We start from the raw sequence: 60948 nt of genomic DNA, 5'->3' as shown, positions 1-60948 counted from the left end.
AAGCATGTTCGTAGAGATCAATGAAGCGACAACTGGCAATGTCTCATTTGGAGATGACTCAAAGATACCGGTCAAAGGCAAAGGTAAAATTCTTATACGCTTAAAGAATGGGAGTCATCAATTCATATCCAATGTCTATTATGTTCCTAACATGAAGAATAATATTTTGAGCTTGGGACAATTATTAGAGAAAGGCTATGACATCCACTTGAAAGAACATAGTCTTTTCTTAAGAGATTGTAGACATAACTTGATTGCTAAGGTGCCTATGTCAAATAATAGAATGTTTCTCTTGAACATTCAAAATGATGTTGCAAAGTGTCTCAAGACTTGCTATAACGACTCTTCGTGGCTATGGCATCTACGATTCGGACATCTCAACTTCGATAGTCTAAAATGTTTGTCAAAGAAGGAAATGGTGAGAGGCTTGCCTAGTATAAACCACCCAGACCAACTATGTGAAGGATGTCTAGTTGGGAAGCAATTCCGAAAAAGCTTTCCAAAGGAATCAACGTCAAGAGCGACAAAACCGCTAGAGCTCATACACACTGATGTCTGTGGACCAATCAATCTAAACTCTTTTGGTAAGAGTAAATACTTTCTCCTCTTTATTGATGATTATTCTAGAAAAACATGGGTTTATTTCTTGAAGGAGAAGTCAGAAGTGTTTGAAAACTTCAAGAAGTTCAAAGCCCTTGTGGAGAAAGAAAGTGGTCTTTCCATTAAGGCCATGAGATCTGACCGAGGAGGAGAGTTCATTTCAAATGAGTTCCAAAAATATTGTGAAGACCATGGAATCCGCCGCCCACTAACAGTGCCAAGATCACCACAACAAAATGGAGTAGCAGAGAGAAAGAATCGGACCATACTTAACATGGTGCGAAGCATGCTTAAGAGCAAGAAGATGCCGAGAGAGTTTTGGGCCGAAGCAGTGGCATGTGCGGTTTATCTAACAAATCGTTCCCCAACAAGAAGCGTGCATGAGAAGATACCACAAGAAGCATGGAGTGGAAGGAAGCCTGAGATCTCTCACCTTAAAGTGTTTGGAAGCATTGCCTATACTCACGTTCCTGATGAAAGGAGAACAAAGCTCGATGATAAAAAGGAAAAGTATGTATTCGTCGGTTACGACTCAAGATCCAAAGGGTACAAGCTCTATAATCCAAATAGTGGAAAGATCGTCATAAGTCGCGACGTGGAGTTCGAAGAAGAAGATTGTTGGGATTGGAGTCTTCAAGAAGACAGGTACGATTTTCTTCCTTACTTTGAAGAAGAAGACGAAATGGAACAACCAATGATAGAAGAAAATATTACACCACCGGCCTCACTGACACCAAGGTATGAAACAAGCTCAAGTGAGAGGATACCACGACTAAGGAGTATTGAAGATCTTTATGAGGTAACCAAAAACATAAATGATATTAACCTTTTTTGCCTTTTGGGTAATTGTGAGCCTCTAAGCTATCAAGAAGCAGTTGAAAGTGTAAAGTGGAGAGACACCATGGAAGAAGAAATCAAGTCAATCACGAAGAATGATACATGGGAACTTACTACACTTCCACGAGGACATAAAGTAATCGGAATAAGATGGGTGTACAAGGTGAAGTTGAAGTATGTATTGTCTCAATATCAATTTGCTGACATTTTCACTAAGTCACTCAAGTTGGAAACTTTCGTGAAGTTAAGGAATATGCTTGGAGTCACAAATCAAGTTTAAGGGGGGATGTTGAAATATTAAACTTGATTTGGGCCTAATTTTATTATTTGATTTTGGACTTAGTTATTTGGGCTTAGTTTATATTGAATAATGTTTCTAGAAAAATCTTGTAGTATTTAGAGTATCTAGATATTTCTTAAGATTGTAATATTCTCTAGAATACTCTTTGAATATCTAGAGTTGAGAACTCTCTAGAATTAGTGTGTCTAGAGTTCTCCTTAGAGTACTATAAATAGAGATGTAATCCAACACTTTTGTATCAAGCAAAAATACAAAGTTCTCTCTTCCATAAATAATTCTCCTACCTACCAAGTTTTTATTCAAGCCTCTAATATTCCCCCACACTTTTTTCTTAAACACAAAAAAGGTTTATTTCCAACACAACTCTCATGGGAATTTTTCAATATGATAAGAAGTGTGCAATTAAGTTAATGACAATAATGCATTGCCAATAGTCCGACATAAAAAGTGGTATTCACTTTAAAAACATTTATAAAGACTTAAAAATATTAAACTCAACAAAGGAGATAAAGAGGATAAAGCTCCACACGAACAAATGTAATGGTCTTGAACATTATGCCACATGTCTCATCCAAACAATCCCTCGATGGTGCCACCAGCGATACCGGCTTTGGAACCACATCTGTGGGCGTGAACATAGAGATGCTGGTGGTGGCTTGTGGGGGCACTTGACCTGAAAATGTGCTCTTTCATCAAGAGTTGCAATCTTCAAGAGTTACAATCTTGTGAAACAACACATGCATGACCTATAAATACATTATTCAGTATTTGAAAATCACAACAACAAAACCGTGCATCCTCTTCACATCTTCATCGGTCTAAAAGAGTGTTTAAAATATTTTTAAGAAAAGTGACACCAATCATGATTCAGACCTGAATCCATTCAACTTTAACGATTTATCTAACATCATTTTGATATGTGGAAGCCCTTAAAAGGGTGGTATCGGTTCATTTCTAGAATATCAACTTAAACTTTCTCGAGTTTTTCACTTGAAGTATGTAAGGATTGCAGTTAGTATGTGCAAAATCAAACCAACTATCATGTGTGATTCATATATCTAGATTAACACATGAGAATTGACGGAAATATTGGTACACAAACAGATTATAACACAAACAAATATATATTTTTTATTGTAGTTTTGGTTACTATGCGCACATCTTGGTGGATATCGAAATGTCGGGTAGGCTTCATGATAAAATACTGGTTGAACATTTTTTTTCTTTCTATATTGGTATTGAGTATGAAAAGCTACCAAACTTTTGTAACTTTTGTAATAATGTGGGTCATGCTTTTAGTGATCGAAAAAAAGAGACTAGAGCAACTCACGAACATGAGGCAAAAGAGGTTAAAAATCATAAAGGATATAAGCAATAAACCAATTGTCATAAGAGATGAGGATCAATGACAAAGTTAATTATGTTCACAAAAGTAATATGGCAAAAGAGGTCAATAATGAGACTATGAATAATTAGGAGGTGCATGATAGAGAAGTGCATATAAATGATCATACTAAAGAAAATTATCATCAGCTTGATAATGTAATCAATTAGGTGGGCAATCTGAGCTGGTGCAAACTGAAGTGTGCACTTTAAGGATAATCTTCATCTTGAACTAGTAATTGTTATGTTTCAAGTGTATAGTGTATTCTTACCAATCAATTCTTTTGTATTTTGTTATTAGCTAAAACAATATGATTTTGATTGGTTTAAATACTTTTTAGGCTGAAACTTTAATAAAATATAGTCCTATAATTATGATTTTCTGACTAAGTAAATTGACATCTCCACTCTAAGAATTTTAGGATTTGTATATTTTTTAATAGATAAATTTATATTATATCTCCTTTTAGAGTATATAATCACATCTTAACCAAATGAATCGCCTAATTATATGATTGTTTCAATGATAAGACCCATTAAGCAAAACTATTTTTTATAGAAAAATAATATTTTCTTAGTTAAATCAAAATTATTTTCATGAGTTGATTTAACCGTGTGATTTTTATGTATCAGATACCCGTCTTCATCGTTCGTTCCATCTATTGATATATAATGTTATCTCTATATTGTAGAGACATTTATAAAATCCTTAAAAGTTAAAGCAAAACTAATTTTTTCATAATAAGATTTGGGACTATGAGTTACATGAGATTTGTCATTTAGACAATCCTCGACTATGGTAATAGACATACACGATTGCATAAATAAATTAGACAAATTATAAAGTAAATAGAACTTAGAATTTCATATGAAATAGAAATGTACAACATAGTCTTTATTCTCCGATTACAAGTAAAAATAAAGTATATAACTATAACTATTTCTAACAAGTTTCGATCTAAGACTAAAGGTCTAAGCCCCTTTTTTATAGCATGAAATTGTTCTACAATTACAAGAAGTGGCCCTTTAGTACATAACAAATAGAATTAAAAACAAAAATTACCATAAAGGAGAAAAATCCTTATCCTGCGACTTTTATACATGCGATATGATATTAATGGGGGCACAAAGTCCATTAAGTCTATAATGGAGAAATACGAGTCCCTATTTTTTTGGCACGATTTTCATTTCTGACATTCATGGCCCTGATATTCATGGGTGTAATACAAATTATGGGTCACTTGTAATTCTCTCTGTTTTTTTCTTGTTTACTAATATGTTCTTCAAGAATTTTCATGCCCAACATGGATAATAAGATGTGAAAGGCTGAGGGAGAAAAGGCTTGGTGAAAGATGAATGTGTTGATTAGAATTCTTGTAGCTGGAAGATAGAAGTTAAGATCAAATAAAGATTTCACAAAAGCCAATGTCAAATGCTAAATACTGTTAAGGGAGGATTCAGATCGAAGATTGTTTATTTTCAGCATTATCTCAAATTTTGATTGTATGCATTGGAGAGTTATCCTCTCTCTCTCCTCTCTCTCTCTCTCTCTCTCTCTCTCTCTCTCTCTCTCGTCTCTCTCTCTCTCTCTCTCTCTCTCTCTCTCTCTCTCTCTCTCTCTCTCTCTCTCTCTCTCTCTCTCTCTCTCTCTCTCTCTCTCTCTCTCTCCTCTCTCTCTCTCTATCTATATATAATATATATAATATTATATATATATATATATATATATATATATATATATATATATATAATTATAATAATATATATATATATTAGTAAAGATTTAGTATTTAAGATTTATGTTTGTGTTAGGTTGAGATCCTAAACATTCTTACTTTTAATTAACTCTGAAAATTGTAAGAATAGATTTTGGTTGATTGTGTTAAATGCAATTAAATTTCTGTTATTAAATTTTCAAAAAAAAACATAATTTAATTGTTGGGTCACTTTAGTTGTATTTTGAGTTGTATTTTTTGTTATTCTCTCAATGTATAAATACTCTTGTAATACTCTCAATTCCAATTAATACCAAAATTACTATTCATCCAATATCACTCTTTTCTCTCTAAGTCTCTCTCAACTTCATCTTCCCCAATTTCTTATCTTCCACCATTGTCAAACCTTCAATTTGAGTTTTTATGTTCTAACATTTGGCATCAAGAGCTTTGATTATTGATCCTAATTCGCTGCAACAATGGCAACCGTTTCCAATTATCGAATTCCCACCAATCTCCTGATTCTTGATTCGAAGAACTATGATAAATGGGCGAAACAAATGAAGGTCTTGTTTGGTTATCAAGAGGTGCTTGAGATCGTCGTCAATGGAGTTACACAATTAAGGGCAGAGGCTACCGACATTCAAAGAGCTACACACAAAGAAGAGAAGAAGAAGGATTACAAAGCCCTATTCTTGATTCATTCATGTGTTGATAACGACAATTTCGAGAAGGTCGGTGATTGTGAATCGGCGAAGCAAGCATGGGAAATCTTGGAGAAAGCATATGTCGGTGCCGTCAAAGCGAAGGTTGTAAGGTTACAAACTTACAAGCGACAGTTCGAGTTAACACAAATGAAAGACAAAGAAACGATCAACGACTACATTACGCGCATTACCCGGTTAGTTAATCAAATCAAATCTTGTGGAGAAACGATTCTTGAGCAGAATGTTGTATCGAAAGTATTGCGTTCGTTAATGTCGCGTTTCGGCAATATAGTTGTGGCTATTGAAGAACCAAAGGATCTAACAACTTTGAGCAAGGATGAATTGCAAAGTTCGTTATAGGCACATGAACAAAGGATGGATGAGAGAGGCGCCGACAAAGCCAAAGCGAAGGTTGCTTTGCAAGCGCGTTTCAATGAAAAGAACAAGAGGTCGAAAGGAAAATTTGCGGCGAGAGGTAAATCAAATTTTCAGAATTTTGGTTCAAGAGATTCGCAAAATTCAAAGCATTCGACGAGTGAAAAGGGTGAAAGTAGCTCCAAGGATAGTGGTCATAGCAATGGTTTTAAGAAGCGTGATATGAGTAAGGTGCAATGCTACAAGTGTAGAAAGTTTGGACACTTTGCAAATTCGTGTCGTGGTAAATCGAATGAGAATCACAATAATGAAGCCAAGGTTGCTAGGGAAGAGGTAGATGATGAGGACACACTTCTAGTAATGATTACAGAGGAGAGTTATGGTATTACGGATGTTCCGGGAAGCAACTACAGTAGTGACAGTTTTCGGGACAACAGTTGTACCGCTCCGGAAAATAGCGAGAAAATGAATTCGGATCGAAGTGCATTGGTTACTGTTCGTGATGGAGTCCAAGGTAGAGATGAGTGGTACTTGGATTCCGGTTGTTCAACACATATGACGGGTCGAAAAGATTGGTTTGTGCAAATCAATCAAGCGGCAAAAAGTAAAGTCAAATTTACCGACGACACCACTTTAAGCGCCGAAGGGGTAGGAGATGCTTTGATCGAAAAAAGGAATGGTGGACATTCAAGGATCAAAGAAGTCTTGTATATACCGAGAATTAAGTGTAATCTTTTAAGCATTGGCCAATTACTTGAAAGAGGATACAAAATTCGTTTGGAGGACAAGATTTTACGCGTTTTGGATTCAAATGGTGTGTTGATTCTAAAAGCGCTGATGGCTGCCAATAGAACCTTTAAGGTTGAGTTAAAGGTTATGGAGCATCGTTGTCTAGCTATCGCGGCAAGTAGAGATGAGTGTTTATGGCATTACCGTCTTGGTCACCTTAATTTTAGGGATCTAAGAATGTTGCAACAAAGTGAAATGGTAACGGGGCTACCACACATTAGTATTCCAACTGAATTGTGTGAGGAATGTGTGAAGGCTAAACAACACAAGAATGTGTTTAGCAAAGATGCGGGTCGAAGAACCAAAGGCTTACTTGAGGTGGTATGTTTCGACGTTTGTGAACCGATGAAAGTAGAGACTTATGGTGGCAATCGATATTTTGTTACGTTCATTGACGATTTTAGTAGGAAGCTTTGGACATATCTTATCAAGAGAAAAGATGAGGTATTTGGAGTTTTCAAGAATTTCAAATCCATGGTGGAGCGCCAAAGCGGTCGGAAGCTCAAAATTCTCAAAACGGATGGTGGAGGTGAGTATATCTCTAGTGAGTTTGGGAAGTTTTGTGATCTTAAGGGAACTGTACGTGAGGTGGTGTCACCGTATACGCCTCAACAAAACGGGGCTACCGAGAGGAAAAATCGTACAATAATGAACATGGTGCGTAGTATGCTTTGTGGGAAAAATTTGTCTAAGGAATTGTGGGGTGAGGTCGTGTCTACAGCCACCTACTTGTTGAATAGGTGTCCCACTAAGAAGCTGGAGAAACTCACACCGGAAGAGGCTTGGAGTGGCTTCAAACCGAATTTGAATCATTTACGCGTTTTTGGATCGATTGCATATGTACCTGACCAACTTCGGAAGAAATTGGATGATAAGGGTGAGAAGATGATATTTGTAGGATATCACTCTACCGGAGGGTACAAGTTGTTCGATGGGAAAATCGGAAGATCGTCATAACCCGGGATGTGACTTTTGATAAAGTCAAAAGTGCAGAAAATGCAGCAGTAACCGATTACCCTACTAGCAGTAATCGGTTACTCACAAAAAAACAGCAATATCAGTTTTTTGAAATCACTGATCCGGAGGCTTCCGACACCGTTGTACCAGTACCTACAGTAGTGCAAAATGATGTTGTTAATAATGGTAGACCAGTGAGGCAAAGAGCCTTGCCTCATAGACTCCGAGATTACGAAAGATTCCAAGATAACAAAGTGAATAACGATGGTGATTTTGTTCATTTCGCGCTTATGGCCGAATTTGAATCGGTAAATGAGGAAGAAGCCTTAAGTGATCCTAAGTGGATATGTGCAATGAAAGAGGAGCTGGAATCTATTGAGAAAAACGGTACTTGGGAGCTGGTCGATTTACCACTTGGAAAGAAACCGATAGGTGTGCGATGGGTCTATATGGTTAAAGCAAATCCCAAAGGTGAAGTAATCAAGCATAAAGCTCGATTAGTGGCAAAGGGATTCTTGCAACGAGAAGGTATAGACTATGAGGAGGTATTCGCATCGGTGGCTAGATTAGAGACTATTCGTTTGGTTGTTGGTATTGCGCATAGCAACAATTGGATGGTTTACCAAATGGATGTCAAATCTGCATTTTTGAATGGTCCTCTTGTTGAGGAAGTCTATGTGGGGCAGCCACCCGGTTTCGTGATAAAAAATCAAGAGATGAAGTATTACAAGCTACACAAGGCGTTGTATGGTTTGAAACAAGCTCCAAGAGCTTGGAACAAACGTATTGACGACTTTCTTATTGACATTGGTTTCAAACGATGTGTATCCGAACATGGAGTTTATGTGATATCCGATACGAATGATGATGTTATTATACTTTGCTTGTATGTTGACGATCTCTTGATTACGGGCAGCCATGACAAGAGTATTTCAAGGTTCAAAAGTGAGCTCATGAGAGAGTTTGAGATGACGGACCTTGGTGTCATGAATTATTTCCTTGGCATAGAGTTTCACAAGTCAAAAGTGGGGCTGCTTATGCACCAAAGGAGGTATGTTCTAGATATTTTGAAAGTGTGATATGGAGCATTGTAATGCTTCTAATACACCTTGTGAGGCTAGAGTGCAGCTGTCCAAAAGTGATGAGGAGGATGATGTCGATCCAACGATTTACTGGAGGTTGATTGGATCGTTACGGTATTTGTGCAATACGCGGCCGAATTTGGCTTTTAGTGTCGGTATTGCGAGTAGATTCATGGAGAGACCTAAGATATCTCACTTGGCGGCGGTCAAGAGGATCCTTAGATATGTGAAAGGTACTCTTGGCTGCGGAATTCTCTTTCCCGCATCGGACACGGGGCATAAGTGCAATTTACTTGGCTACACCGATTCTAATTGATGCGGAGATAAAGATGACCGAAAATCGACGACGGGGTACATCTTTATGTTTGGTAGTACACCAGTCTCTTGGTGTTCGAAAAAGGAACCAGTTGTAGCACTCTTTTCTTGTGAGGCCGAGTACATTGCGGCGTCGTTAGGTGCATGTCAAGCTATGTGGCTTATGAATCTATTGAAGGAATTGAGATGTGGTGATGTTGTTGCCACCACACTGTTTGTAGACAATGTTTCCGCAATAAATCTTGCGAAGAATCCGATTGCACGCGGAAGGAGCAAGCATATTGAGATGCGGTTTCATTATTTGAGAGAATTGGTCGGTGATGGAAAGCTTAGATTGAGCTATTGCCGAAGCGAAGACCAAGTCGCGGATTTGTTGACAAAGGGTGTGACAAATGATGTGTTCAAGAGGCTGAAGAAGTGCTTGAGCATGGTGGACTTGGAGTAACTAAAGTGAGGTGGTGTGTTAAATGCAGTTAAATTTCTGTTATTAAGTTTTCGAAAAATAATAGAATTTAATTGTTGAGTCACTTTAATTGTATTTTGAGTTGTATTTTTTGTTATTCTCTCAATGTATAAATACTCTTGTAATATTTCCAATTCCAATTAATGTCAAAATTACTATTCATCCAATATCGCTCTTTTCTCTCTAATTCTCTCTCAACTTCATCTTCCCCAATTTCTTATCTCCCACCATTGTCAAACCTTCAATTTGAGTTTTTATGTTATAACAGATTGAATCTTCCCCAATTTCTTATCTCCCACCATTGTCAAACCTTCAATTTGAGTTTTTATGTTATAACAGATTGAAACGCTGATTGATTTAATCTTTTCATCAATCGAAAAACATATATTTTTTACGAAAAATTCTGTTACGTTATGATTTTAATCCAACTCTAATTTCAAAAGAAAATGTTTTAAAGTTGGTCTTTTTGGAAAAGGTATATTTGACCCCTTCTAGACCATTAGAGTCCAAATTCTACCCCAACAGACATAGTACACAAGATACAACTATATCTTATTGAAATATAATGAACCTAAAAAAATGCATTTATGTGGTCGCATGAGAACTGTCTGTCATCCTCTTCATCCGCAATCCAACCTTAAATTCCCTATCAAATCCCAAACAACTTTATTGATAAATGAGTCATTTGTACCTGGTACAGTTCCACAAGAGATTAACTTGGTGACTAGGTCTCGGATAGGCGCCCATGCATAAATTAGACTACAATCACTCTCATCCTTTTATGTCTCCTTTGCATGGATGCCCTCTTCAACATGTTTATCCGGTTGTCCTTCCATAATGGGAATTAGTTAGGACGTGATATTTATCACCTTATGCAGCTTGTACAATTTTCTAACCGTGTAAGTTTTTAGTGTACCAACTGCTTTTGAATAGGAAGACAAATTTTGTTTCGAGCAAGATTTGTTCTAAAATGAGAAAATGATTGGTACAAGACCGACACAAATAATTTAGAGATCATGTTCAAATTTTTTAAATAGACCTCTAATAAAAAAATATTTTTTTTAAATTATTATATATTTAAATTATAAATAATATCAAAAATTAGATAAAACAACTTAATTAAAAATAGTTTTGCAGAAATTGAATTCATAATTTCATATAAATATGATTTATGCATCTCATAGACATTAAATCATTTTAACTATGTTTCAATTCACATTTATACAAAAGTATAAACTGTGGGATTTTGGTAACTATTCAGTCATGGAAGCTGAAGTAATGGTTGTGAAAATATATATATAATTAAAAGAAAAATATTGCTTTTTAATTAAGCATCATTCATACAATACATACATAAGTATATGTGATACACAACTCTTTTTGCTCTTAAATAAGTTTTTGAATAATCATTATTATTTACATATCATAAAAACGAGGATTATTATACAAAGAAATTTGGAGTGGATCATTGTATAATGGTTACCTGGCTGAAGGATAAGATTCTAATTCCACACATACAGATGGCATTTCAACTATAGATCTTTCTCTTCCATTATTTTTCTGAACCATTTCCAAAGACAGACATTCATTTAGCCCTGCCAATATTTGACTAATGTCTGGCCTTTCAGCAGCAATTTGCAAAATGCATGACATTGCAATCTCTACAACTTTCCATGCTGAATTGATATGGAATTCTCCCTTCAACCTTGGATCAATTACTTTTTTAATATCTCCTCCTTCTATTATAGGACTAACCCATTCAAGTATGTGAATGCTTTCTCCATCTACTCTTTCTATTGCTTGACGGCCAGTCATCAGCACAAATAGAATTATTCCAAAGCTGTAGACATCATTTCTTTTACTTATGTTTCCTGTTCTCTGACATCTATAAACAAACCAAACAGATAAATTGCATGATTAATCCTTAAAATTATAATAATGTCATTCTTCTATATTTATTCTTGGACTACATAAAAATTATTGATCAATAGGTTGCTGAGAGAATCCAAATGTTTTATTTAGAAACAAGAAGAAAAAAAATTAGTACATTTTTCAAAAAACAATTACAACCCTTTAGCATATATTACAAATATTTAACATATATTTCACATTATCTGTCATGTCGTTTGGCCAATGAAAACGTTGTACAATTAAACACTTACTCAGGATCAAGGTAGCCAAAAGTACCAGCCGGGCGTGTGGATATATGTGAATCAATCTCGTTACCAAAAACTCTACTTAGACCAAAATCTGCAATCTTGGCATGCATTTTTTCATCTAATAATATGTTGGAAGGCTTCAAATCTCTATGCACAATAGGGGGTTTAATTCCATTATGCATATAATCAATTCCTAAAAAACCATCAGAAATTAAATAAAGTTTAAAGGTATATAATACAAGGAAGACGTTGTTATAAATAGCACGCTACCGTATGCAGCATCAATTGCAATGTTAAGTCTGTCATTCCATTTTAAGATATTTGAGTTTCCCCCTGAAATCAGATAAACATTTGTCTTGAAACTTTAAGCAATCATTTAAAATGAAGGCATATAGGAAAAAATATTCTTCACTTGTTAGCCTTTAAGATATTGCTGATAAAATATAAATTACCTAACAAGTGTTGTTGTAGATTTCCATTGGCCATGTACTCATATATTAATGCTTTTATTTCACCTTCATCACAATATCCAATGAGGGAGACCAAATTTTTATGATGAACAATCGTTAGAAGTTGTGCCTGATAAAAACACAGGATACTCCATTTAAATATAACTTAAATAAACTAATTTTTTTAAAACGTGAATATGATTTCTAACCTCTGACTGAAATTCCTTATAACCTTGCATGGATGATGGTGAAAGCCTCTTAACAGCGACTTGAGTTTGGTCTTGTAGAATGCCAATGTAAACTTTTCCAAATCCTCCTTCTCCAATAATAGTTTTGAAGTTTTCAGTAATATTTAGAATTTCAGCATGACTGAATATTTGATGTTTTGATGCCTTTGAACCTTCTCTCTTAGAATTTGAAGACATAAGTACTGCGCAATAAGAAAAAATGAATGAAAATATGCAAGAATATGGAGAAAAAAAAATTAATTACCACACTATTCATAGATTTAAAAAAGGCCTCTAAGAAGTACCTTTTCGCTTTTTGAATATCCAAAATCCAAGTAAAAGCAAGAGGATTACAAGTAATGCAGACAATGATGCAATAAGTGCTACAAACGATTTCTTCTTTTTGCATGATTCCTTCATACAAAGATCATGATTATCATCCACACTGAAAGGAGTAAAATGTGTATAGATATTAGTTATTATATCATAGATATATGTATATTACCTTTCTCAAAGTGAAACTAAGATTCACATTAAAACTGCATTGAGTTCAAGTCATTTGGATGTTAAAGTTAATATAGATTTGAGAATGAGGCACACCTCAATAATAGTGAACCTCTTTTTGACCTCTCAAGTAGTCCACTTGGAACCAACCCCGTAAGATTGTTCTTTCCCACATTTCTGCCAACACATGATAAATAAATATGACATAATATTTTTATTTTATACTAATAATCAAACAAATTGCATTTTCATGAGACTTACAATACTTTTAGTGACCGCAGTTGTATCAGAAAATCTGGTAAAGGACCGTTTAAGCTATTGTTTGATAAATCCCTGAAAAATAGATAGCGTGTGAAATTAGATTTATGCATAACATAATAAATTTTTTTTAAGAATATATATATATATATATATATATAAAATACAAACAGTATTTGTTCGAATACAAAGTTTTTAAAAAAATATATGCTAATATTGAATTTATTGCATACGTGTTGTTAATGGTGCAACCAAGTACTCATTCTCATTAAACAAAGTTAACAAAAGATTTTTTATTACATGGATACAAAGAGTAAAATTAATTATATATAAGGGAAGGGAAGTTGGTTATTAACAAACTTAACTAACAAGCTAAGCAATTTCCAACAAACTAAAGCAAAAGAAGGAGAAAACTAGAATAACTTGTTGCACAAGTAACTGAAATATCCAACATCCCCCCTTAAGTTGGACTATGCAAATCACATAGACCCAACTTAGACATGTTGGTAATGAAAGGGCCTTGGTGCAATGGCTTGGTAAAATCATCTGCAAGCTAATTTGAACTTGAAACAGGAAAGAGTGTGATGGATTTGTTTTGAATCTTCTCGTGAATCACATGACAATCAATTTCGATATGTTTGCTTCTCTCATGGAAGATAGGTTTATGTGTTAGGTAAATGGCTGATTTGTTGCCACAATAGATGGAAAATGGCATAGGTAAGGTGATGCGGGAGTCAGAGATAAGGTGATGGAGTTATTGCAGTTCACAAGTTAAGGATGCTAGTGCCTGATATTCTACCTCAGTGGAGGACCTAGAAACTGTTTGTTGCTTCTTGGATTTCCATGAAATGAGAGAAGTGTCAAGAAAGACGCAGTAGTCAATGATGGATTTTCTGGAATCTGAACATCTTGCCCAATCAGAGTCAGCAAAATCATGAAGTTTGAGTGAAAAGGAACTAGAGAATAAGATGTATTTTCTTGGAGAAGATTTGAGATATCTGAGTATGTTGATGGTTGCATTGAAATGAGGAATCAAAGGATTGGAGATAAACTGACTTAGGTGTTGAATAGAAAAAGCTATGTCAGGTCTGGTATGAGTGAGATATAGAAGTCTACCAATGAGTCTTTTATAGGTAGTAGGATCTGTTAAAGGTGTACCTTCAGTTTTAGAGAGCTTGGTATTTGGATTTAGGGGAATAGGAGATGGCTTGACACCTAAGTTACCAGTTTCCTCAAGAAGTTCAAGGGTGTATTTTCTTTGATTGACTATAATGCCTTTATGTGATTTAGAAATCTCAAGGCTAAGAAAAAATTGAAGATTACCAAGATCTTTGATGCAGAGGGTTTTGTCAAGGAATGTCTTGACATGAAGGATCTGCTCAAGAGAATTTCCTGTGAGGACTATGTCATCAACATAGACCAGAAGAGCAGTGAAAGAAGATGCTTCAAACTTGGTGTAGAGAGAGTAGTCAGCTTGAGATTGTGTGTAACCCAATATAAGAAGTGCAGTAGAGAGCTTATAATACCATTTCCTACTATCTTATTTCAAACCATAGAGGGATTTGTGAAGTTTGCAGACTTGAATGGGAGAAGATTGAAAAGCAGGATGACCAGGAGGAAGGGTCATGTACACTTCTTCATTCAAATCACCATGTAAGAAAGCATTATTGACATCTAGCAGTTGGAGATGCCAATTATTGGTGGCAGCCAAAGCAAGTAATACTCGAGCTGTAGTGAGTTTTGCAACTGGGGAGAAGGTGTCAAAGAAGTCCACACCTTCTTGTTGAGTGTAAGCTTTGGCCACAAGTCTGGCTTTGTATCTTTCTATGGTGCCATCAGCTTTATGTTTGATTTTATACACCCACCTGCAACCAACAATAGTTTTACATGGTGGAAGTTCAACAAGGGATCAAGTTTGATTCTGATCAAGGGCAAGTAACTTAGTTGCCATGACCTGTTTCCAACAATCATGTAGAGAGGCTTGTTTGTGGATTTGAGGTTCAATGTTAATGGAGATAGAGCCATAAAAATCTTGATAAGAAGGTGTGCAACATTGATAGCAAAGAACATAAGATAAGGGATATGTATAATGGGTGTGAGTGACATGATGATTATTCAACATAGAATTACAATGAAAATCTTGCAAGTAAGAAGGAGGTTTAGTAACTCTAGTCGTTTGAAGGCAGCGGAGTAGGAGGAAAGTTATTGGGGGAGGTAGGTAAGGGTGAGGTAGGTTGCACATCAAGTATGTCAGTTGTGTGATCAGGAGAAGATGTAGGGGAAGTAGGTTGCAAATCAAAAACTGGAGGTGCATGTGGAGGAGTGGTGTGGATAATCTCAACTGGAATAGTGGGGGTAGGGTAGCTACAAAGTCAAGATCTAAAGATGGAGGTAATTGAGAGAGGTCTTGGGGAGGTATGGAAGTTGAGGTGGTAAGTGTAGTGGTTTTAAAAGGGAAGTGTGTCTCATAAAAAATGACATTCCTAGAGACAAAGATATTATGTGGGTTTAAATCATATAGAATGTAAATCTTGGTTCCAACTTTAAAACCAAGGAAAATGGATTTTCTGGCTCTGGTGTCAAACTTAGTTCTATGAGAAAGTAAAGAAGAGGCATATCATAAGGAGGCAAAAACTTTAAGGTGAATGATAGATGGTGGTTCTTTATGGAGAAGTTCATAAGGACTTTTGTAGTGCAAGAGAGTGGTAGGGAGTCTGTTTATAATATGAATGGCATGTTGGGTACTGAAGGTCCATATGTTTAGGGGAAAGTTGGCTTGGAAAGTAAGGCACTTGACCATGTTTAAAATGAGTTGGTGTCTTCTCTCCATAACACCATTCTGTTATGAAATTTCAACACATGTTCTTTGATGGATGATGCCTTTGGATTGGAAGAAAGAATCCATAGAGAACTCAGAGTCATTATCAATTCTAAAGCTCTTTAAAGTGGTATGGAATTGGTTTTCAATATATGAAACAAAGTTAATGAGTTTGCCTTTGGTTTCATGTTTAGTTTTCAGAAAAATAACTCAAGTAAATCTACTAAAGTCATCAACAAGGATAAGGAAGTATTTATGTTAGAAGATGGAAGTGGTGGAGAAAGGTCCCCAAAGATCACCATGTAATAATTCAAAAGGAGCAAGATAAATAGATGTGCTTAATGGAAAAGGAAACTTCTTTTATTTGGCATAATGACATGAATCACATGAAGACCATGCATTTTTATTAGATACAAAAGGTGGAATTTAGAAATGGCATGTAAGCCAACATTAGAGATATGACATAATCGATAATGCCATACAAGAGAACTAGAGTTGTAGATTAGAGGAACATTTCTATCAGGTGCAGTATTTATGACATACAATCCTTTGCTCATGTTAGTTATACCAATCATTTCCTTGGTAATGTTCTGCAAGATGTGATAGGTATTAGAATTGAATTGCACAAAACAATTATGAGACAATGCAAGTTTAGGAATGGATATCAAATTAACATGAAATGAGGGGATGTACAAGACATGATGCAACGTAAGATTAGGAAAAATGTTAAAAGAGCCAGAAATATGAGTCATAATTGTGATACCATTGGGAAGGGATACAAATATAGGTGTTATGGTATGATATAAGAGAAAAGAAGTTAGGGTAAATGTGATATGGTCAGTAGCACATGTGTCAAGTATCCACATGGTAGGTTGCTTACCATCAGAGGAGGATGACTTGGATATCAAGGCAAGGGGTGTGCTGGAAATGGCATTGGTGGTAGGGTGAAGAGTGGTATGAGATTTTTATAACAAGTCAAGGAGACTGATACTGCTCCTGAGTAAAACCAAAATACTTGGCACTTGAAGTTCTTGCACTAGTAGAATTATTGTTAGTTTGAGAGTTAACAACAATAGAAGGTTGAGAAGGTTTTGCCTTGTTCTTGAATTTGGAGGATAACCATGTTTAACAAAACAAGTTTCTATGGTGTGATTGGTTCTTCCACAATGTGTGCAGACACGATTTGTGTCTTTAGAGGGTCTTGGTCATTTCCATTTTGGCTTGTTCTGAACAGCATTAGCCAAATAAGATGTATAGAAAGATTGATCAGTGGTGTCAGTTGATAGATCAAGATCGGGAGTGGAAAATTCTCTTTCTTGTTGAATAATCATGGAAAAGACTGTATCAATGGGAGGTAAAGGACTTGGAATCGTGATCTGAGATTTGGTTGCATTGAATTTCTCATTGAGCCCTTTAAGAAAATGGATCACATAGTCTTGATCACGATAGAGTTTCAAAGAAGATATATCATTGGAGCTACATTGTATAGCGCATCTGTAATGAGGGATTGACGATAGTTTTCCAATTCATCCCAAAGAACCTTCATCTTCGTGAAATAATTAGAAACTTTCGTTGATCCTTATCAAAGCTTGTACAATTCTTCTTGAATATCGGAGATACGAAATATATCACTTTGAGAGAATCGAGTTTTCAGGTTCAACCAAACACCTGAAGCAGAATCAATCCAGAGAAGATGTTTGGCTATGGATTTAGTAATGGATTGTTGCAGCCATGCAAGAACCATTACATTGCATATAATCTAAAGAGCATAGAAAGGATTTGTGGAAGGAGGTTTAGGGAGAGTGTCATCGATGAACTTTTGTTTGTCCTTGGAGATCAATGCAATATGCATGGATTTGTCCCAAGAATGATAATTCTTATTATTGAGTAATGGAGAAACAAGAACTATGGTTGGGTTTTCATTAGGATGAAGATAGTAAGGGTTTGTGGTATTTGTTGCACTACGCCAAAAACTGGAATAGACAGCGCACCTTAGAGGGCGCTTTCTTAAAGAAGCGCACTCTAAAGTGAAGAGAAAAATAAGGAGGAATAGACAACGCACTTTAGAGGGCGCTTTTGTAACAAAGCGTCCTCTAAAGTGAAGCGAAAAAATAATGAGGAAATGGAGGGACACCCATAGAGGGCGCGTTTATGAAAGCGCCCTCTAAGGGTACCCTTAGAGGGCGCTTTTAAAAAAGCGCTCTCTAAGTCCATGTACATTTCCAGTTTATAAAGCGCTTTTGGAAAACCTTAGAGAGCGCTTTTTTAAAGAAGCGCACTCTAAAGTGAAGAGAAAAATAAGGAGGAATAGACAGTGCACTTTAGAGGGCGCTTTTGTAACAAAGTGCCCTCTAAAGTGAAGCGAAAAAATAATGAGGAAATGGAGGGACACCAATAGAGGGCGCGTTTATGAAAGCGCCCTCTAAGGGTACCCTTAGAGGGCGCTTTTAAAAAAGCGCTCTCTGAGTCCATGTACATTTCCAGTTTATAAAGCGCTTTTGGAAAGCCTTAGAGAGCGCTTTCAGAAGCGCCCTCTTAGGCCCCCTTTAGAGGGCGCTTTTTTTACACAAGCGCCCTCTAAGGTCCCCTTTATTAAACATTAAAATTATAACATATATACTGCATGTCTCTTTATTTTCCCTCTCTATATGCTATTTCGTTTACGTAACTGGGTTTTCTCTCTACTGCGATTACTCTCTACTGCGATTACTCTCGTCCTCCGTTCGTTCTCCCTCCCTCACCGTCGTCGTCACCGTCGCCTTTTTCTGCTGCTGCGTTCACGTTCACTGAGTTATCTGCGTCCACCGTCGCTGTTCACTTTCTTCTCCATCGTTACCGTCACCTTGAAGGTATTTCTCTTCTCCATCGTTACCGTTCACTTTCTTCAGGTGTTTGAATAGGGCATTTTCTAAACTGAGTTTTACATTTTGTGCATTACGTTGATTAATGTTGTTTAGGGAAAACGAGCACTATATGGTGTTCATGAGCACCTTGTTGTAAGGTTTTTTATTTCTGATTGAAAACTGATGTCATTTGGAGTGTGTTTGAGCTTGTGCTTGGAAGTTTGATGATTATGGATGCAAGTTTGTTCATGTTCCAAACACCATAAGTTTGCATTGGTCTTTTGTATGCAGTAGGTGTGTGTGAGTTTGTATTCAATAATGATGAAAAAAAGAGAGAGTTTAGATTGTTGTAACATGAGAGAAATGGAAGGTATATGAATGTGTTTTTTGTGTAGCTTCACGAATATGGTCATTGTCTTACTTGGGTCTTATTGAATCATTTCTATATTACAGATAAAATGGCTAACCAAGACGATACCCATGACGCGAGTGGATCACGTAACAATGTTGAAAAAGAAATCAAACGAGGATTGACTGTTATGAAGTCAATCATTCGTGCAAGAGACAAGGGTGAAAAATTCGAAGTATATTGGAGTGTTGAAGACCAACTAATTGAGCCTAACGGTTCAATGTTGGCAAGTTACATTGGTTCCCTTGTTCGACAACATATTCCGATTACATGTGATAATTGGAGAAGTCCGGAATTGAAGGTTGGCAAAGAAAAAATATGGTCCGAGATACAGGTACTTACCATATATTATTATATGTTTTTTTTGTTGACTATTTGTTGACCATATATTGTTATAATATTACTTATAATAACACACTCCATTTGTATGTATTTTAGAGATCCTTTCACATCGATGAAAGCCGGCAAAAATATTGTATTCAATTGGCCGGAAAAAGACTCCGAGGATTTCGATCCTTTTTGTCCAACAAATTTCTCAAGGATGAGGAAGGAAACTTTGTTGAAGCAGAACGGCCAATGAAGTATGCGGAGATTATTTCAGCCGAAGAATGGGATAACTTTGTCGCCAAAAGAAGAAAAGAAACGAAAATTCCATGTAATGTCTATTAATTATGGTATTATACAATTGTTAAGTTACTTGGTTCTAATATGCCTTAAACTTTTTTATCCAGGAAGTAAGCGACAAAAATCGGAAAAGGGCATCAAAACCCGCGTATTCGTACAAAAAAGGGCGTACGGGATATGCACGGTTACAACAAAGAATTGTGAGTATATTCAAATGCTATGAGCTTATACATTGTCACAATATGTTATAATTGATGATCTTATAATCTGATTCAATTTGTAGCTAGCCGAGGAGAAAAGTGACGCAACATCTCTTCCGGAGCACGTATTGTGGAAGGCTGCTCGGGTTGGGAAGGATGGGGTTGTCGTTGAAGCGGTTCAAAATGTTTATGACGAATGTGTAAGTATATGAAACATTATTTCTTTAATTATATCGAAAATTTTGTTAGACATATAATTCATTTTTAATCTCCTCTAATAATATTTCAGGAGACTTTATCCCAAACCTTACCTTCAACCGAGGTCCAGGATTGCAGGAGCGTACTTAGTCGAGTACTAAATGTTCCTGAGTATTCCGGTCGTGTGAGGGGTAAGGGTTTTGGTGTGACTTCGTCGTCATTTTATAAAAAACCAAAAACAAAAAATCCTACCAACAAAGAGGTGATGGAGACCTTGGCGGAGTTAAGGGCACAAGTACTCGAACTGCAAAAGGAGAATGCAAGGTATAGAGAGGAAAGGTGCGGTTCCGAGGCAAAAGATACTAGTGACCGAGCTAGTATCAATTGTCAACCGAAATTTCCCGAGGTAATTATATATGTTATTATGAAATTAAAATAGCACTTTTTTACTTAACACATATACACGTTAACAATAACATTTATTATTGGTTTAGGGCATTACACCTTGTCAGCTGTATCTATCGTCACCAACTTATCGCATGGTTGGCAAGGGAAAAGTGCACAACACTTCGGGTGAATTACTTCACCATAATCCCCTCCCGGTGGGATATATGAAAGTTTCGGTTGACCTTGTATTAGATACCGACGCGCTTCTACCATTACCTGACGTTGTTTCAGAGACAACGTTGATGCGAGATGCAGTCAGATCCTTTGTTGGATGGCCGTCAGATCTAATTTTCCCAGATGCCGAGGTATATATGTTCTAAATGATTATGAATATTTAGTATTCACATTTCAATTCAGCTACAATTATGATATTTAATCAATCCTTATTACATGGTAATGTTAGACTCCTACAAGACCCACACATAAAGCTGGTAAAGGGATTTCAAGACGCATCGAGTCGGTTGCATCTCAAAAAGAGGTACAAATATATATACCCATTGAATTATATACGCAACGATTCTGTTGCATCACAAAAAGTCATAATTTAATTTATATGAATATTTAGGTTCCCGGTCAAAAGTTGAAAAAAGCTGGTAACGGTATTCCAACGACGTCCGGGACAAAATCTCAAATTATGATGCGTCTTGAGAAAATGGTGGAAGAGTCTGATATTATGCACGGCGCCATCCGTAGTGTAGATTTTGATGAAGGTGTTTTCGGAATTACTCATTCCGAAATAATTGCAAAGGAGGACATGCAAGAACTTTTTGAACACGAAGAATTGGGCATCGCTGTCATTCATACATACATATGGTACTCCGATCAATCTATTATTTACTTAGTTGAACAATTTATTTACACATTTCAATGAGTAGTCTAATGTTTATTATGTTTCTATTTAAGGTATATGTATGTAACATTGATGCGGGGAACTGAATTGTGTAACCGATTCAATTTTATTGCTGCTTCCCGTATCAACACAACGTTTATAACGAAAAATCCAACATCCGTAAAGAATGAACTAGTCGATAGATTCATGGCGGTCGGCGATAATACTACACCTAGTTTGTATTTTTTACCGTTTAATTCTGGCAACGGGTTAGATTTTCTTTCTAATAATTTCATTCTAATCTATGTATATCTTTTACGTAGAAAATTTTCATGCATCTAAATTTTTGTTTTATTTTACAGTGGTCACTGGGTGTTGGTTGCTATGGATCTTTCGAGACTAATGGTGTATTATCTCGATTCGTTATCGGGTGATTGGAGTAAATATCCGAGTATGAAGAAGACGGTTGACGCGTAAGTGAAATTCCCCTAAATATTCGTGTGTATTTGTATATTTAATTATGTCTGTCAGATTGATCTCAATATACGTTTTTATTTTGTTAGGGCAATACTAAAATTTAGATCGAAAAAGAATTATCGTAATAGGAAGGACATTACCTGGATCAGAGTTCAAGTATATATTAAGTATCTTATTTTTGCTTATAATAGTGTTTGTTTTTTTGCTTATAATAGTGTTTGTAAGAAATTAACTATATATATATTGTTTGTTTTTCTGTGTAGTGTCCTCAGCAAAACAATTCGGTCGATTGCGGATTTTTTGTATTGAGATTTATGAGAGATATCATTGCGTTGAATCGTATAGACATCCCAAAAATTGTATGGAATAATAACTTAGGGTTTATTTTAATATTATCGGATATTTCATCTAATTTGTTACTAAATCATGAATATGTTTTATTCTCTTAATTGTAGTACTTTGAGGAATACAAATCTTACTCAAGAGCTCATTTGGATGAAATGAAGGATGAATTGTGACAATTCATTGTTGATCAAAGAATCATATAGCTAGGTTGTATATTGTTGTAATATATGTATGGAATGTTGTTGTTGTATGCTGTTGTTGTATATATGTTGTATATTGTTGTTGTACTTTTACTAAATCATGAATATGTTGTTGTATATTGTTGATCAAAGAATCATATATTAATGTTGTATATATGGAGGATTAATGTTGTATATAAATAGATTCATGTTGTATATATCAATGGATTAATGGTGTATAACATTGGATTAAAGGATGAAATCAATATGAATTTTACACTTTTGCAGCATGCGAACAGGTTCCCAATTAAATATCCACTGTTTTTCAAACAAAATTTTTTAAAATAACTAACACTTTAGAGGGCGCTTTCTGTACGAAGCGCCCTCTAAACACTTTATATTGACAACTTTAGAGGGCGCTTTGTCCAGAAAGCGCCCTCTAAACACTTTACATTGACAACTTTAGAGGGCGCTTTGTCCAGAAAGCGCCCTCTAAGGTGGCCCTTTATGGACCACTCCAGAGGGCGCTTTTTTCTGAAAGCGCACTATAATGTGGCCCTTAAAGGGCCATTTTAGACAGCGCTTTCTCCAGGAAAACAAAGCGCTGTCTTTACCTATGCCAGCGCCACTTTAGAGGGCGCTTAAAAGCGCTGTTATAGGTCAAAATAAGCGCCCTCTTTTCCCTTATTTGGCGTAGTGTTGAGAAATCTTCATAATTAGGTATAGCCATTGGAGAAGATGAAGATGAAAAGGAAAAAAATATCAGAAAATGTGAGAAAAATGAAAGAGAGATGTGGAAATTGTTGTTGATACCATGTTAATGGTGCAACCAACTACTCATTCTCAATAAGCAAAGTTAACAAAAGATCTTTTATTACATGGATACAAAGAGTAAAACTACTTATATATAAGTCAAGGGAAGTTGATTATAACAAACTAACCAACTTCCAACAAACTAAAGCAAGAGAAGGAGAAAACTAGAATAATTTGATGCACAAGTAAATGAAAATATCTAACACTAACACGTCTTTATTCATTCGTGTTTATGCTAAATAGGTATGTATTGGAAATCAGATAAAACAAGAAGGATCAGATAGATCAAATCATCAAATCGCAGGCTCAAATTTATCATGTAACACTTATCTTTCTTCTACTAATAATGTCTTATTAATTGAAAGACTCGTGAATGACATATTGAGCCTAAATCAATTAAGAGATAATTGTTATAATGTAGTATTTTATCAAAAATTGCTATAAAGTTATAAGTAAAAGAGATTGCTATATCCTCTTTAGTGAGTTTAGAAAAAGTTTATGAACTCACAAATATTGTAGCATAGAGAGCTTTGATATAGAAGCTACTATCTGCCCTGTCAATCCACTTGAAGACAAATTCCTGATCACATTTCCAAATATAATTTAAGAGGAAAATCAAAGTTTTTGAATTTAGCATATAGTTTATTTAAGGGATTGCAAACTTACAAAGATGTGATTCTTGGAGGGTTATTGCTATCACCAATACTACAGTTTAGACCTTCCCACATATACTTCAAAGGACCACATGGATCTCCTTCCCAAGTTTTAGCCACCCCATAAGCCTTCTTGATGCTTGTGATAGTATCAACTAATATTCAACATTCAAAAAAAGTTTCAAAAGGATTTCAATCCAACTTGCACATGGTTTACTTTACACAACAAATGACACAAAATACATGAAAATTTAAGAGATTAACATACCATCATCCTGGTTTGTTTCTGATTGTGAGAAGTCTAATAGTTTATAAACCTCAAAGCCATTGATGATAGGTGGAAGAGTTGAATTCTCTGTCCTTGAAAGTGAAAATATATACTTTCTGGCTCCAGTCAAAGTTACTGTACTAAATATGGTATCTACTGATCGGTATGCAGGTATCTCAGGTCCATACATAAGTTCTCCATTCATCATGATATTGAATGCTCTAGTTTCATTTTCAGCCAGCTTCTCAACCTCATTGAAGTGCAAATATGAGTAATATTGGTCATTTAGATTATCCGAATTCCAACTAAATTGTATAGGAGCACTTTCATTAAATGGTGTAACAGCAGTACTCATAACAATTCCTGGTGGTTTATAAATATTCTGAGTTAATATATCTTCATTGCTGCTTAGTTTTTTCATCTCATCCCATTTAAAAGGAAACCAGACCCGGTCATAATCATCGTCTTTGTACCTGTTGTTTGTACATGACCCAAAAACATATTAGTTTATTATATATGTGAATCATAGACACCATGTTTGTGTGACACATATCAGATAACTTATATAACTCTTACCTGTATTCCAAGTTTGTGATGGAACCTAAGTCAAATCGAAAGAAATTTGATAACACTGATTTAGTTGAGTGTGTGACATAAGCTTGATTGTTCAAAGTCCTCAATTCTATGACGGAAATGAAAGGAGTTCCTTTGCCTGTGTTAACAAGACATGGTTGTATGTACTCTAGTGACGGAGTGTAAATGATCTCACTGGTTGCGATGCGTGATAAGTTGGTGAATTTCACTGTATCCCACACATTAGGTCCAAAATGAATATCAAATTGTGGTGGATCATTTTGATCATCATAGTTTCCATAGTAGAATGAAGCTCTGATTAAATATTTAGTACCATTGGTTACATCTATTCTGTAACAGTTTCTCACTCCAGTAGGAAAGCTTCTTACATGTTCTAGTTGCTGTAGAACAGTGTTGCCTATAGGGGGTATCCTGATAGATACACCTGTATCTATGAATTTTGCATCTGAAATGTAGTTTATGCCTGTGGTTGTCTCAGCATAGCTTGATTTTTCAGGTAGACCACAGTCTATGCTGATGAATCCTGAGATATAGATAGGAACATATTATGATAACTTCAACTACAATAATTAATAGTAGTAAAAAAATATGTGAGATAAAGAAGTTATATATTGGAAAATTCATAAACAAATTAACCTGATTGATCCTGAGCTTGTATCAAAACAAAAATAGCATGGACACATAGCAATACTGAAAGAAAATGTAGGGATATTCTCATCATTGTTTGCTTCATTTGAAATACAATTATGATTATAGCATATACTGATTAATATTACTAGCTAGAGTTGCATCTTGGGTTTATTTCTTGGCAACGTAGTTGACTTTTCAGGAGATTTTGACTTCTTTTTTTAATGTGAATAACATTTTAACACACAATTTAAAAATAAATAAAAAAACGACAAGAATCCACTATAAATTTACAAAAAATTGAATGTTAGGTTTATATAATATAAATTTTCCATCTAACAGTTTATTTTATTAGACTATTGATTCGATTAGTTTTAATATTTAAATAGTTAAAATAATTGAAAAAAATAAAATAAAACAATATATAAAATTTAAAATAATTACAAATAAAAATAAAATAAAATACGTGAAAAGACAAGTTGGCATATCTGAAATTTTATTATTAATATATATATATATATATATATATATATATATATATATATATATATATAATTTTGATGACTAGCTTTACAGTTTTAGATGACTAAGGTTTTTCGAAGATCTAAAATACTAAAAAAAACTATATTTTAAAGTTAAAATTAAAAATATATATATATGTATATAACTTTTATGGTTAAATTTAAATTTAAATTCAAATCAACATATTTATATCTTCTTTAAGTATCTATATGGTTTCTAAGACAATATATTTAAAAAAACTCAAAATCAATATTAATATTTAAAAAAAAAACTCAAAATCAATATTATTAGCCATGTTTTTGTGACAATAGTTAATATTCAGTATATAATATTTTAGTTAATAGAATGAGGAGTACCGTTTTTTTACTATTTTCAGTTATTTGTGGTTGATTGAACAGGGATAGAAGATTTTTCTTTTAAATCAATCACTAGGGAGGAGGGGTCGATTTTGATTCTAATTTTAAGAGGTTGAGATTACTAGGCAATTTTGGATTGTGACCGTTTTAAGAATCTTGGACAGGATGGAATTAATTTTGACTTTATCAAAGATTTCTTAGACGTCTTAAAATACAAGTTGATGCACTTTTTGTTGATTTTCACCGTAATGGCAAGTTGACAAAAGGCATAAATAGTACTTTTATTGCGTTAATTCCAAAATTTGAGAGTCATAGGTGTTTGTCGGATTTTCGACCTATTTTGTTGGTTAATCATCCGTATAAAATTATATCTAAGGTTCTTGCTAATAAGTTGAGACATGTCATTAGAAGCATTATTTCTTAGTTTCAATCAGCTTTTGTTAAAGATAGGCAGATCCGGAACGACATTCTTATAACTAATGAAATGGTGAAAATGCACATAGCTTGAAAAAAGAATTATTATTATTTAAGGTTAACATTGAAAAAGTCTATGATTCGGTGGACTGACAGTATTTGGGTGAAGTTATATGTAAAATGAATTTTTCGTTTATGTGGCATAAGTGGATATTAGAATGTATTACTATGGTAATTGCTCATGTACTTGTGAACGGGAGCCCAACTTATGAGTTTAAGTTGGAAAGACGTATTCGTCAAGGTGACATGTTTTCCCATTTTCTCTTTCTGATAGTAGTTGAAGGGTCACATGCTTTAATGAATGATGTAGTGGAAAAAAGAATGTATACATGGTATGGGGTGGACGCAAAATGTTGTTCTTGTTACTCGTTTATAATTTGTTGATGATACGATATTGATGGGAGTTAAAAGTTGGGCAAATGTCTGAGCTTTGAAGGAGGTGTTGATTCTTTTTAAAGCTATATCGGATTAAAACTCAACTTTCATAAAAATATGTTGTTTGCCTCTAAATCTTGGCCACATGAGGCAGCGATGGTTATGAAGTGTAAGCACGGTCGCCTACTTTTTTTGTATTTGGGATGTCTATTGGTGGAGATTATTGAAAGCTTTATTTTTGGTATCCTCTTGTTGATCGTATCAAAACAAGACTGTCATGGTGGAAGAGTCATTTTCTCTCTATGGGGGATCGTCTGATTCTTATTAAGTATATCATGTCCTCCAGTCTGGTCTATTTTTTTTTCCTTCTTCAAGGCATCCTCAGATATCATATTTTCTCTTAAATCTATTTTTAATGTTTTTTTCTTGGAGGGGGGGAAGTGAGAAAAAATTTCTTGATTAAATGGTATACAATTTGTTTGAAAAAAAATGGAGGTTAGGAGGTTGAAGGAGTTTAACTTAACATTACTTGGTAAATGGTGTTGGAGGATTCTAAATGAGACGAGAAGTATTTTGTATAGGGTATTGTGTGCTCAGTATGGTGAGGAAGTGAGTGATTATGTTTTAGGGATAGTGTTGGTTCTTATTGGTTGGGGGATTTGAAAAACATAAGAGGTGTTGGTTTGGTTGATGTAGGGTGGTTGCTTGATAACATTGATCGGAGAATAGAAGATGAGTCTTCTATTGTGTTTTTTATAGATCATTTGTTTGATGGTATGTCTTTGAAGGTTAGATTTAGTAGGTTGTTTGATTTAGAGGAGGATAAAAGGGAGACGGTAGTAAAAATAAACGAGTTGGGGTGGTGAGAAAATGGTGAGTCCTAGAAATGGCGTAGCAGGTTGCTTTCTTAGGAAGAGGAGTTAGTGGATGAGTGTATTAAGCAGTTAACCTTAGTTGTTTTGCAGGTAGAAGTAGAAAATTGTTGGGTTTGAATTTTACATCCATCTTCTTGCTACACGGTTAGTAGTGCTTATATATATTTGTCGGAAGTTGACTTCAACAACAATTAGGCCAACTCTCCATTTTTGTGGTTTAAGACTATGCCACTTAAAGTAGTTATTTTTGTCCGGCGGTTGTTATTGAATCGTAGTCCGACGAATGACAGTCTGGTTAGGCGGTGGATTCTTGTCACACATGATCAAAGATGTGTGGCGAATTGCAGCGTGAAAGAAGATAGAGATCATATGTTTGTAACATGTGATTATTTTAGTAAGTTATGGTCTATTATTTTTAATTGGTTAGGATTCTCAACGGCATCCCAAGGAACGATTTTTTATCATCTCTTGTAGTTTAGTGCGCTTGGTGGTTTTTTGAAAAATATTTGGTTGATTTTTAACACTATTTGGTTCTCAGTGGTTTGGGTTATTTAGAAAGACCGAAATAAATGTATTTTCCATTATAAAACAGAACAATTGCAGACGTTATCTAAAAGGGTAAAGCTTTAGTCAATGTGGTGCTTAAAGTCAAAATATGTTACTTTCGATTATGATTACCAATTTTGTCGGTTAAATCATTTAACTTGTTTATCAATTGTTATGTAGACTGTTTTTTTGATCTTTTTCAGAGTTTTTGAATGTGATTTTCAATATATATATATATATATATCATTTTGATATTTTCAAAAGAAAATGTATTAGTTAAAATATTTGTGTTCAATTATTAGACAAATTTAGTAATTTAATGTTATTAATTAATTTATCCTCTTATTACGGGATGGAGATAGAGAGTAAATTTAAACATCATCTCAACGACCAATTCTTAAACAACCAACAATTGGATGATAAATATGATATAGTAAGCAACTATTTTGTGACTTTCGCAATAATATATATCCAACTTAAGCAATTCATGCATATTTTACTAATTCAATGGTGTAATTTCTAAGTCATGCTGCAATACATGCATATTTTACTAATTCAATGGTGTAATTTATTTTATTTTCTTTCAGATGTAACTGTTATTATTAAAAGATGTTGCTTAATATTAAATAACTCAACCTGTCACATACTCACACGTAGATTATCTCAAGTAATAATAAAAATTTGGAATATATGCTGATATTCATGCTTTTTCATATTTATTTCGTTCGTACATTTCTAATTTGGAAAATGTACGTATCGTGGAAATAAAAAGTGTTGACTTTGTCCCATACTCTTTGCATATGTTTCATGCAATATACAATGTTATCTTTTACGTATCTTTTTTTATAGAAACTTTAAACCAAAAAAGAGAAGAGTAATCATCAATTATTATCGGGGAAGTGTAATGTTAGTTGCTGCGCAAGTGTAGAGGAATGAAGGGGTGAACAAAGTCAATTAACATAATCAATTAATTAAGCCAACATGATCGCACAAAATCAAGAATCTTTGCTTGTTTGATTTGAAAATAGGAAGATATGTTCTTAGTAACTTAGGCTTTGTTGGTCAGTTTGTAGGGAACGAGAAACAGAGCTTTCGAGGGGAGAATTATAAAAAAATAGATAAATATCGTCAACTTCCACTTGCTCAACAAAGATGTATTGAAAATTTATACATTCTTCACACCAAGCTCTCCCTCCCTTCTTTTCTCCAACTCTGTGCCATAAAAAACCTACTTTGTATTTGAATTATTTCATGTATAATCTTCCTAGGTGCTTTGAATAAGGACATAAAATAAATTGGAATTGGAATACTTGATGATATGGAATTCAATAGTATTACTCTTCCTCCGATTGAGAAAAACCTTCATTTCCATGTTGATAACTTCTTTCTCAAGCTTTCTACAAATAGACTCCTAGTCGAGTATCTTCTTGGATTGGAACCCATAGGGATGACTAAAAACTTAAATGGAATTGAATCCAGACAATATTGTTAGGTTTATATTTATTTATTTATAAATTATGTTGAGTCAGTCCTGTTTTTAATTGTTTTACTGTCGGTTAGTGTATTTGCTATGTCAAAGTTGTTAGCACGTTAGTAGCATTGAGGATCAAGTATTTAGGAGGCAGTTACTTTGTAACAAGTATACTGGTGTAGTATATATTGCTACATCTGAATTAATAAATGAATCTAATTTTTGGGCTCAGCAATTCTTTTTTGACAAATGCTATCAGAGCGATTATACAAAAACTGACAACAATCTGGTGGTGATTGGGAAGGGAAACACAAAGAGAGTATTCAAGGGAGGATCTCTGGGTAGGGTAAACACAGAAAGACACGATTACAGAGAGTAAGTGTGTTTCAAAAGAATTTAGAATGGGTGACGCGAATTTCGCGAAGGCTTGCATTCCGATCTTTGATGGAGACTATGATCATTGGAGTCTCTTGATGGAGAACTTGCTGCATTCCAAGGAGTATTGGACGGTAGTGAAAGAGGGCTTGATAGAACCAGCCACAGGAACAACACCAACCGTAGAACAAACTAAAGCTTTGGAGGAAATGAGGCTAAAAGATTTAAAGGCTAAGAATTATCTATTTAGTAGCATAGATAAAACTGTCCTTAAGACGATCACAAAGAAAGGAACTGCCAAGGAACTTTGGGAATCCATGAAAACCAAATTCCAAGGCAGTGCCAGGGTTAAGAGAGCTCAACTTTAGGCTTTAAGGAGAGAGTTTGAGGTGTTGGAGATGAAGGAATGAGAGACGATTAACGACTACTTTGGTAGAGTCATGATTGTTTCTAATTCCATGAGAAATTATGGAGAAACGGTTGAAGATGTGAAGATTGTTGAGAAAATACTTAGGACTCTGACAGACAAATTTAATTATGTGGTGTGTTCGATAGAAGAGTCTAAGGATCTGGATGAATTGACTGTTGATGAGCTACAAAGCTCTTTGCTGGTGCACGAACAGAAGTTGGTCAGGAAAACTGTCACATATGATCAGGCTCTAAGGGTTGGAGTTGAGTACAGTAGAGGAAGAAGCAGAGGTCGTGGTAATTATCAGGGAAGAGGCAGAGGACGCAGTGCTTCAAGAAGCAAGGGAACAGTTGAATGCTTTCATTGCCATAAATTAGGCCATTACAGGAACGAGTGTCCTGAGTGGTCCCCTCAGGCACATTACACAAGTGAGTTCAATGAAGAAATGTTGTTGATGGCTATGGAAAACAATGAGCAACATGATGCTTTGTGGTTCTTAGACTCAGGTTGTAGCAACCATATGACGGGCAGAAAACATTGGTTTACACAACTTGATGATTCTTTTAATTGCAATGTCAAGTTAGGCAATGGCATGAAGTTGGAGGTTCTCGGCAAAGGAACCATAAAGGTGAAAAATGATGGTATTGTTGTTGTTATCCAAGATGTCTACTATTTTCCAGGACTACAGAATAATCTATTCAGCATAGGGCAAATGCAGGAGAAGGCTCTAATATTTCTGATCAAACAGGGAACTTGCAAAGTATTCCATGAGAACAAAGGCTTGTTGTTTACGACGTCGATGAAGGCAAATAGGATGTTTGTGCTTCAAGCCATATCTTTAGGAAATAAAGTAGCTGAGCAAGGGCAATGCTTGATGGTGTCAAAAGCTGAAAAGGAGAATCTCGAGCTCTGGCACAGACGATTTGGGCATCTGAATTACCAAAGCTTAAGAAAGCTCCAGCAGAAATCAATGGGTCAAGGCTTGTCGCAGTTGAAAGGAAGTAGCGCCTCTGATGTATTCTCAATGTGTCTTATGGGGAAGCAGCATAGAAAATTGTTTGCACAGAAGAGCTCGTGGAAGGCTACAGAGAGGTTACAACTGATTCACGTAGACTTGTACGGTCCTATTACACCTGACTCTAATGGCGGCAAGAAGTATCTCTTTACCCTGATAGATGACTACAGCAGGAAACTATGGACTTATTTCCTTGTAGCAAAATCTGAGGCCTTCGAGGTGTTTTAGAAATTCAAGGTGTTTATTGAGAAGGAGTCAGGAACTGAGATAGTTTGCTTAAGAACTGATAGGGGAGGCGAATTTCTGTCTACAGAATTCAAAGAGTTTTGCGACAAGGTTGGTATCAAAAGGTAATTGACGACAACCTTCACTCCACAGCAGAACGGGGTAGCTGAACGGAGAAACCAAACCATTATGAATATGGTTAGGTGTATGTTGAAGGAAAGCCAAGTGCCAAGCAAAATGTGGTCGGAAGTTGTAGCTTGGGCCACTCACATTCTGAACAGATGTCCAACTTCGATCAATCCAAAAAAAACTCCTCAAGAACTGTGGAGTGGTTCACCACCATCGGTGGATCATCTCAAAGTTTTTGGAAGTCTACGTTATGCTCATGTGGCCGACCAGCAACGCAAGAAATTGGATGATAAAATTGTTAAGTGTATTTTCCTAGGTGTGTCACCAGAATCTAAAGCGTACCGATTATATAATCTTCAAACTAAGAAGATTATGGTGAGTAGGGGTGTTGTTTTTGATGAGTCCAAAGGATGGCAAGACAACAGGGAGAGTTTTGTTGAGTCTACTCAGCTCAGATGGGATGGTAGTGAAGAAGAATTATGGGAATCTGAGGATGAAGCAGAATCTGTCCAAAATCACGGCCATGACACTGTAATGGCAGCAACTGGCCAAAACACTGTAATTGCAACAGCTGACGGCAATGAACCGACCTCATCTGAAAGCACGCAGATTGAAATAGAAGAGGAAGAGGAGGTTGTTGTTGAAAGCCTTCCCCAATCTGAACTGGGGCCAAGAGTCAAAAGGAGGCCGGCATGGCATGATGAGTATGAAATGGGCAACTTTTGTGAGCAGTTTTCACTATCCATAGATGGGGCTGATCCAAGTAGTTATGAGGAAGCTAAACAAGAGGAGAAGTGGAGAAAAGCCATGGAGGCTGAAATGGAAGCAATCAACAGAAATGACACATGGGAGTTGGTTTGCTTACCATCACAAGCTAGTCCAATTGGAGTGAAGTGGGTTTATAAAACCAAACTCAATGAGCATGGCAAAATGGACAAGTATAAAGCCCGACTTGTGGTGAAGGGTTATGCTCAAAAACACGGTATAAATTATAATGAAGTCTTCGCTCCGGTAGCCAAGTGGGATACGATCAGATCACTATTGGCTCTTGCTGGACACCATGGATGGGAAATTCATCAGCTTGAATTGAAAAGCACCTTCCTTCACGGGGAGCTCTCCGAGGAAGTATTTGTTGTGCAACCTCATGGTTTCATGGTTAAAGGAGAGGAGCATAAAGTGTATAAGCTCAAGAAATCTCTATATGGCTTGAAGCAAGCACCAAGAGCTTGGTTTAGCAAAATAGAAAACTATTTCTTGAGTGAAGGCTTCACCAGGTGCCCATATGAACATACTTTGTTCATCTATGCTCATGAGTCTGATGTACTCGTTGTGAGTCTGTATGTGGATAATATCATGCTCACAAGTAGCAGTGAGAAACTTGTGAAAGAATTTAAGGCATCAATGCAGTCTAAGTTTGAAATGACTGACTCAGGCCAAATGATGTATTTTTTTGGTGTAGAAGTCAACCAAAGTGATCAAGGGGTTTTCATCTGTCAAAGGAAGTACACAAATGAACTTCTTGACAAGTTTGGAATGTTGGACAGTAATCCGGTGAGAAATCCTATTGTGCCAGGAACAAAACTAAGTATTGAGGGAGATGGAGTCCTTGTGGATGAAACACAATACAAACAGTTGATAGGAAGTTTATTATTCCTCACTGTGACAAGACCGGACATCATGTTTGTGGTGTGTCTTCTAAGCAGGTATATGACGAAACCTACGAGGCTACACATGATGACTGCAAAACGTGTGCTAAGATATTTAAAGGGAACTGCAGAGTTCGGTATAAAGTATCACAAAAAGGGACAGGGGAAACGCCTAATTGGATACACTGATAGTGACTTTGCCGGGGATACGGATGATAAGAAGAGTACTGGCGGCTATGTGTTCTTCTTGGCAGGAGGAGCGATCTCATGGGCGTCCAAGAAGCAACCGATCGTGACTTTATCAACAATCGAAGCTGAATTTGTTGCAGCTGCTTCATGTGCTGCACAGTGTATATGGCTAAAACGAATTGTTGAGCAGATGGGATGGTCCGAGAGTGTTGTAGGAGCAACCACTGTGTTCTGTGACAACAACTCTACCATTAAACTGTCCAAAAAACCCGTGCTACATGGACGGAGCAAGCATATCGATGTTCGTTTCCATTTTCTTAGGGATTTGGTCAGAGATGGAGTTGTAAAGCTTGAGTGTTATGGTTGTAATACCCCAAAATTTACCCTTCATTTTTCTTGGAAACGTGGGATTGTGTTTCACATTGCATTAGCATCATACTAGGTCATGCTCATTGCATACTACATTAGTGACATGGGAGATCAGCGTTTGATTGATCACTCCTTACCAGAAGGAGCCCACACAAGGCAAGATCGAGATTTGAACTTCATTCTCCAAATATACAAGTCTCAAGGGGTTCCATATGTCTTATTATGGTCCCCGGTTCATCAGTGGAAGATTCAAAGCTCTCAGAGTGTGCGTCCAGATTTAATCAGAAATCAGGGTTTCATGGCTATCTGCAACAGGCAAGGTTTGGTTGGAAGTGAAGGGGCTCATTCATGTCATGATTGGAGAGGCATCTTGGCCTAAGAAGATCCACAATTATCATAGAAAGATCCATTGGCAATCGATGCAATCAGTTCCTAGTCATTTTTGCCCTAAAACTAGGGTTTTTGCATAAAATCGGTTTATTTCTGATTCCTTGGGTGAAACTCATTTCCATGGCCCTCCACATGTCCCAAAGGATCTACATGCAAAAAATCATCTCTTTATTTGAGCCAGAGGTGCTTCGATTGATCAATGGAATTGGAAATCAGACAGATTGGGAAAAGTCAACTGTGGGGCCAGAAAACTCAACTCCCGACATTTTGAAAGTGGAATCTCAAAGTTCATGCCTAAGGAAGCCTACATGTGAAATTTTATCAAGGTTGGATCATGGGTTCATCATTTAATCAGGAGTTGGAAAAGTTACCAAATTGGGAAATAGTTGACTTTCCATTTAAGGCAAGTTTTATGGTTTTTTTCACCCACTTTAAGCCTATATTCCATCAAGATGCAAGCCCCATTTGAAAATTTCTTCAACATGAAAGTTGTTCCTCTTGCTTCAAGATTTCTAGAGATATAAAGTTTGTTTCATTTGGATTAAAATTGAGAGAGTTATGTTTGGTCAAAGTAAGACATTATTTTAGAACACTTAGAAATTATTTCTAAGTCCAAAATTTACAAAATTTGTCAAGACTTATGGGCCAGATTTCTTGTACTTCAAGGCATCTTTTGAAAGCATTTTCTTCATGACAGCTGTACCTTGATATGTCCTCTTTCACACCTTTTTGGAACCACCCCATTTGGATCATTGGTTTGGAAGATACACTCATCTAAAGTTGGTATCATAGGCTGAATTTTTTGACAGCATTTAGGCCAAACTGGCCCAACCATTTTGCAGCCATGAGACCTGAACTTTATGGCCATTTTTCACCTCTTTCCACTCACCATTTCCAGTTGTGTTCAACATGAAAAATGTTAAGTTCCATGCCCTCTTTCTAATGTTTTCATTGCCTTGCCATTTGGACATTTATTCATCAAGTTACAATGCCTTAAAGTCACCTAGTTTGTTTGTTTTCATGCTGCACAAGGAAAAAACCAAGTTTAACCACAAAAACGACCAACACATCTTTTACCTCATTTGGCCATTTGCTTTTGGTTCATTCACTTAAGTTTTGCCACATTTAACCATTTCTTTTCACACCTCATTTTTGCACATTTTGTCCATGACTCAAAACCAACACTTAAGCCCATTCAAACACTTAAAGCCATACATATTTAAGACTTGGAAACCCTAATCAGAAGGGAGGCTGCTGCATTTTCGACCTAAGCAAGAGCAAGGCAAGGGCAAGGCTTTTCCTCACTTCCATTTGCCATTCTTCAAGTTTGCAACACCATTGGAGAGCATCCCATTTCCCTCCATTCCTCTCATTCCAACAAGAAGCAGTGGACTTTCTCCAATAGGTAATCTTTTTATTCCAACCTTCCATGGCCATGCATACTTTGTTTGTTCATCATATCTCCCATGTTCATTTCATACTATCCATCCATTACTTCATGTATTTTTCATTTATTGCCATGCTTTTTTTCGTGCTTATTTTACATGTTAATATTATGCTATGATTGCCTTATGGACCCTTCATTGAAGCATGTTCATTAAACTTTGATTTTGCAACATTAAATTTTTTGCCATATCCTTGCATGAGCCTCCCTTGCTGTCCATATTTCTCTATGATAAAGTCGTTATTTTGCGTAAAATAAAATACCATGATGTTCCTCTCACTTTGTACTTGAACTTTGCTTTTTACATCATCCAATTTCATGAGCTGTAGAGTGAGATAAATTGAGTAGAAGATGGAAGGTTTTGTTCCATTGTTTTTCGAAAATGCATGCTGAATGTTGTTGTTTTATGTTGCATGGAAGAAGCGTACGCGTGGAGCTTGTACAGCCGTCCGGTCGCGCGGTCAGTCCTCAATCCTACCCATCCGTTAGCTTTTTGTCTTCTAGCGGTTTTAATGAGCAGCATGACCAATTGTTTTATGTTACATAATTTTTCAAAATGAATTTTTTTTGCTGTCACGTTAAAATGGATCCTGGACCGGGCCTCTCCTTCAGCGCTACCAGCACCCCCTTTCCAGCTTGGCCCATTTCAATTATTTCACTTTATTTTATTTTATTTTCTTTAATTTTCATGTTATTATTTTGTTTTGATTTAATTAATAAAAATGTTTTATTTATTCATAAAAATATCAAAAAATATATTTTATTTTCCTTAATGTTTTATTTAATTTATTTAATTTTTATTTTCGTATTTTATTTAATGTTAATATTTTATTTCAATTATTTATTTCAAATGGTTCGTTTTGGTATATTTTTTTTCATTTATTTTATTTTCATGACTTAAAATAATTTTTAATTTTGATTTTTGGGATGAGGGTTGACCAATGTCTCATGGTCAACCTGACCTTTTATTGGAATTTTATTTCCCATTTTTTATTTATTTTGGATCTATTTTTGACCTAGTTTGCTTGGTTGACTTTTCATTTGACTTCTATTTTATTTCAATTAATTTGTACACTAGTTTTCATTATTTTTTAAATCTTTTTGGGGGATGATGATGTCCTGACCCCATCTAACTTAGTTTAATTTTTCATAACTTTTGTGATTAATTTACTATTTATTTGACATTTTTTAAGTTGACTTGACTTTTCGGTTGACTTTTCTATGATTGATGTTTGACATAGGGATTGCTTAGGGCAATTGAAGAGATCTTTTGATCCTCCCTTATTCATCTCATGTGCCACATATTAGAGGCCTTTCATCTTGATTTTATTTGATCCTTGCATCATTTCCCGATTAAATTATTCATTGGTTCTTTGTGTGTATAGTTTCACCTGTCTGATTTCATCTGATAGTTTTTACACTTGTTTCTTTCATCCATGCTTCTATTGTTTAATTGTTTAACATGTTTATACTTGTCGTACATTGTTTAATGTTTCATTATTTCATTCTTTGATTATTGGGTTTGATCATATACTTGTTTATATATCTTATCTGTCTGATTAATAACTGTTGCCTACTTGCATGATGTATGAGGCATATATTATTATTGTTTGTTTGCCATGAACAATCCCCATTCATCACAAATGTATCCCTCTCCCATGAAATGTATAATATTTATTCTTTCATTCTTTATTCATCTGTTAATACAAGAATTAAAATGAGCATTCGATAACCATTTCAAAACAAGATCAAAACCTCGATCCAACGTCGAGTAATCATTTTTCAAAACCTAACAGAACCAGCACGTATTCATCCATCAACCTTGTAAGTCGATTGCTTTATGCATCGCCATCAACCTTGTAAGTCGATTGCTTTATGCATCGCCATCAACCTTGTAAGTCGATTGCTTCATGCATCGCCATCTACCCTTATCCCCAACACCTCTCCTTGCTCCATTCGACGATTCTTGTTCCGTTTAGGTAGCACCCATTAGGTAGAACCCTTTGTATGATAACATAGGTAAGATTCCCATATCCTTTGTATGATAACATAGGTAGGATTCCCATATCCTTTTGTATGATAACATAGGTAGGATTCCCATATCCTTTTGTATGATAACATAGGTAGGATTCCCATATCCTTTTGTATGATAACATAGGTAGAATTCCCATATTCTTTTGTATGATAACATAGGTAGAATTCCCTCATTCTTTGCATGCTAACATTAGGTAGATATTCCCATTTGTAAATCCTAACACTTAAGTACATATTGCATGACAACTCTAGGGCAGAGCTTCCCCATTCTTTTAGACCTTCTGTGTGTCTCCGATCTTGTGGCATGTAGTCCGTTCTATTTCAAAAAGGTAACTGCCTAAGACTCGATTCAGCGAGCTGCGACACCTGTTGCTAGGACGTGAGCACATTGCCCACTCTCATTTGACACAACTGGTGTCCTCCTTTGTAAGTCCATGTTCAGATGGCAACCCCTATGTAGCCGAACTACGACAACTCCGATTCTCATGTTCAGATGAGATACGTAGGCACAAGATGCGATGTCTTGCCGAGTTTGACTGACAACTAACAACTAATCCTTGTTTGCTTTTGCCCTTGTTGCGATTCTTTTCTCCCGCCCTCGTTGCGATTGAGACCTTCCCTTTCTCTTGCCCTAGTTGCAATCGAGACCCTTGTTCCCGTAGTTAGCTGAACTACGTTTTGCTCTGATTCTCATTCCAGATGAGATACGTAGGCATAAAACGTGATGTCTTAGCGAACACACTTCTCTTTAACCCATAGGTAGCCAAGCTACGAAGACTCTGATTCTCATTCCAAATGAGATACGTAGGTAGTGGATGTGACATCCTTGCGAGTCATTTTCTTTTGACCTTCTTTTAGCAGATAGTACATTAGATATACCTACACCCTTTAGACTAGAACAACAAGAGTGGATCATGTAGAGTACTACGGATGCGTAGGGGTGCTAATACCTTACATTCGCATAATCGACTCCCGAACCCAAGATTTGGTTGCGAGACCTTGTCTTTTCCTTCTCTTCAGGTTTTCTTCGATTGTTTCCTTTCCCTCCTTTGGGATAAATAACGCACGGTGGCGACTCTTCTGTCATTTCATTTCTCGCCGATTGTTTTTTCGCACTCTATATTTTTTTAGGCTGCGACAATGGTACTAAGGTGCAGATAGCGGACATTATGACCAAGGCCATGGGGCTTGAAGTGTTTGAACGACTAAGAGCACATCTTGGAGTCATGAAGAATGAGAAGACCTTGGACGCTACTGGTGTTTAAATTCAACTTAAATATGTTGAGTTTAGGGGAGAATTTGTTAGGTTTATATTTATTTATTTATAAATTATGTTGAGTCAGTCCTGTTTTTAATTGTTTTACTGTCAGTTAGTGTATTTGCTATGTCAAAGTTGTTAGCACGTTAGTAGCATTGAGGACCAAGTATTTAGGAGGCAGTTACTTTGTAACTGGTGTAGTATATATTGCTACATCTGAATTAATAAATGAATACAGTTTTTGGGCTCAGCAATTCTTTTTTGACAAATATGATAAGAATCAAGAGGCTATCTACATAAAATGATCATTAACATGTATTCCATAAAATTTGCTTTTATAAAAATTGACTCTTTGGTCCAGATACCAACTCAAATACTCTCGTGATTGCTTTTATGCTCCATATATTATGCCATGTTCCTTTTCCACTAATATTGTGTCATCAGTAAACTGAAGAATTTTATGTTCAATTTGGTCATTCACCTAGAATCCCTTGAATTCACATATGTATGATGCTTTGTTAACTAACCCTGCCAACCTTTATGTTGTTATGGAAAATAAGAATGGGGATAGTGGACCACCTATCTCAATCCTTTACCAAACTTAAAATCTTTAGTTAGAGTCTCATTCAGCAAATAAGACATACTAATATTAAAAATAAATTATTATGTACATTGGATGGTGTTTGGGTGTTTAGTAGAAGTATTTGGTGATATGGAGTTGGTAGTGCATAGTTTTAATTATTTAAATAATAATAGAATTAATAATATTTGAATAATTAGAATTCTCATTATTAAATAATTAGAAGGTAGTTATTTTATTTTATTTGTTGGAATAATATAGAAGAGTAGAAGATAGTAGAGAGAAAAGGAGAATGTTATTAGTGTTATTATTAAAAAATATTAAAGTCAAGAGGAGCATTTTGGTGAATAGAGGAATAATTGAGGGTAAGGTGGGAAGTCACTAATTAGGGAGATTGAGACTCTAATAAGATAAAGTTAATAAGGGTTTGAGAATTAGTACGTGAAAAACAAAATTTTGTGGTGAAAGAGACAAAGGCTAGAACATAGGAAGAGCATCCATTGAAAGAGCGTAAGGAATTTTGCTGAAAATTTTAAGGTAGGGGTTACTCCTAATAGGGTGTATATTGTATGATTGAGTATAGAGAAAACCTTAATCCTCTTAGTTTTCTTTACTTTCCCTTATGTTGAATGATTGATGAACATGAATGATATTCCGAAATAGTATGAATGATTGTGATGTACTATTTAATTTTCGTGCATTGTTTTACTATGGAATTTGTGTGTACATATTCATGATATTGGTATGTGTAGGTGTTCATACGTGGGTGATGATTTTGAGGAATAAAGAATGCAAGATCCATGATTAATTAATGAAGTTGTAAGATAAATGATTGATAACTGTTGTATTAATGTTGAATCTTAATTCCCTTTATGTTGTTGTGCGATTTGATGTTAGGGGATGTGAAATTGGAGTTCTGATTTAAACTCCAATGCAGAAAATGTAGTTTCTGTTTCTGGTTTAGGGTGACGAGCGTCACTTTAATGACTCCTTGATCATTATCAATTCGGAGGCGCTGACGGGCATCAGCTGCCTGACGGGTAGACAGTCATGGTCCCCAAACAGTGTTGGTTGGAACGGTTGTCACTGGGACAACATGTGAGATGGCATGGAAGGTGATTGGTGTCATCTAGGTGACGGGTAACCCGTCACGCTGTCAGAATGCGCATAATTCGTTTAGTTGCGCATAATTGCTTTGTCGTTCTAATTTTTTGATGTGTTGTTGTGAATCGGCTACTGTTTGGCCACTATTTTAAGGTATTTGATATTGTTTATCATGTTGATTGATTTAATTCACTTTTTTGTATGGAGAATGATGTTGTTGTTTATTATGGTAATTATATGATGATCATTTTTGATGAGATTACATGTTATGGTGAATCATGCATCATGGTGTACGGGCTTCGGTACAGTTTTTGTGTGCTCTAGTCCGGTGGTATGGATTCAAGAGCGAGTAGCTAATTCCAATGAGAAATTAGTAAAGTGTTGCTTATGGTGATAGCGACAAAATTTGGTGTGCTTTAGTCCGATGGTGTGGATTCAGGAGCGAGTTTTCGGTTCCATATGGGAATTGGTGAAGTGTTACTTATGGTGATGGAAACGATTTGGTATGCTCTGGTCTTATGGTATGGTTTTAGAAGTGAGATGGACTTGTGTTATCCATAATGGTATCACATGCATTGTTGAGTCGTAGTGTTGAGTACAATTGCATCCATTATATGCATAGGTACTGAGTGATTATGTTTATGTTGGTGAATGAGAATACTCTGATGATGGATGATGTATGTGAATGACTTATGTTGATTAATTGCATATAAATCTCCATATGTTGGCAAATAACAAATGGATATTTAATGTGATATGCAATTTATGTAACCATGACTTGTGTGAAAAGTTATTTGGTCATCCAATTACATGTCTCCTTATACTGGAAGAGAAGTAATATGTTTCAGACATTACATTGATAACAGATTTGTTTCGATTTGTTTGCTTCGTCTGTGTGCTATCGGATTCTTTGCTAGATTGATAATAGACATGTTATCGATCTCCATGGTAATTACTCAATGATTCTTCTTTGTAATCTCTTCGACCAAATTCACTATCCATGTTGCTTGACATGCATAAAGAGAATCGGCTATGTATTCTGCTTCACACGAAGACAATGCTACTACTAGTTCATTTCTTCAACTTCGAGCAACAGGTGCACCATATAACATAAACACATAGACAACTATGGATTTTCTATCCTCAATATCACTACACCAACTTGAATTAGTGTAACCCTTTAGCTTGCATTATTTTCCTTCATAGGCTGCAGGAAACAAAATGTCATGGTAGAGAGTTCCTTTCAGATACCTTAGTATCCTCTTCATTGTTGTTAGGTGTGATACATTTAGCTTTTGCATGAATTTTCTCATCATACCCATATTGTATCCTAGATCAGGCCTTGTGTGACAAAGGTATCTTAATGATCCAATGAGTCTTCTCTACTGCATTGGATCGACATGATCTTCATCTGTGTCTTTCGACAATTATAATTTGGGCTCAACTGGAGCCGAAGTTGGGTTACAATCTTGCATCTCAAATCTCTTGAGTATTTAACCTGCATATCTTCTTTGATGCTTCATCAAGCCTCTACTATTCTTGTAGAATTTGATTCCAAGTAAATATCAGAGATTTCCCAAGTCTGACATTTCAAACTCCTCACTTAGGTCATGTTTGAAGTCTTCGATCTCCTTCTTACAACTTCCTGTTATCAACATACCATCGACATAAAGACATAGTATAATAATTCATTATTGCTTATTCCTTCTCCCTTAAAAATCTATCTATCTACTTATTCCAAGCTCTTGGAGTTTGCTTAAGTCCATACAGGGCTTTATGCAGCCTGTACACCTTGCTTTCTTCGCCATGTTTCACAAACCCAACTGGTTATGCAACATAAACTTCTTCATCTAAGGGTTCATTTAGGAATTCACATTTCACACCCATCTGACATGTGTGTCAGTTGTTCATGTTTTCTAGACCAACAACCAACCTGATTGTTTCAATCCTAGCAACAGGTGAAAAAACTTCATCGAAATTGATTATGTCCTTCTGAAAGAAATACTTTCACCACAAGTTTTGCCTTGTGTCGAGTTACTTCTCATTTGGGATTTAACTTCACCTTGTATACCCATTTCATATCAACTACCTTCTTGCATTGAGGCAATTTGACAAGTGACCAAGTGTTGTTGAATTTGATGGACTCTAGTTCCTCATTCATTTCTTTCACCCACTTCGAATCCTTCAATTCCTTAGCTCCATTGACTGGTTCGATATTTGCATAGAAAGCATAGTGTACTAGCTCACCTTCATCATCGACCACATCATCTGATGTAATCACACATTCTTGCAACCTTGCAGGCATGTGTCTTGTCCTTGGAGGCTTGTTGTGCTTGCTTGACCTCTAACTTATTCCTGTCAAAATTCTCTTTCGACTTAACTTGTTGGTCCTTCACATAAGATTCTAAAGGAATCCTTCTTGATATTTTCAGTCGAATCCCATTCCTTAAACTCATCTATGATCACATCCTTGTTGATCACTACTTACTTGCTCACTGGGTCGAACAACTTGTAACCTCTAGTCAAATGATATTCTATTAGGATCATCTGACTCGACTTGTCATCAAGTATTCTTCTCAATTGATCTGGCACATGTCTTTGTGATATAGATCCAAATACTTTCAGATGACTCAAGCTAGGCTTAACATCAGACCAACATTCTTCTGGCGTAATTCTTTCTAGTTTCTTCTTCGGACATCTGTTCAAAATATATGTTATTGTTGACACAGTTTCTCCCTATAATTCTTTAGGTATATTCTTGCCTTTCAACATACTTATCACCATATTCATGATGGTTATATTCTTACTTTTTGAAGTTCCATTCTGCTGTGAAGTGTAGCGTGGCACCACCTCATGCACAATTCATTCTTTCTCACATAATATGTTGAAGTCTTTCGATACATATTCTCCACCACCACCAGTCCTCCGAATCTTGAGCTTTCGACCACTTTGTCTTTCGACCATAGATGTTAACTTGGCGAATACCTCAATCACTTCATGTTTCTTCTTGACCAAGTAAGTCCACAGTTTTCGACTGAAATCATCTATAAATATGACAAAGTATATGTTACCTCCAATCGAATCCACTTGTATAGGTCAACAAACGTCAAAGTATATGACTTCAAGAATTTCCTTCGACTTTCTTCCTGCATCCTTGCTGAAGTTGTTCTTATGCTGCTTCGCCTACACACATTCCTAACATACTTCATTTGGAATGTCGATTTCTGGTAACCTTGAAACCATATTTCTTCTCTTCAGATCTCTGATGTATTTGAAATTGAGATGGCCAAGTCTATAATGCAATATCCATTCATCCCTGCTAGTTGCAGTTGTAAGTCACTTGTGCTCCATCACATTTAGTTAAACCTTGAAGGTTATATTATGAAACATAGTTGCCTTCAAGATTAACCATCCACCTGAGTTGAGAACTTTCATCATCTTGTCTTTAATCGACACTTTGTAGTTCTTTTTGACCAAATTCCCTATACTGAGCAAATTACTTTTTATGTCTGGTATGTACAGTACATTGGAAATTACTGACCTTTGCCATTTTTCCTCATAATTAGAACACCATTAATACCTTTAGCTGCTAGAGTATTTCCATTTTCAAATTTTACCATGTTCTTCATTGAGGGTTTCATGTTGACAAACCAATCTTTCCTACCACTCATGTGTGATGAGCATCCTGAGTCCAAGTACCATTGGTCTTGCAATCTTTCTTCATCCCTTCTTCTTTATGCCTTGCAAACTTTGCATCATTATCTTGATTTTTTTATTTTTCAGGATAATCACTAGAGTAGTGACCATATTTATGACAGTTGAAATATTAAATATGACTTTTGTCAGGTTTTCGACCACCACCTCTTCCTCTACCTGCAACACACCCTATTTGGTTGCTTTGGTATGAGGGTTTTCTCTGATTCAACCAGCTTCCTTCTTTCTGATTTTGACTAATCGAATTGTTGTAGCCTCCTCTACCTTTATTGTGAACCATTTCCCTTTAACTTTATTTTCTCTTACTCATTGTCCCTGCAAAGTCATATCACTCTTCGACTTGCCTGCAACTCTTTTAGCCATTCTTTTCCCATGAGATTCAAGCGTCCCTTGAAGCTCTTCCTTTGTCAATGTTGACAAATCTTTCGAATCTTCTATGACTACTACCACGTGGTCAAACATTGGAGCCAATGACCTCAAGATCTTTGAAACCATTGATCTTGATGTCAATGCCTCTTAACGTACCTTGATTTGATTCATCAGTTATGTAAACCTAATGAAAAAATAAGTGTTGCGCCGCAAAAAATACCTGAGCGCATCGTATGCTCGAAGATACAATAGAGTCTCCATCGAACTTGATTTATTCCGGAAGGAAAGGGAAAACATTGATAAAACCCCAGGGAAGAGAAATGGATAAGGAAGTCAGTTATGCAAGGGGAAGGTATTAGCACCCCTCACATTTGTTGTACTTAACATGAACCATTTTGATTTTCTTTGCTCGAATGGATGTTATTATCTAAAGGTTACTTGCGAAAGGGGAAAAGGTTTAATAATTAATGTGCTCATCAAGAATTCGAATCATCGTGCCTACATATTCTCATCGTGCAATGAGAAAATCATAGCTCTGTAGTGTGTGGAACTAAGGATAGGAAATGAAAAAGGAAAGAGTTGATTAGGTTGCCAAAAGGCGAAGAAAATTGCTTGAATAGAAAGTGTGTAGCATTAACCAATAGATGGTGATTAGCCATAAAGAACAAAGGAGTGTGACATTAACCAATAGATGGTGATTAGCCAAAAAAATGTAAAAGAATGTGGCATTAACCAATAGATGGTGTTTAGCCTAAAAAAGTAAAAGAATGTCGCATTAACCAATATATGATGTTTATCCTAAAAGAGAAAGAGAAAGTGGTATTTGAATCAAATAGTATGGCGTTAACTAATAGATTGTGTGGCCAATGTAAGGATTGTATTGTTTTTGCAGAGTATGTAACTCTACAAGACGGAAAAAAAATATTTTCAGAGCATGTAACTCTATAGGGAAAAAAGAAAGATTGCTAGAGTCTGTAACTCTACTAGGAAAAAAGAGAAGTTGCCATAGTCTGTAACTCTACATGGAAAAAAGAGAAGTTTCTAGAGCTATAACTAGACAAGGAAAAAAGAAAGGTTGCCAGAGTTTGTAACTCTACAGGGCAGAAAAGAAAGATTCCCAGAGTCTGTAAGTCTACAAGGCAAAAAGGGAGGTTTCCAGAGTTTGTAACTCTACAAGGCAGAAAGAGAAGAAAGGGCTTTGCCAAAAGGTGATTAAGAGATGGGTGTTTAACCCAAAAGAAAAGCAGTTGGCCTTTTAACCGGGAATCGGTGATTAACCAAAGCAGAAAGGAAGTTGGTATCTTAACTAAGAACCAGTGATTAACCCAATAGAAATAATGGTATTTTAACCGTGAATAGGTGGTTAACAAAGAGAGAGGAGAGTATGGTATTTTAATCGAGAATCGGTGATTAACCAAGAGAGAGGAGAGTATGGTATTTTAACCTAGAATTGGTGATTAACCAAGGAAAGGGTGTGTTAACCAAGAGGTGATTAACCCAAAAGGGGAGAAGATGGTATTTTAACCAAGAATCGATGATTAATTAAGGAAATGGTATGTTAACCAAGAGTGATTAACCCAAAAGGAGAGAAGATGGCCTTTTAACCGAGAATTGATGATTAACCAAGGAAAGGGTATGTTAACCAAGAAGTGTTGATTAACCCACAAGGAAAGAAGTTGATCTTTTAACCGAGAATCAGTGATTAGTGACGGAGCTATGTATTGCAAAGAGTGGGCCTATACCCTCACTATCATAATTATAATATTAATTTTTAGTATTATGAATAACATTAAATATATTATAACTAAGAAAAACTTCTATAATGACCCATATTTATCAAATAAATTTTTGAATAATATTATTTTTTATTCTCAATATCCCATTAAATTTAAACCTTAATCTATACTTTTTGCTTGTCCTATTTATATAGTTTTTTTGAAAAATTATTTTATTTCATAAAATAAAATATAATTCATTTTCATTCTTTTCTCTATTTCTATTCAATCATACTTCACTCTTTCAAAGCAAAGACAAATCACAAACGTAGTCCTCTTTCACTCACCAAAAAATGTATCTCAGTTTCTACTCTCTTTTTTAGGACCGGCCCAATAAATTTGGGACTCTATTATAATTTTAAAAATAGACTTAAAAAATAAAATTTATATCGAGTTTTTTAAAAAAATTGGTGTAAAATCATAAATTTTGAAAATAAATTATGATTTATTTTTCATAAAAAAGACGTTATATATATATATATATATATATATATATATATATATATTATATATATATATATATATATATATATATATATATATATAGAGAGAGGAGAGAGAGAGAGAGAGAGAGAGAGAGAGAGAGATCCCACTACTCATAATTTCTGACTTCGTCCCTATCGGTGATTAACCAAAAGAGATGACATCAAAGAGGATTGTGTTTGATCCAAATAGTGGGTGTATTGTTGATGCAGATTGCTGAAGCAGACTTGCCAATTGTTTGACTAGAATTGCACTAAAGTCTATTAACGAAAGCGAATATTTTTAGTAAATGGGGCTTACACCCCATACTCAAAGGTACTTTAGACAATGATATGAATGATCCCTCTCATCATTCTTCGTTACTTAAGGCTCGTGGCATGTAATCCTTATCATAATTGACAAATGTTAAAGAAGGGTCTTTGTTGTGCTTTGCATAATAGTCCAGTGTCTAGTTTGTTTGCAAGGTTGAGTCTGACTTGTGTGGACTTGATGAAAGTCTTGAGTTATTTGTCTTGAAAGCTTAAATGCAACTCCGGTACATGGGACTAGTCTTATCAAATGATCAACATACTTATGATCACTTTACTAGACTGAGGGGATAGGCACATATCAAAGGATTTAGTTGACCAAATAAAACTTTGGTCAACTTAACTAATTAGGATGAAATCAGTTGAAATCCAAGCACAAGAATGTTAAACCTAAATTCTAAAGGAAACCAAAATAGCCTAGAATTTAAGGGAACATTGCATGTATGTTGTTAAAATTTATCTAAAAGGTTAATCTTAAAAATTAGATTAAACTTCTAATAATTCACTAATTTGATTATCTTCTAAAAAAACACAATTAATAGGAAATCAATTAGAAAAATAACATTTAATCAATGTTTTCTAAATATTTTCCACATAAAAAATGCAAAAAAAAAAACTCTAGAATGAAATTAAAAGTGAAGTCAAAACAAACAAAGAAAAATAAAAGAAAAAATAATGAAAAACCAAATAGAGAGATAGAAGGTGTGCAACACTGTGTATGGGGTTAAACCCAACAACTGGGCGTTGGGCTTTGGGACCGAAGGCTTAACATTTTAATTATTTGTAATTAGAATTGGGAGGTGTCAATAGTGAATCCAGAGGTGTAAAAATGGATATGTTTGGGACTGGACCAACGGTAATCAGTCAAGGCAGGAATTAAGAGAGATTGATGCAGCAACACACTCATCTCACATGTTCAGATCACACCTCTCACTCTTATTACACTTCACCTGAGTATCATCGTCTTCTCCATGCCTGAATTCACCATCGGCGGCAGCGAAGACTCAAACCTTAAAATTCAACCATCACCTTGGTCGTCTTTGTGTCATTTTTCTTAATCCAAACTTATTTCCTTCTGATTCCTAACCTAACCTCCAAACCGCATCAAAACAAGAATGAACCCTAGGTTGCGAAAACATAAATTAAAAGCTATAAATGGGGAATCAAAGCCTAGCATGGTAGGGCTTTGATCCCTCAGGTTGAAAGCTACATGGTAGCCTTTTTAAATCACCACAAATAGATGGAAAATCACCAGAACCTATGGAGAATTCCGCTCTAATCTTGATGAACAAGATTCAATCACACCGATTGAATTCCCTCTTGTTCTTCACTCTTCACTCGAGTGAATCAACTACACTAGGTTACAAGATTATATCGCTGCACAATTGTTAATGGAAGAAGAAATAAGAGATAAAATTTTGGAAGAAAGGGAATTAAGGTTTTATCAAAATAGGGAAGAAGAAGAAGAAAAAGAATTTCTGCAGAATTTATCTCTGCTCTCAAACTGAGATTATTTCTTTACAACTACAAGTTATGTGTTGTGTTGTATTATAAACAATAAGGATTACTCCTTATTTACAGATTTTTGGCTTGTTTGCTGCTCAAGCAAATCGCAAATATATAATTCTACTAACACTGCAAAATTGGATCTAAGTAAAAATTTATATCAAAACTAACTCGACAACTAGATATTTCGACAACATGCTTCGGGAACATGAATTACATTCTCAACACATTACAGAAATCTATGTTGCATCGTTCGGCATCATTCTAAATGAACTGGTCCAAATAACTAATACTCAAGAAATTATTTTATTTTTAATGAAAATATTTGATACAGGATTTTGACTACAGATATTATTTCATAATCCTAAACCATAAAAGCATATAAGTTCAAGGTACTTTCAGTCCAATAACTTATTCCCTAATCTAAACTAATTATCATGCTAGATAATCTCTCAACTTCAACACTCCAAATTTTCACCAATTCAGCTTTGCAGGGAAGTACTGCAGCAAAGAAAAATGCATTAGTAAAAACTTAAAACTAAACAAAAACAATTTTTTAAACTTTTCAATCGGAAGAAAAGGAAATACAACCTTTTCAACGAGTGAAAGATAGTATGGTTTCACTTTTTCAACATCAATTCGAACTTTGCTCTTGCTATAGAGATCATATTTACTACAAATAATTGAATGAAAAAAATAGTAAAATCAGTGTCATTAAAAACGGCGCTAGCGCCATATCATAGCATAATTTGAACAAATCGTGTAATGTTACTTGAAAATTTGGAGCCATTTGAGATTCTCAACATCCTCATCATTCATCAAGTGTTTATAGGCTCCCTCCCTATGTAAGGCTGCAAAATAAATTATTTGTATCAAATAAGATTAAAAATGAAGCATTTGATTAATTATAAACTTATAGTAAAAATTGTTGAACAAAATAATTTTAACTTCTAAGTTGAATTTACCATAAAATGAATGGTATCTTATAATGAACATAGCAGCTGAGGGAAGAGTAGTTTTGTTTTCCTTTGCAACCTGAAAAGGACACAAATTTTAGAACTTTCCTTCATTGTTTATGAAATAATTGCAAAAAAAAAATGACTTGAATTTTTTTCTAAGGACTTACTAGATACATGTAGTCATCATGTCCCCATGACATCATGACATTGTTAAGTCCACATTTTTCAGAGTAAATTCCATATTTAGTGTTGTATGCAGAGTTGTTATAGTCTGCATTTTCCTTAAAATACTGAAAGTGGAAATGTAACATATGTTAGGTGTTTAATTTCTATAATTTTGTTTTTTTTCTCTCAACTAAAATAAAAAATAAGTTGAAAGACTAATATACCTTGTGATGAACAATGGATTCATCAAATCTGCAGCCAACTGGGTATGTGTCACCTATACCAATATAAAAATTATTAGAGAGCATAATTTCAACTAGAAATTGAAAAAATAATTTTTTTTAAATTGTTTATTTACAAATATCAAAAATTAATTTACATGAATGCATAAAAATAAAAATAAAAATATATAAATATTATCGTTGTTACACTCATTTAAAATCATATCTAAATAATCTACACCGTTGCTTTTAGATCCAATAGACGAAATCAATTTCTTTGTCTAAATATCCAAAACCCTATTTTATATAAAAATGGAATATATCACACTTACCTACAACAGCCCATTGAGGAAGTCCTCCAAAACTAGGGAGGAGAAGCACTTTGCCAAGATCTACATTAAATCAAATTGGTTAAACAAAAAAATAAGAAAATAAAATTGAAAATCACAAATAATTCCATAAAAAAGGTTAATGAGACAGCATAGAAATTACCATGGATAAGGCCAGTTAAATGGAGCCAATCTTCATTTGGGTAATCCTTTCTTATAGCTTCAGCTGTTTGTAGCAAATGCTCAATTTGTGGTTCATCCAAATCAGGATCACTTTCATCCACCACTTCATTAAGAAGTTCACAACATTCCCATATGCTCATTTCTACCCTGTTCAATTTTCCATACTCCTCTCTCATTTTCTTCACCTATATATGTTACAAAATTAACATCTTTATTTATAGCTACATAAATTGTGACAAATGTGTTTTATGTACATTTTTTTAAGGAGGAAAAAAACTAAAATTTTAGTTCTAGATGCTTACAAAATCAAAGGATTGGTAAATGTGGTTTTTTCTATAGAAGTTTTCCACCCCTCCTTGCCTCTGACTTTCAGCGGCATAATTTCTGTATAACAATGACTTGTAACATGTAAGACAATTCTAAATTTGTTTTAACATGAAGAATTAATTAGAGGATTATGTTTAGTTTTATAGAAAAGATCATCATTTTAACTTCTTTTTATTTAAAACCACTATTTTATAAGAAAATAAGAGACAAAGGCATGATGACCATGAATGAGCCATCAACCAAAAAATGTTTGATGGACCTTACCCAAAGAGTAAACATCAACTATAAAAGACTTGATGGGTCTGGCTCTATGAATATACATCAACCATAAAAGGCTTGATGGGCATAGCTCAAAGAATAAACATCAACTAAAAAAGATTTTATGGGTCTAGATATAAATAATATACATCAACCAAAAAGGCTTGGTGGATCTGACCCAAAGAATATACATCAACAAAAAAAAAGCTTGATGGGCTTGACCCAACAAATAAACATCAACCAAAAAATGTTGGATGGGCCTGGCCCAAAGAATATACATCAACCATAAAGGCTTGATGGGTCTGACCCAACAAATAAACATCAATTCCTATGATAAAAAAAATATTTGTCCATCACATAAAAAGATCAATTAAAAAATTAAGGAAAACAGAAAGGGGTAAATTTATTGCATGTGAATGAATAGAATAGGTTGTTAATATGAATTGAACCTAAAAGTGTGACCAAATGAGTTGGCCTGTGGCATAACAAATCCACCGTCCAAAACAAGTTCTGTCTCATTCTCTGTCACTGTCTTTGCCTCTACACCAGATCCTGTCATTTTTTATAATAAAAAACAATTACGTAATTAATTACTGTAGTTGAAGAAAAAAATACACAAATTTTTTTTACAACATTTTCACTGCAAAATCAACCCAATTCCATAGATCCAACTTTAACTTAACTGAAGAATCATCAAATTAACTGACTTGGGTCAAGCAATTCAAACCTTATTCAACGTCTCATGATCTAATTTTATAAATCACAATTTAGAGTACAAAATTGATCAATAGTTCCATCATCATAAAAAAAATCTCACTCAAAAAAACTAAATTTTGCTAAAAATAAATAAGGTTTAAAAATTACCAAAACAATCATGTTGATCAATGAGGATAGTCATGTTTCACTCTAAGAAATTTGAGGGAAAAAAGAAAGAGAAAAAGAAAACAAAGAGATTTCAAAACTTGAAGTATGGTATGGTGGCTATTAAAATTTTGCTATTTATAACCTGCCGGAAAGTCCTTCCCTGAGATTTGGAACTTCCCAAGTCCTTCTCTGAAATTCCTAACATTACTTTTTCTTTCTTTCTTTCCATCTTTAATACAAACATTTCATTTTCTCTCCATACTTAAATAACTATTAATTCTCTCTCTTTAATCAATTCTTGACAATCACAAACAAGACAACACAGTCCCATAAGAACAATTGTCATTAACTTTTCATTAATATAATATTATCATAATCTATTCATATATGTTTACTATATCCTTTATACATTATTAAACCAAAACAGATTAGTTTAATCAAGGTTGCTAACAAAGGTTAAGACAAAACATGTCCTTATAGTCTCATCTAATCCAAGTTATGTAAATTAGGTTTGAGGACTTTTTTTTTTTTTTTTGAGGACTCAAAAACTTATAGTTTTATTTATGAATAAAATTTCGAGTATTTTGACAAAAATGACATTGTGTGGGACCGGCATTAGCCGTATACGATGTGATGAGTGAGTCAGGTATGAGCTGGAAATGATAATATTTGAGGTAAGTGGGGTCCAGTGACGTGGCACCAAGTCAAGTGAAGATAGAATAGTCATGTTTATGTTTTCCTTTACCGCCCCTTGTTTTTGTTGGCATTCAGGATCTCACACGTGTTAATAGTTTGGTTTAACACGTGCGATTGAAAGCATGTGTGCCATTACACGTCCTTGGTTAGGTTTTTCATTCCATAGGACTAAGTACACTTATACTCTCTATCTTTTCCATATCAAATATTAAAATGAAAAACTAAAATATTTATTTACAATGTGAAAATTAGATTTTTTTAATACAATCATTAATTGATTTAGGATCAATTTAATATTCTATGGTCTTATGATGAGTATTCATTTAACCATGTCATAGACATTGATGTATATATAATATGACTCTATTTATAATAAAAATTAAATTTTTAAGTATGTTAAATAATTAATGAATTTGGATAATATATACATTACAATTTATTTAAAAATTTTAATTTTTAATTTTTTTTATAAATAAGATAAGAAGGTGTTTTAATGAATAAGGTAGGGTGTTCAAAAACGAATCAACCCAATAGAGAATTGTAAACCAAATTAAATCAAATCAAAAAATCGTATTTAGTTTGGATATGTTTGAGTTATTTTTTAACAAAAAATGTACGGTTCGATTTGGTTTGCATTTTGTATTTTGAAAACTAAATCAAACTAAACCAAATTCTATTAAGTTATAACTCAAACTTCTTTTATCTCACATCCTGTTGAATTGTACACAAGTTGGCATAGTCAAAGAACTGAAAAAGAAAGATTATAAAATTCTCTTTATAATTCATTAATGTGTTGATCCGGATAATTTCGAAAAGGTCAATGATCTAGAATCAACAAAAGAAGCATGGGAAATTCTAGAGCAATCATTTGGAGGCGCTGAAAAGGTGAAAGAGGTAAGGTTACAAACTCACAAGAGAACGTATGAATTACTTCAGATGGAAGACAATGAAATCATAACAGATTTTTTCACTACGGTTACAAAACTGATGAATCAAATCAAGGTATGTGGAGAAGTGTTGACATCAATGTCAGTTGTTGCAAAGATCTTGAGGTCATCGTCTCTAAAGTTTGACCATGTGGTAGTACCTATAGAAGAGTAAAAAGAGTTGTCAACATTGACAAAGGAAGAGCTTCAAGAGACGCTTGAATCTCATGAACAAAGAATTGCTGAAAGAGCTGCAAGTAAATCGAAAAGTGATATGCTTTGCAGACGCAATCAGCAAGAGAAAAAAAAATACAAAGGAAAGTGGTTCAACAACAAAGGTATAGGAGGTTATAACAATTCAACTGGTCGAAGTTAGCAAGAAGGAGGTTGATCGAATCAGATAAAGTCCTCATACCAAAGCAACCAAAGAGGTGGTGTTTTAGGTAGAGGAAGGGTGGTGGTTAAAAACATAACAAAAGTCAGATTCAATGTTTCAATAGTAAAAAATATGGTCATTACTCCAGTGATTGTCCTGAAAAATAAACGAACTAAGAAAATAATGCAAAGTTTGCAAAGCATGAAGAATAAGAGATGTTGATGATGGTCATAACATGAGATGAAGAAAGATTCTAGACCGGTGGTACTTTGACTCAAGATGCTCATCACACATGACTGATAGGAAAGATTAGTTTGTCAACATAAAACCCTCAATGAAGAACATGGTGAAATTTGCAAGTGACAATATTCTAGCAATTGAAGATATTGGTGTTGTTCTGATTATAAGGAAAGATGGCAAGATGTCAGTAATTTCTAATGTACTGTACATACCAGGCAAGAAAAGTAACTTGCTCAGCATGGAGATTTTGGTCAAAAAAACAACAAAGTGTTGATCGAAGACAAGATGATGAGAGTTCTCGGCTCATGAGGAAGGTTAATCTTAAAGGCATTTATGTCTCAAAATAGAACCTTCAGGATTGAACTAAATATGATGGAGCACAAGTGTCTTGTAACTGCAACTAGCAAGGATGAATGGATATGACATTATAGACTTGGTCATCTCAATTTTAAAGACATCGGAGATCTGAAAAAAAGAAATATGATCGTTGGGTTACCAGATATTGACATTCCAAATGAAGTATGTGAAGAATGTGTACAGGTGAAGCAGCATAAGAACAACTTTAGGAAGGATGCAGGAAGAAAGTCGAAGTCAATTCTTGAAATCATATATCCTAATGTATGTGGTCATATCTAGGTGGATACGATTGGAGGTAACAGATACTTTGTCACATTCATATATGATTTCAGTCGAAAACTTTGGACTTACCTGATCAAGAAGAAAAGTAAAGTGATCAAGGTATTTGTCAAGTTTAAATATATGGTCGAAAGACAAAGCGGTCTCAATCTCAAGATTTTGAGGACTGATTGTGGTAGAGAATATGTGTCGAAAGACTTCGATGCATTATGTGAGAAAGAAGGGATTATGCATGAGGTGGTGTCACCTTACACTCCACAGCAGAATGGTATTGCAAAAAGAAAGAAGTTGAAAGGAAAGCATATGGTGAGAAGTATGTTGAAAGGCAAGCATGAATATGGTGAGAAGTGTGTTGAAAGGCAAGCATATACCCCAAAGAAGTATGGGGAGAAGTTGTGTTGACTGCAAATGTCCGATGAAGAAGCTTGAAGGAATTACGTCAGAAGAATATTGGTCTGGTGTCAAGCCTAACTTTAGTCATATAAAGGTATTTGGATCTATATCACATAGACATGTGCCTGATCAGTTGAAAAGGAAACATGATGTCAAGTCGAGTTAAATGATCATATATTCTTGATATTGTTTTATGCTACTATTTCATCTTCTCTAATCTCTCATCTCCTCTATTTTTTATGTTTCAATATAATATTCTTGATATTAGGTTATGCTACTATTTTATATTTTTATTCTATTTTTGTCTAATTTTATTTGTGTATATTGAATGCGAAATTTTTGTCCAAATATGATGAGTCTTATTTTTATTTGGTAATGTATGAATGACTAAACACAAAGTTATGTTGTTCTCTATAGATGTATGTATGGATCAATAAAAACCTTGTCTAAAACCGAACCAACCCAAACCGAATTGGTTTGATTTGGTTTGATTTGATTCGGTTTTACTTCTAAAAGTCAACCAAACCGCAAACTTTTTGTCTGGCGATTCAAATGACTTTAAGCGTTAAAATCGCTCAAACTGCACCACGAACACCCTAGAACAAGGTTGTTATTGATGTTTTTTTATATTGATATATATTTTAAACATTACTTTGAATATATAGTATTTGATGGTTTATTTATTAAACGATGGTGTAAAACTAATATATATTGTTAGTGAAAGTCCATTAAACTTATAATAATAATAATAATAATAATAATATTATTATTATTATTAATATAACTTTAATTTTGTCAAGTGTTTCGTTAAGGAACTAGAAATGAAGGGGAAAATAAAGTTTTGATGTGGTGCAGCGATACGGGGGAGAAGGGGGGATCTGCAATAAAAGTTGAAAACCTTTTAGTCGTTTGCGGACCAAGACAAACCAGACGTGAATGTGACGGTAGACATGTGTTTAGCATTGGTAATGCACCAGGGCTCGGCTTTCCTAAGTCTTGCTCGAGCGTCCAATGTCAGACAAGCAGCCTTATCTATGAGACACCTGATAGTTTTAATTGACGACAGGTGTATATCACTTTCTACCACGACTCGATCACAGAATTCTAGACTTCTATTTGAATTGGAACATGAATGTCAACTGCAGTTAGACTGATATGGGGCCATGTATGTAGAATTCCTCCAGTAGCCTGCCTGACATCAACGACCGCAAACAGATGGCAACTTGATGCAACCTCTTTATCTGAAGCATCATGATATAGCAATTCATCTTATTTGCAGACCAAAGATTAATTAAGACACAACAACAATAATCATATAAGTAACTCAAAAGAAAAGATGAGGTCTCCTATATTACTCACCAAATATTACGTGTATATCCTCCTTTGAAAGAACTTCCACTAACATGTGTGTCTCTATGAACCATTTCTTTTGTTTCCTTGACATTGTGCTGTCAACATAGCCTAAATTTATAAAATAACACTACCAGTTTACTCTTCATATAGGTTTCTTCTTGGGACAAGTCATCCAATCTATAGACATAAGACCCAACATTCGCCAAGAAATTGTTCTGGCGCCATAACTTGGAGAATTTGCATGAACATTGATAAGGCAACTCGGATTTGTGTTGTAGAAGTTAACATGAACCACCTCAGTAAAATGGCTAACCAGGTAGTGTTGGTGTAAGCCCTGGAGGCCAATACTTTTGGTACTTGTATCAAATTATTTATTAATAATAAAAGGTTTTTTCTTTATTATGTTTGTTTAATAAAGTCCCTAGAATAGCTAGTCCGTTTAATGTATCAAGTGTGACTTGATCATGAGATCCCATTAAACATAAGGACATTATTCTTAAAGTATTTGTAGTCGAGCTTTATTGTGAAGTGAGATAACATTAAAGCATTAAGACTATTATGTATATAGACTGATGATCACATCTTATAGATCATGGATAAGGAGTTATCAAGTCTTAAACATAGGTATGAAGATTAAGAGTAATATTTATACTGGATTGACCCGATATGAGAATACTATATAGAATGTTATGCAAAGTGTCATAAGTTATTCTCATGGTGATAATGGTGTATACCACCCTACGATCTAAAACCACTATGGACCCTAGATGTAGAGTCGAGTGCCTTCTTGCTGATCAAACATTGCCCGTAACTTGATGACCATAAAGATAGTTGATGGGTACTCCACGAAGCATGTTGAGGGACATGAGTGACCTAGATGGAATTTGCCCATCCTGCGTAACAGGATAAATGTCTACGGGCGAATATTGAACTAGACAAGGATGACACGGTTTATGTCTTGTGTTCAATATAGACATAAGGGCAAAAGGGTAATTGTACACATAAGTATTATCATAAAAAGGATTTGTCAGATCACATGTCATTTTCTTGTCTTGGGTAGCAGTGATGTGTTGCTAGATACAGCTCATTGTTTATTATGTTAAATACGTGATTTAATATAATTACCAATGTCGCGAGAACCTACAGAGTCACACACAAAAGGACATATTGATGAGAGATAGAGTAAATAAGGAACACCGTAAGGTACGGTTCACTTAAGTGAATTGTAGAACATCGTAAGGTATGGTGCACTTAAGTAGAACACGAAATATGGTAAAGGTACCACGCGCTTAAGTGATTTTGGTATATCATAAGATATGGGCCACATACACTTAAATGGGCTTTTTAGCTTGCAGCCCACACAAGTGGTTATATAAATAGAACCCTTGTGCAGAAGCATTAGATTAGATGAAATTCTCTCTCTCTCTCTCTCTCTCTCTCTCTCTCTCTCTCTCTCTCTCTCTCTCTCTCTCTCTCACACACACACACACACACACACACCACACACACACACATACACACACACGCACACATACACACACACACATAGACACACACTCACTCAAAGCCTTCATTCGTAGCAGTTAACACTAAGATTGAAGGAATTCGTTCGTGTGGACTGAGTAGAGGCGTTGTCACCAATCAACGTTCGTGATCACTCCTTAGATATGCATCAAAGGTTTCAATCGCCACAAGAGGTAACGATTCTATCACTGATCATGCCCATTCGTAAGGATAACTAAAGGAGAAAAAAATTAATTCCGCTGCATTTTGGATCGCTATTCTCCTTCAGGTAGTACGGATCTTTAAATTTCTTCAAGTTCTCTAATTAAACCTTAAACATTTTATTGATCTGCCTAAGGATAATCATACCTTGACCCTGGGTTGAATCAGTAGAATTATGTTGGGCTTTAAAGAGGTGGCAGAAGAGTATTAGATATAACACTCATTAATTGTATTCACAATAAAACTAGGAGACTTTGATATAATCCCAGCTCATCGAGTGCATTTATGAAGGAGCAAATACTATATGGTTTACAACACCCATTTCCAAGTCGTTGAAGGGGAGACAAAAACCAATCAAAGAAAACAAGTATCTGTGGATAGGGGCAATGCACCCGTCGTACTTGGTGTAAATCTTTTTTTCCCTTTCTAGAGGGAACACTCTCCAATATGATGAGGGGCCTACTTCAGAAAAAGTTTGGTTTATGCCACCCTCGACCATGAAGGTAGATACAACGTCTAGTGTCTCTTGACCCATCCACTCAACAGAGTTATCTCTCGTCGCCCTCCGGACTTTGAATTAAGAGTTGTCCATGTCAAATAAAAGCTACGGAACACATTTAAGAAATGGTCGTAAGAAAAATACATGATCAACACAAAGACAAACTTGGCTCTCACCAAAACCATTTATAGCAAAAGGACTCACTAAACTATGAAGCATAAAAGACTAAAAACCCAAGATATTCTTATCCATAAACCCTAATAAAGTAAGAAAGCATGAAAATAAGAGAAACATCAAGCTTAGACATTACCTTGAAAGATGAGCTCAATGGACCACATGATATATATTATAGCAGAAGAGGCGGCGCTAGTACGTCAAAATTAATGGCTAATAGGAAGGAGATCGGCAAAAACATGAGAGATTGGAGAAGTAGAAAAAGTGCTCTCAAAGATTCACAAATAGAAAAAAGGGGAACATCATAACCCCACCTCACAACTCCTTATATAGTCCCCTAAGGAAGATGAACCACGCAATCTTCGGTGTTAGGAAGCCTGAAGCACACCACAAAAGGTCGAGATTTCATTTCACATTTTTAAAGAACACTCGAATACTCTAGTACTAGAAGAAACGATTATCACCAAACGTATGGATGAGTGATGACTTCTCAGCAAGTGTATCGATAATGTTGAAGTAATAAAAAGATATTGATTCCACAAGGACTCCTATTTAACAAAAGAATAGTTATACAAGTATAAAAATTAACAATTAATGTGGGGTTTTAGTTTGAATTCGAAAAATAAAACTTGTTCTGAAATAATATGAAAGCAGTCAGGTTTTGCATAGAAACCCTTATTTCTCTCCTGTTGATGTCTAATGCACTAATTGGATGATAAAGTTATTATATTTCCACGGAGAATCAACACAACCACTATACCCAAACCTTTGGTGTATAGCTCATTAATTACCACTCGGGGTCTCATATCCTTATTCAACCTACGTAAGTGAAATTAGGTGATGCAGTAGAACATTAACTCAAATGCCACTACTCGGGGTCTCTTATCCCTATTTAACCAGCGTAAGTACAACAATTGTCCTAGTTCCAACATATAGACTAATGGTCAGTATTCCATATGTGCCTAAGATCAGATTAAAAGAGTATCTCGCGTCAAAAGCATTAAGCAAAAGAAGCAATTGAATAGAAACATAACTCCAATTATTCATGCAATGACAAATTAAACATATGTCCCAACAGGTCCAAAATAAGTTCATCAAAAAAATATAACTTAGAGGTGTTTAGCTACTCATAATGATACAATCAAATACCAAGTGATTATATGAAGATTACATCTGAAAATCCTTGAAGAACAGGCCTACAATGGCTTTCAATGCTCTCAAAATCGCCCTCTTGGTGC

At 35.1% G+C, this 60948-nt stretch overlaps 2 protein-coding genes across 4 annotated transcripts; both read right to left on the bottom strand.

The window, feature by feature from the left end:
* Window positions 1–10845: 10845 nt before the first annotated feature.
* Window positions 10846–25552, bottom strand: LOC127076451 (probable LRR receptor-like serine/threonine-protein kinase At1g05700). 2 transcript variants are annotated; one of them, XM_051018116.1, is made up of 13 exons: window positions 25455–25552; window positions 24801–25341; window positions 24225–24697; window positions 23970–24111; window positions 23812–23883; window positions 13125–13196; window positions 12960–13040; window positions 12665–12804; window positions 12342–12562; window positions 12136–12262; window positions 11954–12016; window positions 11687–11876; window positions 10846–11409 (listed from the first exon to the last, which is right to left on the bottom strand). In XM_051018116.1, the coding sequence occupies exons 1-13, from the start codon at window positions 25549–25551 to the stop codon at window positions 11004–11006; spliced, it is 2625 nt and encodes an 874-aa protein (XP_050874073.1). In that variant the 5' UTR covers window position 25552; the 3' UTR covers window positions 10846–11003. The 2 variants fall into 2 exon arrangements, with proteins under 2 accessions (XP_050874073.1, XP_050874074.1); XM_051018117.1 differs by lacking the exon at window positions 23812–23883.
* A 24121-nt stretch (window positions 25553–49673) lies between these two features.
* Window positions 49674–53251, bottom strand: LOC127076450 (inositol oxygenase 1). Of its 2 annotated transcripts, none has more exons than XM_051018114.1 (11): window positions 52693–53251; window positions 52278–52380; window positions 51546–51627; window positions 51224–51428; window positions 51064–51123; window positions 50735–50787; window positions 50513–50635; window positions 50352–50421; window positions 50159–50237; window positions 49978–50059; window positions 49674–49887 (listed from the first exon to the last, which is right to left on the bottom strand). In XM_051018114.1, the coding sequence occupies exons 1-11, from the start codon at window positions 52724–52726 to the stop codon at window positions 49861–49863; spliced, it is 918 nt and encodes a 305-aa protein (XP_050874071.1). In that variant the 5' UTR covers window positions 52727–53251; the 3' UTR covers window positions 49674–49860. The 2 variants fall into 2 exon arrangements, with proteins under 2 accessions (XP_050874071.1, XP_050874072.1); XM_051018115.1 differs by having other exon boundaries at window positions 52835–53251.
* Window positions 53252–60948: the final 7697 nt, after the last annotated feature.

The sequence above is a fragment of the Lathyrus oleraceus genome, chromosome 4 (genome assembly GCF_024323335.1).
Source record: "Lathyrus oleraceus cultivar Zhongwan6 chromosome 4, CAAS_Psat_ZW6_1.0, whole genome shotgun sequence".
Lineage (NCBI taxonomy): Eukaryota > Viridiplantae > Streptophyta > Magnoliopsida > Fabales > Fabaceae > Lathyrus > Lathyrus oleraceus.
This window is presented reverse-complemented; position numbering and strand designations above follow the sequence as displayed.

Bases quoted from the DNA above. Each gene is read 5' to 3' on its own strand.
- LOC127076451 (XM_051018116.1), bottom strand. From the start codon at position 25,551: ATGAAGCAAACAATGATGAGAATATCCCTACATTTTCTTTCAGTATTG. The intron at 12,805-12,959 runs GTGTGCCTCATT...TACTCCTTTCAG, and splicing joins AGAGGTTCACTATTATTGAG to TGTGGATGATAATCATGATC. The intron at 12,563-12,664 runs GTACTTCTTAGA...CTTATTGCGCAG, and splicing joins GATATTCAAAAAGCGAAAAG to TACTTATGTCTTCAAATTCT.
- LOC127076450 (XM_051018114.1), bottom strand. From the start codon at position 52,726: ATGACTATCCTCATTGATCAACATGATTGTTTTG. The intron at 50,636-50,734 runs GTATATTAGTCT...TTCCACTTTCAG, and splicing joins AATCCATTGTTCATCACAAG to TATTTTAAGGAAAATGCAGA. The intron at 50,422-50,512 runs GTAAGTCCTTAG...TGTCCTTTTCAG, and splicing joins ATGATGACTACATGTATCTA to GTTGCAAAGGAAAACAAAAC.